At 33.5% G+C, this 72,089-nt stretch overlaps 5 protein-coding genes across 7 annotated transcripts; 2 read left to right on the top strand and 3 right to left on the bottom strand.

The window, feature by feature from the left end:
- The first annotated feature begins 18,772 nt into the window (after positions 1-18,772).
- LOC131606211 (uncharacterized) lies at positions 18,773-20,811 on the top strand. 2 transcript variants are annotated; one of them, XM_058878475.1, is made up of 4 exons: positions 18,773-18,926; positions 19,158-19,331; positions 20,164-20,318; positions 20,578-20,811. In XM_058878475.1, exons 2-3 carry the CDS (start codon positions 19,170-19,172, stop codon positions 20,305-20,307), a joined length of 306 nt encoding a protein of 101 aa, XP_058734458.1. In that variant the 5' UTR covers positions 18,773-18,926; positions 19,158-19,169; the 3' UTR covers positions 20,308-20,318; positions 20,578-20,811. The 2 variants fall into 2 exon arrangements, with proteins under 2 accessions (XP_058734458.1, XP_058734457.1); XM_058878474.1 differs by having other exon boundaries at positions 18,774-18,926; positions 19,141-19,331.
- A 12,440-nt stretch (positions 20,812-33,251) lies between these two features.
- Positions 33,252-37,113, top strand: LOC131601254 (receptor protein kinase-like protein ZAR1). Its single transcript, XM_058873028.1, has 2 exons — positions 33,252-34,933; positions 36,034-37,113. The coding sequence occupies exons 1-2, from the start codon at positions 33,445-33,447 to the stop codon at positions 36,720-36,722; spliced, it is 2,178 nt and encodes a 725-aa protein (XP_058729011.1). The 5' UTR covers positions 33,252-33,444; the 3' UTR covers positions 36,723-37,113.
- A 2,073-nt stretch (positions 37,114-39,186) lies between these two features.
- LOC131606210 (uncharacterized) lies at positions 39,187-40,449 on the bottom strand. The gene has a single exon (XM_058878473.1). It carries the CDS (start codon positions 40,384-40,386, stop codon positions 39,229-39,231), a length of 1,158 nt encoding a protein of 385 aa, XP_058734456.1. The 5' UTR covers positions 40,387-40,449; the 3' UTR covers positions 39,187-39,228.
- A 15,612-nt stretch (positions 40,450-56,061) lies between these two features.
- On the bottom strand, positions 56,062-59,558 carry LOC131601253 (uncharacterized). 2 transcript variants are annotated; one of them, XM_058873026.1, is made up of 3 exons: positions 58,572-59,558; positions 57,114-57,207; positions 56,062-56,318 (listed from the first exon to the last, which is right to left on the bottom strand). In XM_058873026.1, exons 1-2 carry the CDS (start codon positions 59,448-59,450, stop codon positions 57,151-57,153), a joined length of 936 nt encoding a protein of 311 aa, XP_058729009.1. In that variant the 5' UTR covers positions 59,451-59,558; the 3' UTR covers positions 56,062-56,318; positions 57,114-57,150. The 2 variants fall into 2 exon arrangements, with proteins under 2 accessions (XP_058729009.1, XP_058729010.1); XM_058873027.1 differs by having other exon boundaries at positions 56,062-56,313.
- A 2,218-nt stretch (positions 59,559-61,776) lies between these two features.
- On the bottom strand, positions 61,777-64,673 carry LOC131601252 (probably inactive leucine-rich repeat receptor-like protein kinase IMK2). The gene is made up of 2 exons (XM_058873025.1): positions 62,800-64,673; positions 61,777-62,588 (listed from the first exon to the last, which is right to left on the bottom strand). The coding sequence occupies exons 1-2, from the start codon at positions 64,325-64,327 to the stop codon at positions 61,975-61,977; spliced, it is 2,142 nt and encodes a 713-aa protein (XP_058729008.1). The 5' UTR covers positions 64,328-64,673; the 3' UTR covers positions 61,777-61,974.
- Between the last annotated feature and the right edge of the window lie 7,416 nt (positions 64,674-72,089).

Here is a 72,089-nt window from a genome sequence, read left to right as displayed (position 1 = left end):
GCCCTAAAGCGGAATTGTACGCGAATACTGCTTTTAAGATTAAAATATTACCAAGAGCCAGACTTACAGATAAAAAGGATATGAAAGAGAAAAAACAATTATATGAAAAAATGGGCCATATATTAAATAAAATAATATATGCATTATCTTGGTGGTCATTACTTTTTGTTTTATTTCCTTTTGGTGTCTGGGAGCTCCATTCATCACCCCTATTCACTTACGAAGCAACCGGACTCGCCTCAACAAGAGAAGCTGCATCCCGTAGGGAAAGAGTCCCGTAGGCCCTTTGAAGGTTGTAATGATATGCGAGATAATATTTTTGACCTTCAAAGACGGATCAGAGCTTATGAGAGGCAAGATCTCCTGACAGATAAGATCGCCACTGAGTTTCGTATGACACAAGTAACACAACAACCACATTAATTTTAATTAAATGATTCGGCGCTTGCAACACAAAACAACTGGTAGTACACGATTTTACATTGAAAGAAAGAAAATAACACAAAACAACTGGTAGAACATGAAATTACATTGCAATAAATAAAACAACACATAAACTAAACTACGCAAGTATCACTGCAAGAACAGGTGGGTTTTTAACGTCTCGGTTAACTTCTCCACTGTGTGTCCAAAACATTAGATCCACGCCCACATCGTCTTTCACACGATCCCAATAATACATGTAGGTACCTTCTAGGTTATTATCCGTCAGCGTAATGTATGGACAATGATAATCTATCTGTTTAACTTTCCTGGTTGGACCATCTAGTTGACGAAACCTGATGTTGATGGCTCGAGCAACTCTCTTGAAATCCCAATGCGGGATTAGGCAAACCCGCATGTGACTACCTTCCTCAAAAAAGACCACAACCCAAACTGAATTCATTTTTAAGTGTTTGCAGTAAGTAGGAAAAAAAAGAGTGAATACTTCAATTCCACACACACTCACCTCTATTTATAGAAGAGAGGACCACTTGCATCTGTCTATTATGAAATAACTGAGTACTTATGCATACATAATTATTTCCAAGACCCTTACCATTTCCGGACTCGGAGTCACTCGACCATCGCTCCGGACGACCGCATAAGACCCTACTTGGAAGTTGCTGGTTTTGGAAAAATTAGCACCATCGCCGAGGCTTCCATTGATCACAAGTTTGTTCTAGCCTTACTGGAACGCTGGAGGCCGGAGACACACACTTTCCATCTACCAACAAGGGAGTGCACCATCACCCTTGAGGATGTTCACATGTTACTAGGCCTTCCAGTTGACGGTAAGGCAATTAATGGGTGTGTAATGCAGCCAAATTCCCTATGCTTTCAGGCCTTGGGCATAGACTTGATAGAGGGACAAGTTGGTGCTAGGGGGCAGGGTATTAACCTTAAGAGGTTAAGGGTGTATTATGATAATTTTTGATTGGATGACGAGTCTTCCCAAGAGACCATAATTCAGAAAACAAGGTGCTACCTTATCTTGCTAATTGGAAACGTTTTGTTTCCAGATAGTACTGGTAACACTGTTAATTTTATGTATCTTCGTATATTAATGGATTTTACTAGAGTCGGTCTATATAGTTGGGGGTCTGCAGTGCTGGCTACGGTGTACCAATCCCTGTGCAAGAACGCAAGATACGATTCTTGCACTTCCTATGGATGCGCTCTGTTGGTGCAGGTGTGGGGTGGTATAGGATGCCTATAATGGCCCCGATTAACAAAGTCAATTGGACCTTTCCGTATGCAACGAGGTAACTTTTTAACATACCATATTTTTCATGCATAATTAGAGGATTATAATTTACTCTAACTAACACATTTAATTTGCATTTTAGATTTTGCGTGAAAAAAATGGACTTCACAAAAAATCCGCGGTCAAACATCACAATGTATCGCCAACTGATTGATCACTTGCGACCCGAGGATGTATTATCCCTAATCCCTAATCTTTTGCTCTTTTATAAGTGTTTTTTTTAAATATTTTCCCTAAATAATATATAACTTTTATGCATGCAGTTTAAATGGAGACCTTATCTCGATTGCGAACATGAGCCTAGAGCTGCTGATGCGGCCATTTGGACTACAAGATGCTGCTTGATTCGGTACAACATCAACGAAATGCATCATAGTGACTGGGTAATGCTACAGTTCGGAATAAGTCAAGGTATACCCGACCCTCTAGTTGACTTGGGAGTGTGGCACCTCAGACGAGTCAACCATCAATGGAATCACCAAAACTGGAAGGCTTACGCACCAGAATGGCGCCAAATGTGGAAGAACCGTCGCCAATATGTCCTCAACTTCCCCGTCAGTGATCATGAGATGAAACAGTCCCCCGAGTATATGAGTTGGTATCGTACGGTTACCACCCTTAACTTGTTTATTGCAGATATGTTCTACTTAATAGACCCTCGTGCTCACAACTACATCCTGCCCCAACAACAACAGCAACAACAACAACGGCAACAACTACAACAACGACAACTACAGCAGCAACAACTACTATGAGAACCAGAACAAAATCAGTACACCAACCAACAACAAAATATGTTCCATAGTCCATTTCGTTCTGCCCACAACTACCGACAACCAAATCTCTTCCAATTACAGTCTCAACCTTTTCAAGAAGCTGAAGGCCAACAACATTCTGCTAGCCAATATCAGACCCAATCACAACCATTTGGATTTGCAGGGTCCACATGGTTGTTCGGCCAAAACCTTACGTCCGATTTGTCAAGCCTACATTTAAGTCCCGACGATGGTCCTCATGATGCATCTTCTCACCGTGGTACCCTTCTGGCTATGCAATACCTTCGAACCAATTTGGCTTTAATCAAGGTAGTTCTAGTGCTGCTGGGTGCTACCAACCTGAGGTCGTTCCCCTACCCACTCCCTCACCATAATTTAACACTTATGAGGGCTTGGGTAACCGACTTTACAACAGTCGGTTTCCGGAAAATTATGGTAGCGTGAACGAATTCATAGACAGTGACCAACAAAACAACCCACTACCATGACCAGTGACACAGACCCAACAAGAAGCACGAAGGGGTAGGGGTAGGGGTGGTGCTAGGCTTCGCGACGGCATCAACGACTGCGGTAAACGTGTGATAACAAGACCTTCGTGCGGAACAGATGGCTATCTTGGTGATGGACGCCATTAGGCATTTTGTTGTGTTTTCTTTAGTCAATTGTTGTCGATGTATCGTTTCTTTAATCAATTGTAACTGATGTATTGGTTCTTCCGTTTTTTATATATTAGTCGTTGTTTCGTTTTCGATTACCAAATGCCAATTTACGTTTTCTACACTAAATTATAAAAACTAAAAAAGAATTGAATATATATATATATATATATATATATATATATATATATATATATATATATATATATATATATATATATATATATATATATATGGGTTAAATATACAAAACCCCCATGTAATATTAGCGAGATTCTCTTTAGGCCCCTGTTAAAAAAATTTAAAACAACCCTCGTAATTTTCAGATTCCGTCAAATAGGCCCCTGATTGCCAGATTGCAACAAAGATTCTTTCATTTTGAAAGCATGGCAGTCCACGTCACATTTTTTGCATTTTTTAATTAGTTTTTAACGCCACCTGGAAATTATTAATAATTAATTTTAAATTTTTTTTTTTACTTTTTTAATTACATATTTACTAACTATTATTTTAGTTTTTATTAATATTTTTTATGAATTATTATTTTAAAGTATTAAAATATTATTTTGGAGCTAAAGCCCAATTAGTCTTACATAGCAGCCCAACTGCTGATCTTTTGAAAAGTGTTGTGAAAATCAATTTTATAAACAATTTCGTTTTCTTTTAAACTTTCAATGTGGGACTCCTTCATTTCAAAGTTTGTTGGTATGGTGACTTCTTGGTCGTGTCCATTACCTTCCAACTAAAGTGAAAACAAATAAAACAGTATAAATCTCAACAAATGATTAGTTGACTGAAAGAAGCATGAATTGCAATATTACTTCTCTTGGTGCTAACAAGAATAGATCAGTAACTCTTTAGCATTTCAATTCTTCCATTCTCTTTTATCTTCTCTTTTCTTTCTTTTTTTATTTTAAAAAAGTTATATTATGAATTGTGATCTTTCTTAACAGCAATGTTTATTGAAATGGTGCAGGAAGGCTTAGGCCTCCACATGGAGTGATGGTACGTACCAGTTCCTTATCATGAAGCTTCATTATCCACAATTTTTCAAATGGAAGAGTTTAATGCATGCAACCTTGTCTGCATGTGCATGCATGCCATTCATCATAAATGATACATTTTGTTAAAGTTGGAATATTAATAATTTCTAAAAGTGAAGAATAAATGGAAATGTATCATTTAACATACATGTAGCTCCTCTTGTCTTTTCCATGCAGCTGGTGGTGGTCATTTCCATGGAAGTCCTACCTAGATTAAGAGATTAATCTCTCTCAATGAAGCACATGGTTTCCTTGTCTGCAAACATAAAATTCAACACCAAACAATTAGTTAAAAAGTATAACATATAATTGCTCACACTTTTACTTCCAAAAGAAAAGAAAGACATTTCACTTGAAGACATGGAAATAATATTTCAAAGAGAAAGAAATAAATAGAAAACCAAAAGTATAACATATAATTGCTCACACATTTACTTCCAAAACACTTTTAAGCTCGAAGACCTGATACAAGTTAATCCAAGAATCAGCTTAATGAGTTAAGGTTTGTCTTGTTTCAAACATCAAGATCTGTTAGTAGCTTAAACTTTTGGTTGTACAAAGCATGGTAGAATGGCTGTACACCAACTTCTGGATCTTAATATACCTATAACATTGCATTTTAGTTTTACTGTTGTTAGAATGGTTGTACAAAGCATGGTAGAATGGTTGCATGTACTCCACGAAGCTGGTTATACAAAATATGGTAGAATGGTTGCATGTACTCCACGAAGCTGGTTATATAAAGCATGGTAGAATGGTTGCATGTACTCAGCCACGACGTGTTGCTGTTACTTTTCAACTTCTTGAATTTAATTTTTCTTACTTGAGTTATTTGAATTAGTTAAGTTTGTGTTGTTGGAAAGTAGGGTTTAAATTTTGACCTAATGCGTCATTTCATTTGGCGCAAACTCTTACAAAATTAGGGTTAGCCAAATGGTTTGGCGCATGCACCCAATTTTAATACCTATGCGCCATTTCATTTGGCGCATCCATTTACCTGGGGTCCCAAACCTAGACATTTTGATAAATACCCTGAAAACATAATTTTTTTTGTAATTTTTTATTAATCATGGTTATTTAAAAAAAAATCTAAGATTCTTATCAAATAGCTTCAATTATTAAAATCAAATTGTCTACTAATTTTGCATAAATATAAACCATGTTGAGTGTATAATACGCTAGTAATTAATTGATTACGAAGGAAAAAAATGTGCAGTAAAACATACTAATTACATGAAATGAAAAAAAGTTGCTAACTTAAGTGATGATAAGAAATGAGAGGAAAAGAAATATGGTGAAATCCGCAATAGCTTTAAAATGGCTAACATACTAATTACTTGAAATAAAAAACAAATTTAAAATTCATCTATAAACTTAATTAGTAACATTTTAGGCTATATATATTAACACAAGTTTATCTACTTTTTACACATACAAATTCATCTATTCCTTATGAAGTTCATCATGTTAAGCTTTGTTATTTTTTTTTCTTGTTCCAAATTATTCGTTCCTCAAAAATGTTGAACAGTGGCGTCTAACCACATGTCTCAGAAACCCAAACCCTTTTATCAAACATCCAATCAATTTCACTATACACGGACTTTGGCCAACAACTTACAACAGTATTGGCAGAAGTGGTCCTATTGCCTACTTCACAACCCCATTTAAAAGTATTTCGGTGAGTTATGGGTATTTTGCTTTTCAATTGTAAATTCCATGTATTTATGCATGATATTTTAGTTTTTTATTGATTTGATTTTTGGTTCTTGTAGATCGGCACTTTATTTCCGCGAATAAATATATCATGGCCGGGTGTAGAGCTATCAAAATAGGCCGAAGCCCATGGGCCGACCCATCAAGTTCGAAAATAGTTAGTGCTTGGGCCTTATTTTTCGAGCCCATTTACATCCGGGTCTTTTAAGCCCGACCCTAAAAAGCCCTAAAAATATGGGTCGGCCCGTATGGGCCATGGGTAGCCCGTCAGCCCGAAAAAATTAAATTTTTTAATATAACTAGAAATTATCCTTTCCTAATTTATAAAGGTATGCTATAAAAAATTGCGTATTATGTATTTTAATCTATTTTTAGTATTATAAAGGTATAAATATCAAACAAAAGTTGATGGTTTGACTTAATTTTAAACTAAAAGGTTCCATCCTAATATAATTATGTAGATAATATAGAAAAGACACCATGATATATTCTAATTAAAAATAAGGTTGAAATGAGATTTAAAAAGTCATGATGTAATTTTTTATGGTAGGATAGAGTTAGTACAAATCATATATATAACAATTTGCTCTAAAATAATATTCCATCAATCTAATTAATTGTTATAAAATTTTATAACAGTTTGCTGTTATGATTGTTATAAAGTTATAATTGTCATGAATATTTATATCTTAAAATTTGTTGGAAAAAGTTATTTAATTTTGTGTGCAAAATTAAATATAATTTCTGATGTATTTTGAATAGCTGAAATTAAGTTAATATGTTGTTTTACATTTTAATTGTAACTTATATATAAGTATTATTGCATGCAATTGTTTGGTTATTAGAAAAATAAGTAGAAAATTTTATTTTTTTAGAAATAGGTCCGTTTAGGGCCGAGGCCCATTTAGGGTCGGGTAGCCCGCAACCCAGACATGGATGGGCCTGGGTAGTAAAAATGGAGCCCATTTAAAAATGGGCTTTTTGGGCCCGGCCCTAAAAAGCCCGAGGCCCGCATGGGCCGACCCGTTTAGGGTCGGTAGCCCATTTTGACAGCTCTAGCCGGATGTGATCAGAGGAAAAGAAGAGACTTTTTGGGGTCATGAATGGGCAAAGCATTGGACTTGTTCAAAGAAAAAGTTTACTATGTTGCAATATTTTACTCGTACCTTAGATTTTAAAGATAGGGTTGAGATCTTAAAAGCCCTTAGTGATCATAACATTAAACCAGATTAAAAAAATAGCATCCTATAGCAGGGACGAAGCCAGAACTTTTAACTAGTGGGGGCAAATATATACATATATTTTTAATATAAAATTTTAAATATATAAATATATATCTGTGTCTGTGCGCGTGCGTGTGTGCGTGTGTGCGTGCGTGAAACAATTTCTATGATATATACTAGTATAGTATGACATTGAGGAGTTGATCATGTAATTAGCTTAAAAGACCACAACTAATTAAATAACATTTGTATATTTAATGCAAAGACCAACTAACATAAAAGAGAGTGAGTATGCAAAGACCAAATGACGAAAAAGGACATAAAAGGGAGTGAGTGTGATAATATGAGGTGTGAGTATGATAATATAATTATATGATGTGTATAAAAGTTTAAAAGATAGTGGGGGCATGGGCCCACACTTTGTTGTGAATAGCTCTGTCTCTGTCCTATAGCAGAGATTAAGAAAGCCATAAAGAAAGTTACTGGAAAAGATTCTGAACTTGGCTGTTTTATGTTAAGAAAAACACCGCCTGTGTATCTCCATGAAATTGGACTGTGTCTTGATAGGGATGTAATTAATTTCAAGGATTGTCCTCCAAGGTTCAATGATCGAGTTGTTGACGAATGTTCAGAGGACGCGTCTGGTGTACTATTATTACCACTGTGATAATCATATATGTGATTTATATATTACCACATACTATAAATTGTGGTTTCTTCCTTATTACTACTTCGGGTTCTTTTATATAAGAGACAAATAATTAATATATCTAGTCTATAAACCGATCAAATACATTAATTATTCAATGAATCTAAAAAATTAATTGTCTCTTATATAAAAGAACGGAGGTAGTAATAAATAAAATAATAATCGATAAAAATATATTTTTGTGTTTCTTCTTATCTTTTTTTACTAAATGTTTCTTCTTATCATTAGGTAGCAAAGACCCTTTGTATTTTATATCGTAATTTTAATTGGTCTGTAATATTGTAGGTAGGCGGCCTCGAATCGTTTATGATGTATCAAGATTGGAGAACCTTTAGTTCTCCCGTTAATTAATATCTTGCTTAAAAAAAATCAATACTCATTTTATACTTTCAATTATATATTTTGTGTGCACTTTCTCTTGTGTTTGATTTTCTTAGGTCCAATTCATATCATGTTTCTTTTTTCAAATTAACTAATAAAAAACACAAGTTAGGTGAAAGTTTTATAATTATCATTAAACTACGGCCGATAATTGGTAAGCAATTTCGGGTTATGCATAATACTATAAGATGGTTCCATTCATAAGTAAAACATGTAGTATTTATGCTTAAATTTTCCAAATAATTATTTGAAGCTAATAATTTATGGATAAATTGGAAAGAAACATGTGCAAGTTTTTTTAATATAATTATTTTCACATAAATCAATAAAAACTTATAGAGTGAAGACTCATTTTGGTCCCTCACAAATAATACACGAGTCAAATTAGTCTTTCACAATAAAATAGACCCAATTTAATCTCTTATAAAATTTAACTGGATCATATAAGTCCTTCTATTAATATTTTTTTTCAAAATCGGTTTTTGCTAGTTTTAAACCGTGACTGGATTGCCACGTTGGATTTTATTTTACTTTCATTTCTTAGTTTCATTTTTAAACATTATACATTAATAATATAAAAAAGTCAAAATTGTTTCTTATAAGGGATTGAACCAGGGCCATGTGGTTAATCTTAAACAATTTTAAATTTCAAATAAAAAATACAAAATTTGTATCAATATGGTCTCGAACCTAAGTCTTTTCAAATTAATTGACAGTCAATTAAATAAAATAGAAATTGATTTGTCTATTTGTAAATGATAGTCACTTTACTAACAATAGAAATTGATTTGTCTAGTTGTTATTGATAGTCACTTTACTAACCGTAGAAATTGATTTGTCTAGTTGTAAATGATAATCGCTTTATTAACAATAGAAATTGATTTATCTAGTTGTAAATGATAGTTACTTTACTAACAATAAAAATTGATTTGTCTTGTTGTAAATAATAGTCACTTTACTAACTATAGAAATTAATTTTTCTAGTTGTAAATGATAGTCACTTTATTAACGATAGAAATTCATTTGTCTAGTTGTAAAGTGAAAATCATTTAACTTGAAGGGACTTAGATTTGAGACCTCATAAATAAAAATTATGTATAAAATTTGTTAATATTAGTAGAAATCATGAAAATTATTTATTTAAAAATTACTTTATAAGAAATAATTTTGCCTTTTTTTTATATTATTCATTGATAACTGTTTAAAAATGAAATTAAAAATAAAAATTAATTTAGTATTTAAAAAATAAAATAAAAAAATCCAACGTGTCAGTTCAGTCACGGTTTAAAAGTATGAAAAGAACCGGTTTAGAAGTAGAAAAAAACCGATTTAAGAAAAATATTAGCAGAAGGACTAATATGGTTTGGTTAAATTTTGTAAGGGATTAAGTTGGGTCAATTTTTTTGTGAGGGAGTAATTTGAGTCGTGTAATATTTATGAGGGACCGAAATGGGTCTTCACTCAAACTTATATAATTCGATTTTCAACTTACAAAGTAGTTTTATTTTTTAGATTTTGTGTTTATTATCATCATTATTAATACTTGATTTATAGATTATATGCATTTAAAATCATTGCGAAGGAGTGACACCTCTCCCTACCAATTTAAGCCTTCACAATAAATAATTATTACTAAAATTAGTTTACTAAAAAAATCTAACAAAATATATTTAATTTCGAGAAGCTAAATTGACTTTGTTCTCCCATACATGTCATGAGCGTGCATAAAAGCGCCAAATGGTTTGGCAAGTAGGGTTTAAATTTTGACCTAATGCGCCATTTCATTTGGCGCAAACTCTTACAAAATTAGGGTTAGCCAAATGGTTTGGCGCATGCACCCAATTTTAATACCTATGCGCCATTTCATTTGGCGCATTCATTTACCTGGGGTCCCAAACCTAGACATTTTGATAAATACCCTGAAAACATAATTTTTTTTGTAATTTTTTTATTAATCATGGTTATTTAAAAAAAATCTAAGATTCTTATCAAATAGCTTCAATTATTAAAATCAAATTGTCTACTAATTTTGCATAAATATAAACCATGTTGAGTGTATAATACGCTAGTAATTAATTGATTATGAAGGAAAAAAATGTGCTGTAAAACATACTAATTACTTGAAATGAAAAAAAGTTGCTAACTTAAGTGATGATAAGAAATGAGAGGAAAAGAAATATGGTGAAATCCGCAATAGCTTTAAAATGGCTAACATACTAATTACTTGAAATAAAAAACAAATTTAAAATTCATCTATAAACTTAATTAGTAACATTTTAGGCTATATATATTAACACAAGTTTATCTACTTTTTACACATACAAATTCATCTATTCCTTATGAAGTTCATCATGTTAAGCTTTGTTATTTTTTTTTCTTGTTCCAAATTATTCGCTCCTCAAAAATGTTGAACAGTGGCGTCTAACCACATGTCTCAGAAACCCAAACCCTTTTATCAAACATCCAATCAATTTCACTATACACGGACTTTGGCCAACAACTTACAACAGTATTGGCAGAAGTGGTCCTATTGCCTACTTCACAACCCCATTTAAAAGTATTTCGGTGAGTTATGGGTATTTTGCTTTTCAATTGTAAATTCCATGTATTTATGCATGATATTTTAGTTTTTTATTGATTTGATTTTTGGTTCTTGTAGATCGGCACTTTATTTCCGCGAATAAATATATCATGGTCGGGTGTAGAGCTATCAAAATAGGCCGAAGCCCATGGGCCGACCCATCAAGTTCGAAAATAGTTAGTGCTTGGGCCTTATTTTTCGAGCCCATTTACATCCGGGTCTTTTAAGCCCGACCCTAAAAAGCCCTAAAAATATGGGTCGGCCCGTATGGGCCATGGGTAGCCCGTCAGCCCGAAAAAATTAAATTTTTTAATATAACTAGAAATTATCCTTTCCTAATTTATAAAGGTATGCTATAAAAAAATTGTGTATTATGTATTTTAATCTATTTTTAGTATTATAAAGGTATAAATATCAAACAAAAGTTGATGGTTTGACTTAATTTTAAACTAAAAGGTTCCATCCTAATATAATTATGTAGATAATATAGAAAAGACACCATGATATATTCTAATTAAAAATAAGGTTGAAATGAGATTTAAAAAGTCATGATGTAATTTTTTTATGGTAGGATAGAGTTAGTACAAATCATATATATAACAATTTGCTCTAAAATAATATTCCATCAATCTAATTAATTGTTATAAAATTTTATAACAGTTTGCTGTTATGATTGTTATAAAGTTATAATTGTCATGAATATTTATATCTTAAAATTTGTTGGAAAAAGTTATTTAATTTTGTGTGCAAAATTAAATATAATTTCTGATGTATTTTGAATAGCTGAAATTAAGTTAATATGTTGTTTTACATTTTAATTGTAACTTATATATAAGTATTATTGCATGCAATTGTTTGGTTATTAGAAAAATAAGTAGAAAATTTTATTTTTTTAGAAATAGGTCCGTTTAGGGCCGAGGCCCATTTAGGGTCGGGTAGCCCGCAACCCAGACATGGATGGGCCTGGGTAGTAAAAATGGAGCCCATTTAAAAATGGGCTTTTTGGGCCCGGCCCTAAAAAGCCCGAGGCCCGCATGGGCCGACCCGTTTAGGGTCGGTAGCCCATTTTGACAGCTCTAGCCGGATGTGATCAGAGGAAAAGAAGAGACTTTTTGGGGTCATGAATGGGCAAAGCATTGGACTTGTTCAAAGAAAAAGTTTACTATGTTGCAATATTTTACTCGTACCTTAGATTTTAAAGATAGGGTTGAGATCTTAAAAGCCCTTAGTGATCATAACATTAAACCAGATTAAAAAAAATAGCATCCTATAGCAGGGACGAAGCCAGAACTTTTAACTAGTGGGGGCAAATATATACATATATTTTTAATATAAAATTTTAAATATATAAATATATATCTGTGTCTGTGCGCGTGCGTGTGTGCGTGTGTGCGTGCGTGAAACAATTTCTATGATATATACTAGTATAGTATGACATTGAGGAGTTGATCATGTAATTAGCTTAAAAGACCACAACTAATTAAATAACATTTGTATATTTAATGCAAAGACCAACTAACATAAAAGAGAGTGAGTATGCAAAGACCAAATGACGAAAAAGGACATAAAAGGGAGTGAGTGTGATAATATGAGGTGTGAGTATGATAATATAATTATATGATGTGTATAAAAGTTTAAAAGATAGTGGGGGCATGGGCCCACACTTTGTTGTGAATAGCTCTGTCTCTGTCCTATAGCAGAGATTAAGAAAGCCATAAAGAAAGTTACTGGAAAAGATTCTGAACTTGGCTATTTTATGTTAAGAAAAACACCACCTGTGTATCTCCATGAAATTGGACTATGTCTTGATAGGGATGTAATTAATTTCAAGGATTGTCCTCCAAGGTTCAATGATCGAGCTGTTGACGAATGTTCAGAGGACGCGTCTGGTGTACTATTATTACCACTGTGACAATCATATATGTGATTTATATATTACCACATACTATAAATTGTGGTTTCTTCCTTATTACTACTTCGGGTTCTTTTATATAAGAGACAAATAATTAATATATCTAGTCTATAAACCGATCAAATACATTAATTATTCAATGAATCTAAAAAATTAATTGTCTCTTATATAAAAGAACGGAGGTAGTAATAAATAAAATAATAATCGATAAAAATATATTTTTGTGTTTCTTCTTATCTTTTTTTTACTAAATGTTTCTTCTTATCATTAGGTAGCAAAGACCCTTTGTATTTTATATCGTAATTTTAATTGGTCTGTAATATTGTAGGTAGGCGGCCTCGAATCGTTTATTATGTATCAAGATTGAAGAACCCTTAGTTCTCCCGTTAATTAATATCTTGCTTAAAAAAAATCAATACTCATTTTATACTTTCAATTATATATTTTGTGTGCACTTTCTCTTGTGTTTGATTTTCTTAGGTCCAATTCATATCATGTTTCTTTTTTCAAATTAACTAATAAAAAACACAAGTTAGGTGAAAGTTTTATAATTATCATTAAACTACGGCCGATAATTGGTAAGCAATTTCGGGTTATGCATAATACTATAAGATGGTTCCATTCATAAGTAAAACATGTAGTATTTATGCTTAAATTTTCCAAATAATTATTTGAAGCTAATAATTTATGGATAAATTGGAAAGAAACATGTGCAAGTTTTTTTAATATAATTATTTTCACATAAATCAATAAAAACTTATAGAGTGAAGACTCATTTTGGTCCCTCACAAATAATACACGAGTCAAATTAGTCTTTCACAATAAAATAGACCCAATTTAATCTCTTATAAAATTTAACTGGATCATATAAGTCCTTCTATTAATATTTTTTTTCAAAATCGGTTTTTGCTAGTTTTAAACCGTGACTGGATTGCCACGTTGGATTTTATTTTACTTTCATTTCTTAATTTCATTTTTAAACATTATACATTAATAATATAAAAAAGTCAAAATTGTTTCTTATAAGGGATTGAACCAGGGCCATGTGGTTAATCTTAAACAATTTTAAATTTCAAATAAAAAATACAAAATTTGTATCAATATGGTCTCGAACCTAAGTCTTTTCAAATTAATTGACAGTCAATTTAATAAAATAGAAATTGATTTGTCTATTTGTAAATGATAGTCACTTTACTAACAATAGAAATTGATTTGTCTAGTTGTTATTGATAGTCACTTTACTAACCGTAGAAATTGATTTGTCTAGTTGTAAATGATAATCGCTTTATTAACAATAGAAATTGATTTACCTAGTTGTAAATGATAGTTACTTTACTAACAATAAAAATTGATTTGTCTTGTTGTAAATAATAGTCACTTTACTAACTATAGAAATTAATTTTTCTAGTTGTAAATGATAGTCACTTTATTAACGATAGAAATTGATTTGTCTAGTTGTAAAGTGAAAATCATTTAACTTGAAGGGACTTAGATTTGAGACCTCATAAATAAAAATTATGTATAAAATTTGTTAATATTAGTAGAAATCATGAAAATTATTTATTTAAAAATTACTTTATAAGAAATAATTTTGCCTTTTTTTTTATATTATTCATTGATAACTGTTTAAAAATGAAATTAAAAATAAAAATTAATTTAGTATTTAAAAAATAAAATAAAAAAATCCACCGTGTCAGTTCAGTCACGGTTTAAAAGTATGAAAAGAACCGGTTTAGAAGTAGAAAAAAACCGATTTAAGAAAAATATTAGCAGAAGGACTAATATGGTTTGGTTAAATTTTGTAAGGGATTAAGTTGGGTCAATTTTTTTGTGAGGGAGTAATTTGAGTCGTGTAATATTTATGAGGGACCGAAATGAGTCTTCACTCAAACTTATATAATTCGATTTTCAACTTACAAAGTAGTTTTATTTTTTAGATTTTGTGTTTATTATCATCATTATTAATACTTGATTTATAGATTATATGCATTTAAAATCATTGCGAAGGAGTGACACCTCTCCCTACCAATTTAAGCCTTCACAATAAATAATTATTACTAAAATTAGTTTACTAAAAAAATCTAACAAAATATATTTAATTTCGAGAAGCTAAATTGACTTTGTTCTCCCATACATGTCATGAGCGTGCATAACCTTTTGCCTTGACACTTTCACTTTTTCACGCACTTTTGCACAAAAACTCTTTGCAAGCCTCATTTGCCTGCTTCACTAGTTCTTCAACTATCTCAAGCTCAGATCTTATTACAAGTACATGTTATATACTCTTATTTCTTCCATCTCTATTTTATGAAGATTATTAGAGATTTAGTCGAGAATGATAACCTAGTAGAGCCCACGACTCGTAATGCGCGTAAATCCATATGGAGTTACTATTATAGAAATGCCAGATGTAATGACATGACGATTAATTATAAATAAGTGGAACTTAAGTATGTTTGATAGTTGCAGGAGCTCCATAAGCTCCAATAATGATTGCAACATTGGTAGTGATAGAGACTCCTTTTTCCCTTCTACTTTCTCAAGAAAAGGGGAGATGATGGCCACCTCTAATACTAAGCCCAAGGACATCATGGATTTCGGGTCCATTTACATTACTCAAGAAAAGGTAGCCTCCTTTCAGAAGTCAACTGTTTGCGGTGAAGGTTTTTGTGGAACCATGTTTTACATGTCATTAATACATAAAGCTCTCTTGAAGACAAACATGCTTTTGATGAAGACAATTGGTATTTGATGACATCAACTAAAGTCAAGCCTAAAGCGATTAAAGATGCAACTAAAGAAAATGTGGTTGGATAACTTTGATTCTCTAATGATGGGAACTGTAGCGGATAAAAATTTAGACCAAAGCCATTGGAGTAACCTGACTCATTATTTTAGTGAAAGTCGCCACTGTATTTTATTGTTTCCAAAGGAAATGGAAAAATGGTGAAATAAAACCCAAAGAAGTTTTTAAAATCAAAACTAATAAAAACAAAGCAGAGAGCTTAGGTACGGGGGTTGATTATGCAAAGGCAATGTGTTAGCACCCATCACATTTGTGGTACTCCATATGAAACTTTTTGTAAATTTGTGTAAGAAAAGTTGTGTGCAAAAGAAAGTTTGTTTGGTTTTAAAATTATGCTCGGCAAAATATCACATCTTGTGCTTACATACCTCCTGAGTACAATGGAGAATTCAGAGCATTTATAGTTCCGCTCAAGATGAATCAAATGTTTTGTTTAAAATTGGATGGACACTTTATCAACACAGAAGAGAAAACTCATGTAACCATACTTAAACATGAGAACAAATGGATTCTTTGCATCACAAGTGAAAGAAGGCCTCCAACTTGGATAAAATCAACAAGTATGTCACTAGCTCTTTCAAGTGGAAAAGAACCAATCATATAAATCAATATTAAGGGATTATGGCATTACATCTCCACCATAATGATTATTCATGCCTAAACTTTAGAAAAATATTTTTAAAGAAAAGTCACAAACGGCAAAAGATTTGGAAGAAAGTTTTTTTTTATCAAAAAGAGTTTTAAAAGCCTGCAAACATAAGAAGATTTTAAAATGGAGGGAGAAATTTTGAAAATTTAAGAAGATGGAAGGAGATGAAGGGACTATCCTAAAGTATAAAAGTAAAAGCTAAGGACAAGAATAATCTAACCAATCAAGAAGGCAACACTTGACATAAAAGCCAACATAAGCATTTACTTCCTTTGGATTTAACTAAATCAACATGACAAACAAAAAATTTGAACAAAATAACCAGAGCTCCAAGATAATAATCTCATTTTAGCATAGCTTCACAAATCTTGGTTTTGTCTCAGATGAACTTGCATTAACATAGCATATAAAACCTTTTCATAACAAACATGGTACCTGCACACAGACAAAATTCCCAATGCCTTGGAGTGAACTCCAAGGACTTCAGACAAACATAACAAAATAAGATAACACAAGGTCCAGAAGTCTCAAGGTAACAAGGCTCCTAATGCTAAATCCAAGAGGTCTAAAACTCCAAGATGCCAAGGGATAATAACCATAGTCCAGGAGAGCCTTAAGTATTTTATTGTTTAAGTTGATTAATAATGTCTTAAGAGCAAAGTAAAAGTCCAAATAGACAAAAGGAAAATATAATAAAAGTAAAAATGAGAATGATGCTAAAGATGTAAAATAAAGCATAAGATAAAATAAGGAAAAGTGATAAAAGAAACATAAAGTAAGAGTTAGAAATTAGAAGTTAGTGATTAAAAGTTGATTATTAGAGTGAATGATCAATAATGGTTGAATAATGAACTTATGCCAAAATTAATGAAAACTCATTGGAGGATTGATAAAACCAAAACCTCCTAACAACAAGTTTCATAAGCATTGGACCATTTGTCAAATAATTAACCATACTTGGACTTTCAAACGTAAGTTTGAGCTATGAATGATCATTTTTTGATACGAGATAAATTTAGCGCTATGTTAAGCAATCGCCAAGTAACTTATATAGAAGTCACCCTACAACGAGGCCGGTCAATAACAATGTATATGTTTAAGAATAAATTAGAGAAATAATATATAGAATCATTCTCCAAAAATTTGCAACACGTGCAAAATAACAATCAAAATCAAGAATGAGATTGAGATGAAGAGAGAGGAGAGGGGAGATTAGATTACAGACTCTCACCAAATGGATTGTCAAGCATTACATCAAAAAATAAATTTTAAACAAATTTTAAAAAGAAAATAATGACCAAAATTCAAATCAAACATCTAAACATCAAATAAATTCAAATCAAAGATCACCATAAATCAAGGACTATCATAGGATCATTTCCAAATATTTGCAGAATTTAAAAACTCAAAAAAACTTTTACACCAATTAAAACTCAAAAAACATAATTCTATTTATTTTAATTAGTTTTCACCACATCCCCTCAACTCTTGGTATTTCTCTCCTCACCACACCAATTTCCTCATAATTCTATTTTCCTCCCATAAAAACTATTTCATTATTTCTATTATTTTTAACTAACCAAAAATTATATTAAAATCTAATAACACCGAAAATGCCAAATAATGCAAATAAAACACTCAAACATCCAATAAAATTAATAAAGGGCGTATTATACTCAATTATAATAATTTACTAGAAAATATGGGTGTTACAACTCTACTTCACTTAAAGAATTTGTGTCCTAAAAAATTACCCGAAAGAAACAAGTTCGGATAAGACTCTTATATCTGGCTCTCTAGCTCCCACGTCACGCTTCCTCCAACGGGTCCTTCCCACACTACCTCCACCAAATCAATCTTTTTACCTCTCAAGTGCTTCACTTCTCGATCCTCAATCTGCAATGGTGATGCCTCAACAGTCAAGTTCTTTCTCACTTGCACATCATCCAATTGAATCACGTGGGACAGAACAGGAATTTACTTTCGTAGTTGAGACACATAAGAAATATGAAGATTCAAAAGAGACGACGGTGAGGTAACTCTGTAGGCAATTTCTCCTACTTAATGAAGGGTCTGATATAGACCAACAAAACGAGGCGTGAAATTTTTAGACTTCAGCGCACGATCAACACCAGTCACTGAAGTGACTCTCAAGAACACATGATCTTCCTCTTGGAATTCAAGTGCCTTCCTTCGCTTATCATGATAAATTTTCTACCAGCTTTGCGATGCCTTTATCTTATCTTGAGTCATCTTAACCTTCTCGGCAATTGGCTATCTCGGGTTCAAACACAACACTTTCACCTGATTCATACCAACACAAAGGTGCCAAACACCTCATACAACCACAATCCACGAATCACTCCCCTTCGTAGTCTTCGACAAACCTACCACAAAATCCATAGAGATGTTATCCCGCTTACACTCATAAATACTCAAAGGTTACATCAATCCATTCGAAAATTTAATTCCGTACTATTCTAATATCATTTTCGAGTTTCATAAGGATCAACCAGTAAGGGTGCAAAGAGCAACCCCACAAATATAATAATCCCAAGCCCAATCCACTTCCTTTCGAATAGGCCCATCAAGTCAGTTCCATCAAACTGAACAATAGAATCCAGCCACACTGCCGCTTAGGTGTATCAGAAAGAAGTTGGAGTCGCCGAACTGAAACCTCACCGGTAAACACTGTCGGAAGCCGCCACAAACTGCGACAAGGCCTTTCAGGTTTTCATTTTTTTCCGCTTTTTCTTATTTTCTTCACGCCGCATCGAGTTTCCGCATTAAAGAAGCGCGATTGAGAAAATAGTCCAGTGATGCAACATTCACAATCTAAATTTTTGTGCTTTGATTTTGCGGAGAATAATAGTTAATCACTTAATTGCGTGAGATTTTATAAGCTTATATGTTTTTTGAACTATTTCGTATGAATCTGAATTAGGGTTTGTTGTGATTAAGAGATAAGAGAAGATGAAGCAGGTAGTAGGAATGGTGGTTTCGAATAAGATGCAGAAATCGGTTGTGGTGGCGGTGGATAGACTTTTTCATCACACAGTGTTCAACAGATATGTTAAGCGCACTTCGAAGTTCATGGCTCATGATGAGAATAATCTTTGTAATATCGGTGACCGGGTTAGTATTTGTAAAGTTGTGTCTATTGATTGTATCAGTGTTGACTAATAGTGGCTAATAACAACGCTATTGATTTGAAAATTTTGAAAAATTACTATGCATGGTTTTAAATTGCGGTCATGGTTCCAGTTGTGTGTGTTGCGATTGCGGTCATTGCAATATGCATATTGCGGCCGTTGCAGAGTGAATATTATTGGGGAGGTGTTTGAAATATATTGTTATAAAACACTACATGATAACATTTTTTATTAAATAGGAAGTATGATTTTGTTTTGGGATTATGAAATTTTGAGTTTTGTTGAAAATATTTGAAGAAATCTGGAAAAGTTGTCTGATGTGATTTCTCATCGGACGTATGATTTTAATTCACACTGCAATTGCAATTGCGGACTGCAATTTAAAACAATGCGCCTATCAGTATTATCAAATAGCGGTGCCATGGCCGCTATGGCAGATATACATGTCGGTTTTTTGGCTAGCTGCAATGGTAAATATATGCCGATATTGCGGATTTTTCGGCCATAATCTGCTATAACAGCGCCGCAAAGAGGTCGGTATGGCAGAATTTTGGCTCTCTGCTATGGACCGTCATCTGCCATCGATAACACTGGCACTTATCTAATACAAAATGTTTTCTAATAGCCGCTATAGTGGAATCTAGACAAACCGTTTTTTTTTTTTTTGATCCAGGATTGACAACACTTTCGTTTACTACAACGTGTTCAAGAGGATCTTATTGTTAGAGACAAATGTAGTTCAAATTTTGATTGGCTGTGTTATTGGTTTTGCAAGAAAACTAAACAAGTGTATGCTTTAATGGTTGTTATTTCAGGTTCGATTGGATTCTTCTAGGCCTTTAAGCAAGCGTAAACATTGGGTGGTTGCTGAAATTCTCAAGAAAGCACGCATATATGTTCCTCCTTCTGCACCGGTGTCTGAGAAAGTGAGCTCCGGAGGACCAACATCTACATCCTGAAATGGTTGAAGGTATTGATAAGCTTATCTTGGCTGCTAGATTTACGCAGTTTTCAAATGTTGGTGTATGGAAGTGGAGTGTGTAATGAGGTTTAGTTGTGTGAAATGAAACCCCTTTAGTCTAGTACATATAATTGAAAGTATCGTATATGATACTGTGTTTTTTGTAGTAACCTCTAATTATAAGTTTGCATGCTTTTGCTTGAATTTTCGCATGCTTTTGTGTCGACAAAATAACTCGAAATAATGGGAATGTCGATTTTTATGGCAGGAGGAATTTTAATGTGGCATGTTCCAAGGTTGATTAGCTTGTTTGTTGATGGGTTAGAACTTAGAATCAGTCTTCTGCAATTTCACGTTACTTGAAGTCTTGTTAGACGTCGAGATGCTATGATGTTGATCTTTATTGCCATATGTGCAAATGAATTATAGTGTAGGATGATTACAAAATGGTTTGTGTGTCTGTTGATTTCTGACTTTCATAATAATTGATAAGATGTTTACACGTGTTTCTATTGCATTTTCTTCCTGTCCCTGTAAAGATGATGGTGAAAGTGAAATTGATTGGGAAAATGGTCAAGAACTACTTCGTATCACTGAAGAATTAAGCAAAGCTCTTCACTCTCACAAGTTACAATACCCCTTCTATTTGTTGCATGGCTCTCTAAAGTTCATTTGTCACTTAAAAAACTGAGTCTGAGACTGAACCTGTGATAAATGAGAGGTTATTTGCACTTCATTTCTTGCAGTTTGGTTCTGGTCGGTAAACTGTGTGGGAAATAATAGTTTGGTTGGTAAATTATCAAAATTGATTCAACTAATTTCAAGATAGTTTAGTTCGGTTTGGCGGTTTAATTTTGTTCCACTTTGCAGTTATTTTGACCTGGCCTAGATGTAGATATCTATTCCTTAAAAAAAATTATTGTTCCACTTTTTTCATGTTTCTAAAACTCACATCGGCAACTTCCAATCGCAAAACGGTTTCAAGAACTCTCGAGATGTAAATCACAGTTCTCAACTGTCCTTGATCTTCTTCCTACAAATTAGTGTTTATTTCAATAAATTATTCTCTAGAACTAAATCAAATATGGACAATTTTTTTTTGAGCAAATCTTAGGACAAAACTTCATAATGAGGAGGTTGGTTTTGAGTTCTATGAAGAATATGAGCGGTATTTGCGTCAAAAGGATATCACAAGCTTCTCAATTCCCGAATGCTTCATCACAAGCTTCTCAGTTAAATATGAGAAAAATATGAGAATTCAAGTGATAGTTAAATATGAGAATTCCAGTTATCAGTGTTTAGACATGGCAATAAAACCCAGACCCATGGGTACCCACCCGAACCCGCCCCAAAGTTGACGGGGAAAACCCGCTTTGACTGGGTTTGGATTCGGGTTTGGGTTTTCCCCGATTAGAAAACATGGGAATGGGTCGGGTAATGGGGACACTAGTACCCACCACGAACCCGTCCCCGAACCCGCCCCGTTTATTTCAATATGTACATTATTATTTATATTTCATAATTTATATTATTAAATATGTGGCTAATGTTTTAGTAATTTGATTTGTATTTATTATTTTAAATATTTGAAATATATGTATGAAATTTTTTTAGATTGTTTTATTTTGTTATTTATAATGTAATTTGATTTTTGAAAAAGTAAATATTTTTATTAAAAAATTGATTTTACGAAATACATGGTGGCGGGGCGGGGATACCCAAACCCAACCCGAACCCGTTAAGGACGGGTTTGGATTTTAATTCTCCATCCCCGTTTGGGTTTGGGGCGGGTAACGGGGATTGATTGGGGATTCGGGTTTGGGTTTGGAGGAGGTAAAAACCGTCACCGACCCGCCCCGTTGCCATTCCTATCAGTGTTTTAAAAACCGGACCGGTCATCGAACCGGTAAGGGTACCGGGTCACTGGTTTATCGGTCGAACCACTGGGTCACTGGTCGAACCGCACGACCAAACCGGATTAAACCGGATAACTCGGTTGAATAGACCTGTCATTATATAGGTATAAAATCGGTCGAACCGGATGATTCAGTCTCTAAAAAAATATAACTAGCTTTTAAATTTTTAAAAAATATCATATCATAAATTCACAATTTCATAACTTAAATTCAAATTTTAAACAAATATATCACACATAACAAAATAGTAAAAAATTATAAAGTCTAATTGCAAACAAAATCTAATTACAACATAATCTAATTGAATAGTTTATAACAAAATAACTCCAATGTGTACCAAATTTAATTTAAAATAGGATCTTCCTAAAAAGAAAATCAAATAAATTCAATATGTTTATGCTATTTAATAAAATTTATTAGCAAAGATAACAAATAGATAATAAAGTTTTTAATTTATCACTAACGAAAAAAACTATGTGAGAATGCTATTTAAGTAATACACTACTAAATATATTAAAAAAAAAAGTTTAAAAGAAATGTTAAAAAAAAATTTTAAAAAGAAATTTAAAAAAAAAAAGCAATTAAACCGCCGGTTTTCACCGGTTCCCACCGGTTTGATGACATACCCGATCTGACTATTGAACCAGACCGGTTACCAGGCCGGTTCCCGGTTCGACCGGTCCGACCGGTCGGTCCGGTTTTTAAAACACTGCCAGTGATACTATGAACCGGCTAAGGATCCATAAACTAGAATTCAAGTGATAGTTAAATATGAATGTGATAGAGAATTTCTTTATTCACCTCCCTATGGGGGTAACCTCCCGCGAAAAACCAAAAATACCCCTACTTCGGAAATACATTTCCGAAATAATTTTTTTTCAAAATTTTCCCAGAATTCGGAAGTACACTTCCGAAAAATATCAAATGAGGGGTGTTTTCGGAGATGCATTTCCGAAAACACTCCTTTTTTTTAATTTCAGAAGTATACTTCCGAAGGAAAAAAAGTAGTAACAAACCCTTCTTCCTCACCAAACCTGAACCTCACTATGAAATACCTTTCCTAAATTATTTTTTCATAAAGTATAAAGGAGACTATATATGCTTCCATGTCCAAAAAGTTTTTTAATAGATTTTTTTTTACCGATTGCTATGATTGCTATGAGAAACTGTCTGTTGAAGAGGAAAAAAAATAAATACAGAACTAGTAAAAACAAGAAACAAAGCAAGAAGAGAAAGGGGATATAATCTTTAATACTTATTATCAACTACTATAATACTACATTACAGTTTTGAGAGAGATACTAAAAAGATTAAATGGGCACAAGCATCAGTTAAAGGAAACTGGGAGCACATACACCATGCGAGTGTTTAATAGGGAAAAGCAAGAGCTTTTTCGGAAGTATACTTCCGAAACTCTAAAAAAGGGTGTTTTCGGAAATGCATTTCCGAAAACACCCCCATTTGATGTTTTCGGAAATGCATTTTCGAATTTTAGAAAAATTTTGAAAAAAATGATTTCGGAAATGGATTTCCGAAATTTAGGGGTATTTTAGTATTTTCGCTAGGGGTGACCAAGAAGGTTGGGAGGTGAAATTCTCATGTGGTAAACTGGTTCTAAACTGGATCTGAATTGGATCCAAATTGGTTTTGCCAAAAATAATTGCTTTCTTTTTAACATATTTTGGAATTGAACCAAACTAAAAAAAAATTGTTAAGATTGTTTGGTTTATAAACCATGCACACCCCTAATTTTCTAACCATCTAAGATAATGATGAGTTACTTTTCAAGTAACCATTGTTATAGTAATAGTAATCATATGATAATAATAATTTATGAAATGGCAATTTATCAACCTCTTTCTCTCTAGCTTGTTTTTCAAATTGCAACTGTTTAGAGAAGAACAGAAGAACAGTGTGAACCATTTTTACGACATGGTTCTTTTATAAGATGCAAAAAAGAATTATTATTAAAAAAAAGAAAAGAAAAAAAAGGACAACTATCAACTATATTTTTTAATATTTTTTCAGACAGTAATAAAGTACTCTTTGTGCGCAACTGCAGAGATTAATCCTCAAACCAGAAAAAAATACAATGAGCGGCAAATTTTTTTTAGGAAAATTCTTTGGCCACCTCCCAACTCTCTAGCCCACCTCTGGTGAAAAACTCAAACTACCCCTGACTTCGGAAGTTCATCTCCGAAATGCAAGAAAAAGGTGTTTTCGGAGATGCATCTCTGAAAGCGCCTTTTTTTTTGAAAAAATTGACTTATTTCGGAAGTTCATTTCGGAAAACAACATTTCGGAAATGAACTTCCAAATTACTACGCGTTTGCAGATTTATCAAAACACCCCCCCTCCCCCATTCATTTACCCTAATTCAAATCAAACACAACCAAACGAGAAATTTTGTGCAAACACACTTCCAAGGCTGCATCAAAGCTCCAATCACATTGCTATACAACATTCAAAAGCCCTCAAATCACTCAATTTGTAAGTTTTGAATTTGTTAGATCCATTATTCAAATGCATGTTATTCAGGTTTTCAATTGCATAAATGATATATGGGTAGGTTGTTAGAAGTATTTAGGTTGTTTAGAAGCATTTTGAGTTGTTTTGAAAATTGGTTTAGGGGTCTGCCATGGAAGTTGCAGAAAACTTCATCGCAGGGGTGTTTCGGAAGTTCATTTCCGAAAACACCTTCATCCCAGTTTTCGGAAATGAACTTCCGAATTGTATCAGAAGTTCAAATTTTTAAGTTTTTTCATTTGTCTCGCATATTAATGGATTTCGATTGTTTACAGGAACATGTCAGGCAACCAACCAGCACGCATCAGACAGGGTAGGGAGACCCAGACTGCGTCGGCTAGACGCGAGCGGGCGGCGGCGCAGCTGGCGTCGACCCAGGGACGGGGGCAAGGTCAGGGACGCCGTGTGCGAGTTCCCGTGGGTGAGGGAGAGGGTACATCTACTTCAGGATCTAGGAGTCGGCTGGCTCGGGCATCTTCTTCCCGTCAGCGAGAGGAGGAGGAGGAGGAGGAGGTGGCGGCAGTGCCCTACCACGAGCCGGAGGGGGTACCGGATGTTGACCCTCCAGCCGGGGAGGATGATGAGCAGGAGGACGGCTATCCGGGAGGGCCCTTTGACACCTCTGTGCTGATTAGCTACCACGATCACGTCCCTCAGCGTATTTGGGAGGGAGGGGTATTTTTTATAATTTAACCTTTTAATTGTCACCATTTTTTATAATTTAACCATTTAATTGTCAACATTTTTTATAATTTAACCGTTTATTTGTCGCTTATTTAATATATGTTGCTTATTTATTTATTTTTTAACAGGAGCGAGAGCCGTTGAAAATGGTGAACCACGCCCGGAAGATTTTCAGTCTGTTTAAACCAACAGCTGAGTGGTTTAACGACCATGTGCGAGGTTCAGGGCTTAGCGGGCTCTGCATGACGGGGTACACCACCATCTGCACCGGCATGCAGGGGGCATTTGTGGAGCGCTGGCACAAGGAGACGTCCTCTTTCCACTTGCCGGTTGGGGAGATGACGATCACCTTGCATGACGTACAGTGTCTTCTCCACCTGCCGATTAGGGGGCCGCTGTTGACCCACTCCAAGATCCAGAGGGTCGAGGCCATTGAGTGGATGACGCTCTATTTGGGCATGGAGCATGAGGTTGCCCACTTTGAGTGCGTCACGACATCTGGGCCTCATGTCCGGTTCACCACACTGAGCACTTATTTTGAGCACCACCTGGACGCGGCTGCCAAGGCTGAGGGTGAGGGTGACGAGCTATTCACACAGTATCACCGCGGCTGCGCTCTCCGGTGCTGGTACATGCATGTGGTAGGTGCTGCATGCTTTGTGGACAAGAGTGCCAGGTACGTCGACGTGACCTACCTCCGCTACTTCATGGACCTGGATACCGTTCACCAGTGGAACTGGGGGGCAGCTACTCTGGCATACCTCTACCATTAGCTGAATGAGGCCTCCAACTGTAGGACGAGGCAGTTGGTCGGATCCTGCACACTACTTACGGTACGTTTTATTTTAACACATTATCGTATTTATTTATTTATTTATGTTTCGTATTTATTTTTAATACATTATCGTGTTTGTGTTTCAGAGCTGGATCATCTCCTACTTCTCCCGCATCCACGGCTTCCGCTACGATCTTGCATATGTGGACGCCATGCCCAGGGCCGCCAGATACGCTCTCTAGAGGGGGAACGATGCGGTGGGACCATACCGTTTGTACTTGGACCGCACGATGCACGACGACGTCACCTGGAGGCCGTTCGTCGACTACGCTCAGATTGTCCCCTTTGACGACATTGCTTTATATTCTGGCTGGTTGGCATGCGGGACTACCATCATGGTTCGGTATCTCCCTGAGCGGTGCATGCGTCAGTTCGGATTCGTGCAGCGGATACCCAGGTCACCCTTTGAGGCTGCTCCGGACACAGTGACCCGAGTGCAGCTCACTGCCATATGGGCGGACTGGCAGCAGCATGTGGTACCACAGGTGTACCGTCTCACTCAGGTCACACAGGACTGGCACAGTGAGGAGGGGGTACGTCACATGGTTCTACCGGGTGTCCCATCCTTTGCTGAGACCCGACGTTCCCGGCGCTCCTAGGCCAGCATACGAGGAGATCCTGGAGAACCAGCAGGCCGAGGATGACCACGCCATTGATCTCATGCCGATCTGCCAGCGGATAGAGATGCTTGGGCGGGATGCGTTGGATCGAGGTGTCGCTCATCAGGGTGGTCCAGATGCAGTCGCTGTGATGGAGATGATCGTCACTGATGCGGGCCGTGCGGCGGGGTACAGGCGGCAGAGGAGGGCCCAGGGTGAGAGGGTTAGGCAACCTAGTAGTGGTCGGGTTTATTTATTTTTTGATTTCGGATTGTATCTTTCGCACAGTATTACTATTATTTTCGGTTTGTATATATTATTTGGATCAGATTTATCATATTAGTATTTTCAGTTTATCTGTTGCTTATTTTATTTGGCGTTTGCGTTTAATTAAAATGCGAGACTGTTAAGAAAAAACATAAAAAAAAAACACAGTTTCTGCATAATTCGGAAGTTCATTTCCGAAGACACCCCCCATGAGGTGTTTTCAGAAGTTCATCTCCGAAGACACCCCCTATGAGGTGTTTTCGGAGATGCACTTCCGAATTGTGGAAATTTTTTTTAAAAAAAAGCGCTTCGTAAGTTCATTTCCGAAGCAGGGGTATTTTGGAATTTTCGCTGGAGGTGACCCCATAGGGAGGTGGCTAAAGAAATTTTTTTTTTTTTAAACTCACCTTCAAAAAAATTTAACACAACCGTCAATTTAGGATTAGGTTCGAATCTAGAATCTTCCTAAGTTCAAGGTTGGGTTTGAATATTGGACATTTGATCTTTTGATTTATAAGAGAAGCATTATTTTAATTTATTTCATGCGTTGTAATTAATAATTTGGCTTGATGAATTTAATGTGTTTTCTTTTGAAACATGGGGAAAAAGGTATTAAGGACATATTAAAGTTCAATGCTATAAATCATTGCCAAATTTGTTTACACACAATTTAAACAATTTGTGGTGTCACACCATTTTTTATTGTGGCATTGTTAATTAGCTTGTAAGTTTGTTGTCCATGATTAAGACGTAGATGCAAATTATTATTTATAGTTCCACTAAAAGATTGAACAATTATAGCAAAAGATGGTTTGAATCTCCATTACCCAATCACGTGAAGGAACCAATGGCTTTAATTGCAGTAAAACGTACGGTATAAACGAAGTGTTCATGATGGTATAATTTGAGTGAGAAAGTGGTGGTGGTTGGTTGTAGAAAAGGATTGTATTTTGCATTAGGTTGAGGCAACAAGAACCCATGATAATAGAAAAGTGATTATTTATCATAAGTGCATTCTACCAACAAAAATTCTTTGAACTTTACCGTTGAAGCATCTCTTGCTTTGGTATATGGAGTTTTAGCTTTAAAATTATATCGCAAATATGTTGAAGAAGTTCCATTTACATAAATTTTAGCGGTTATAATTAATTTATAGAATAAATTAGAGGTGGCAATGGACCCGGTCTGTTAGGCATGTCCGTTTTTCCTGCACTAAGGGCGGGCAAAGAATTTAGACCCTCACCCTCTAATGTGTCCGTCCCGTTCCGTTTTTTTCGCAGACTTTTGCGGGCATGACATTTACATAAATTTTTGTGTTTTCAGACTTAAAAGATGCAGTGCCCGCAGATTTTTCCTGTCACACCCTCACTTTTTTGCGGAGTAGGCTTAAGTTTAAAGCCTGCATCCTCAACCATGTTTGTTCCGCCCCGTTTTTTTTTAGGTTTTTGCGGGTCAGGTTTAAACGGGGCGGACATGCCCGTTTACCATCCCTAATGTAAACTAGTGCAGATCAATTAAACTGATAAACATTTGATTTAATATCACTTATGATAGAGATGTTCTCTTAGAAAAGCTCATGGTTTTTTTTTTTTTTTGGTATTTCTTGTAAAAAAAAATCTATGCATTCTTGTAAAGATAGGGTTGATCCCTCCTAAATTGTGTCAACAAATATTTAACCTTTATGATATACGTGAGATAGGGTTTGTATTGAGCAAAGTCATTTTGCCATGCTTATGTGACCAAACAGAAACATGACATACAACAGCCATTAAAACACATGTGCTACATGTATAGACTCGTCTCTTATTTGGAATCACTCCATAAGCTTTAAAAACCTTATATCTCAAGCAATCTCCAATGCAGTAATTAGTCCCCCACAAATTTGGCCACATATGGTCTCATTGACTTCAGCACAACATTTTTCTTTGGCCTATAGTGAGTTATCGATACATCGACATTAACCTTAATGCAACAGAGGTTTTTGGCATACAAAGGTAATGACTTGATCATATAAGATCAAAGTTGAATCATATAGCGCTTACCATAAAGACATCGAAATTCTTGGCACAAAATAGAAATCCAAATATTTGCAATACGTTAAGAAAATTTCTTTAGCCACCTCCCTATGGGAGTCAACCCCAGCGAAAATCCGAAAATACCCCTGCTTCGGAAATGAACTTCCGAAGCGCTTTTTTTTTTTTTTTTAAAATTTCCATAATTCGGAAGTGCATCTCCGAAAACACCTTATGGGGGGTGTCTTCGGAGATGAACTTCCGAAAACACCTCATGGGTGAATTCGGAAGTTCATTTCCGAATTATGCAGAAACTGTGTTTTCTTTTTTATGTTTTTTCTTAAACAGTCTCGCATTTTAATTAAACGCAAACGCCAAATAAAATAAGCGACATATAAACAGAAAATACTAATACGATAAATAAAATCCAAATAATATATACAAGCCGAACCAAATAGTAATAGTGTGCGCAATATACAATCCGAAAACAAAAAATAAATAAACCCGACCACTACTGGGTGTGCCTAACCCTCTCACCCTGAGCCCTCCTCTGCCACCTGTACCCCACCGCACGGTCCGCATCAGTGACGATCGCCTCCATCACGGCGACTGCATCTGGACCGCCCTGAAGAACGACACCCCGATCCAAGGCGTCCCGCCCAAGCATCTCTATCCGCTGGCAGATCGGCAGGAGATCAATGGCATGGTCATCCTCGGCCTGCAGGTTCTCCAGGATCTCCTCATGTGCTGGCCTAGGAGCGCCGGGAACGTCGGGTCTCAGTAGAGGATGGGACACCCGGTAGAACCATGTGACGTACCCCTCCTCACTGTGCCAGTCCTGTGTGACCCGAGTGAGACGGTACTCCTGCGGTACCACATGCTGCTGCCACTCCGCCCATATGGCAGTGAGCTGCACTCGGGTCACTGTGTCGGGAGCAGCCTCAAAGGGTGAACTGGGTATCCGCTGCACGAATCCGAACTGACGCATGCACCGCTCAGGAAGATACCGGACCATGATGCCGGTCCCGCATGCCAACCAGCCTGAATATAGAGCAATGCTGTCAAAGGGGACAATTTGAGCGTAGTCGGCGACCGGCCTCCAGGTGACGTCGTCGTGCATCGTGCGGTCCAAGTACAAACGGTATGGTCCCACCGCACCGTTCCCCCTCTGGAGAGCGTATCTGGCGGCCCTGGGCATGGCGTCAACGTACGCAGGATCGATGTGGAAGCCGTGGATGGGGAGAAGTAGGAGATGATCCAGCTCTGAAACACAAACACGATAATGTATTAAAAATAAATACGAAACATAAATAAATAAATAAATACGATAATATGTTAAAATAAAACATACCGTAAGTAGTGTGCAGGATCCGACCCACTGCCTCGTCCTCCAGTTGGAGGCCTCATTCAGCTTCTGGTAGAGGTATGCCAGAGTAGCTGCTCCCCAGTTCCACTAGTGAACGGTATCCAGGTCCATGAATTAGCGGAGGTAGGTCAGGTCGACGTACCTGACACTCTTGTCCACAAAGCATGCAGCGCCTACCACATGCATGTACCAGCACTGGAGAGCGCAACCGCGGTGATAGTGTGTGAACAGCTCATCAACCTCACCCTCAGCCTCGGCAGCCGCGTCCAGATGCTGCTCAAAATAACTGCTCAGTGTGGTGAACCGGACATGAGGCCCAGAAGTCGTGACGCACTTAAAGTGAGCAACCTCGTGCTCCATGCCCAAGTAGAGCATCTCCCCAACCGACAAGTGGAAAGAGGACGTCTCCTTGTGCCAGCGCTCCACAAATGCCCCCTGCATGCCGGTGCTGATCGTGGTGTACCTCGTCATTCAGAGCCCGCTGAGCCCTGAACCTCGCACATGGTCGTTAAACCACTCAGCTGCTAGTTTAAACAGACCGAAAATCTTGCGGGCGTGGTTGACCATTTTCAGCGGCTCTCTCTCCTGTTACAAAAAAAAAAACAAATAAGCGACATATATTAAATAAGCGGACATATATTAAATAAGCGACAAATAAACGGTTAGATTAAAAAAAATGGTGACAAATAAACGGTTAAATTAAAAAAAATACCTCTCCCTCCCTGATCCGCCGAGCGACGTGATCGTGGTAGTGAATCAGCACGGAAGTGTCAAAGGGCCCTCCCGGATAGCCATCCTCCTACTCATCCTCCTCCCCGGCTGGAGGGTCAACATCCGGTACACCCTCCGGCTCGTGGTATGGCACTGGCACCTCCTACTCCTCCTCCTCCTCCTCCTCCTCACTCTGGCGGGAAGAAGATACCCGAGCCAGCCGACTCCTAGATCCTGAAGCAGATGTACCCTCTCCCACGTCCACGGGAACTTGCACACGGCGTCCCCGGCCCTGCCCCCGTCTCTGGGTCGACGCCAGCTGCGCCGCCGCCCGCTCGCGTCTAGCCGACGCAGTCTGGGTCTCCCTCCCCTGTCTGATGCGTGCTGGTTGGTTGCCTTACATGTCCTGTAAACAATTGAAATCGATTAATATGCGAGACAAAAGAAGAAACAAAAAAAATTGAAATTCTGAAACAGTTCGGAAGTTCATTTCCGAAAACTGGGATGGAGGTGTTTTCGGAAATGAACTTCCGAAACACCCCTGCGAGGAAGTTTTCTGCAACTTCCATGGCAGACCCCTAAACCAAACATCAAACCTATGTCTACACATTCTAAACATCCTAAATATCAGTATAAATTTAACCTAATACATTTTTTGCTATTTGTAAACACCCTAATATACATTTTAATCATAGATCTTAAAATCAAAATGCTTACCGATTGAATGGATTTGAGGACTTTTGAATGTAATAGAGCAAATAGATGGAGCCTTTGAGGTAGCTTGGAACTGGTTTGCACAAAAATCTCTTGGGGTGTGAGTTTGGAAGAAGATTAGGGTAAATGATTAGGGGGAGGGGGCTGTTTTGCTTAATCTGCAAAACGCGCAGTATTTCGGAAATGAACTTCCGAAATGGTGTTTTCGGAAGTGCATTTCCGAAATAAGTCAAATTTAAAAAAAAAAAGGCGCTTTCGGAGATGCATCTCCGAAAACACCTTTTTTTTGTATTTCGGAAATGCATTTCCGAAGTCAGGGGTATTCTGGGTTTTTCACCAAAGGTGGACTAGAAGGTAAGGAGGTGGCCAAAGAAATTCTCATATATTAAATATACTTCCCCGATCCTTAAGACCAAAGATGAAAAACTCATAGTCCTTAAAGCTATCAAACTTAAATCAAACCTCGTGAAATGTTTGCAAATTTTCCACGTATAAATATTTAGAGTTTTATTTATATGCACTGTTCCATTACGTGTGCATATAAATAAAACTCTAAATATTTAACATCTAATTGTTATAATTAATCCAAATTATTGATACAGATGAATATGAATTAATTCCGTATTCATATCCTTGATTTTTTTGCAAATAGGGCCAGAATTATTCAAAATCATGTGTTTCTCTTTAAGATGATCCCCTCAGCACCAATAACAAAACCATATGAGAGAGCTAATTAACTTTTTAAAATCGAGTAGATCAACCATCCTCGACAATCCAACGTCTTAATTGAAACATCTCTCATCTAAGCTGGTACATTAACATAATTTGTGTTGGACATTGGTTTTTAATCACACATACGCCGTGATTGTTGTTAGTGTACATAAATTCATATTCAATTTCTAGCTTGTTATGTAATAAATATGATACAAATATTTCTTCCCTATACTTTTCTCTTTATGAATTCCCCACTTTACACCGAATTTCAAACTAATTTTTGTTAAATGCATCTCATCAGTCATCACTTCACTTCAAAGCTAATTTTATATTTAAATATAAATATTTTTTACCACAATTATATTATAAACTCTATATATATATATATATATATATATATATATATATATATATATATATATATATATATATATATATATATATATATATATATATATATATATATATATATATATATATATATATATATATATTTTTTTATTTTCTTACATTATACTTCACTCTTTGTCTCTTTCTTTCTTTCGGTTACACAGTCCCTAATAATTTTTTGGCGGGAAGTGGACCCCACCGTATTAAAACCAATCTATCTTTCTCATAAATACAACACCTTCCCATTCCTCTGTTTTCCATTCACTCTCCCTAACACTCCAAATTCACACCACCATTCTTATTCTTCCTCTAATCTCCAAAACGGCACCGTATCAACAAACCGTTATAACAAACTCTGTAACAAACTTTGTAACAACTTTGTTTTTAATTTTTTTTCTTCAATGAAGGTATTTCTCTTAGTTTTCTTTCTTCTTTACTTACATTTTCTCTTCACCTTCACACTTTCTCTCTCCTCCGATGGTCTTGCACTTCTCTCTCTAAAATCCGCGGTTGATCAATCCGGCGACGGAGCTTTCTCTGACTGGAACGGTGGTGATTCTTACCCCTGCGGTTGGTCCGGAATCTCCTGTGCGAATATTTCTGGTGTCCCGGAGCCGCGTGTCGTCGGAATTGCTCTTGCAGGGAAGTCTCTCCGCGGTTATCTTCCTTCGGAGCTCGGTACACTTCGATATCTTCGTCGTCTTAATCTTCATGATAATGAATTCTACGGTGTTGTTCCAATGCAGTTGTTTAATGCTACTGCACTTCATAGTATTTTTCTTCACCGGAATAATCTCTCCGGTCCGTTTCCGGCTTCTGTTTGTAGCATTCCACGTCTCCAGAATCTCGATCTCTCGGTTAATTCCTTTTCCGGCAACATTCCTGATGATGTTAAGAAATGTAAGAATCTTCAGCGGCTTATTCTAGCAAGGAACAAGTTTACCGGCGAGATTCCGGCCGGTGTATGGTCGGAACTCGATAACCTCATCCAACTCGACCTATCTGCTAATGATTTCAAAGGTTCGATCCCAGACGATATTGGCGACCTTGTTTCCCTCTCCGGCACTCTGAATCTCTCGTTCAACCACTTTTCCGGTCGAATTCCGAGCTCACTTGGGAAATTACCTGCCACCGTAAACTTCGACCTACGAAACAATAACCTGATCGGGGAGATTCCACAAACGGGAACTTTTTCAAACCAGGGCCCAACTGCATTTCTCGGTAACAAAAACCTGTGCGGACTTCCACTGAGGAAATCCTGCACAGGTTCCGACTCGTCTTCTCACAAAGACGAGTCAGGTAACCGTTCGAAAGGGTTGAGCCCTGGTTTGATTATTTTGATCTCAGCAGCTGATGTTGTTGGGGTTGCGCTTGTTGGACTATTGATTGTTTATGTTTATTGGAAGAGGAAAGATGATGAAAATGCATGTAGTTGCATAAGGAAAAGAAGATTTGGTGATGAGAATGATAATGAGAAAGGGAATTCTTGTACTTTACTTCCATGTATGAATGGTTCGAAGAATGAAGAAGGTAATGATGAGAGTGAAGTTGAGGGAGATGGAGGGAAAGGAGAAGGTGAACTGGTGACAATTGATAAAGGTTTTAGGATTGAGCTTGATGAGCTTTTGAAGGCATCAGCATATGTGTTGGGGAAGAGTGCATTAGGGATTGTGTATAAGGTGGTGCTTGGAAATGGCATGCCGGTCGCGGTGAGGAGATTAGGGGAGGGTGGAGAAGAGAGGTATAAGGAGTTTGTGGCTGAGGTGCAAGCAATTGGGAAGGTGAAGCATCCTAATATTGTGAGGTTGAGAGCTTATTATTGGGCTCATGATGAAAAGCTTCTCATTAGTGATTTCATCTCCAATGGCAATTTGGCCAATGCACTTCGAGGTCAGTTCTTTAGGTTTCATAAATTAGATGATTGCTTTCGTTTTATTTGTTTAAGTCTTCGAAAATTGCTCTTTATGTTTCATAATTTAGTTTATCGTTAATATACGAGACCAGAAAGAGTATGATCCATGTAATCCTAATTCCTTTCACTCTGATCCGATGCAACTGGTTTTTGGTGCAAGAGCGGTAGAAACCATTAGATTTAGTAAAATAGAGTATGGTTGCGTAATTGTATCTGACCAAAATTTTGTACATTTAAAAACTGCATTTGCATCATGTGACAATTTAAAACCTTGTAGTGCAGTCAAGATCAAGTGGTGGATCGTAAGATGGTGAGGTTATACGTGTCATGACTGCCAAAGCGTGCAATGATCACAGCAAGATCATTTTTGCCGCCAGCATGGTCAAGATTTTAAAAAAAATTCTGAAACTAGCTTCCTTAATAGTATGCAGTGTTCTAGGTAAAAACAAATGCCACTTCTGTGCCTTTCCTTAAGACAAAAAACCCAGTTTCTTAGTGAAAATTTGTGCTTCTGTTTCATGTTTTATTTCATCATATTATAGGCTAGTTTTCTTCAATAGGAAGCAATTAGTCTCAACAAGCTTCAAAACTGTTTTTTAAAATTGACATGGACCCCACTATAATTGTTTTTACACTCTTTCCCTTTACTTCCACTCAACCCATGTCCCACTTTTACTCATACCAGAAGAAAATATTGAAGTGAGGATACATTTGCAGTTTCAATTAAAAGTATCACATAATCTGCTAATTACTACTAGATGTTAAGTAGTCGTGATTTTGCCTTTTTTTTTTCTTTCTATTTTATTTAAGGAAGTCATTTCTGACTGCCAAATATCATGACACGCGGTTGGTTTCTGTCGCATGAATGAAAATTATAATATCGTTTTAGTTGAGTACGAAATTAGTACAATGCTAAATAAAACTTTGCTTAAGTAAAAGAAATGTAGGCTAAGTCGGTTGTGTAATATATTAAAAATGTGTGCTAGTTTAGTAAAATGATTGAGCTTTTGCTCAAATTTGGTAAAAATAATCCTAGTTCAGATGGTTTAGTTAATCCTATTTCATTGTTTGTACACAGGTAGAAATGGCCAACCATCTTCAAACCTTTCATGGTCAACAAGGTTAAGAATTTCAAAAGGAATAGCAAGAGGCTTATCCTATCTTCATGAGTTTAGTCCTAGAAAATTTATCCATGGTGACATAAAACTCACAAACATCCTACTTGACAACGACTTACAACCCTACATTTCCGATTTCGGTCTCAACCGACTAATCAGCATCACAGGAAACAACCCTTCAATCGGTGGATTCATGGGCGGAGCACTGCCTTACATGGCAAAAACATCACACAAAGATGTTAACAGAACGAATAACAGGTTGTCATTAGACAACAGTCGTGGTAGTAACAATTACAAAGCTCCCGAGGCTCGTGTGCCCGGGTGTAGACCAACGCAGAAATGGGATGTTTATTCATTAGGCGTTATTTTGCTTGAGTTGTTGACCGGGAAATCTACGGAATCTTCTCCCACGTCCGCGTCTTCATCGGCTTCTGTTGAAGTTTCTGATTTGGTTAGGTGGGTGCGAAATGGATTTGATCAAGAAAGTCCATTGTCGGAAATGGTTGATCCGTCGCTGTTACAAGAAGTTCGCGCTAAGAAAGAGGTTTTGGCTGTGTTTCATGTCGCACTTGCTTGTACCGAAGGTGATCCTGAAGTTAGGCCTAGAATGAAAACTGTGTCTGAAAATCTTGAAAGAATTGGAAGGTAATAACTGAATTGAATGTTAGGCGGAATCACGAAAAGTACATTATTGTTGTGATTTTGTCAAACTCGGTGTCGATTCAAAGATGCAGAGGGGTTACATTGATCCAGAAGAAAAGAAGCTTCAATCTGAGCTGCATTTTGGTGGGAATTAACAGTGAGAAGATTTTGTGCTAGGCAAAGAAATGAGGCTGCAAAATGCAAATATTTTTCTTTTTCATCTTTGGATTAATTTAGCAATTTAAGTTGTGGTTTGTAATTCATGTAAATTTTTGAAGAGCTGTAATTATCTCGGTCTCATTTCATTCAATTCTCATTTTAATCTTGTTTGATAAAAATTAAAATTATTAAAGTTGTTTGATAAATTTGATAACTTTGAGCGCAAGTGCAGATACTAATTCTTTGGAACGGGAGGACCAATATTTGCAAAGTTGATAGATCTATTATTATTTTTTAATTTCATTTCTCTTTATTAATTAAAATCCCTAATTAGTAATGTGTATGAAAGTTTAGTTATAATTTTTCATTGAAGTTGAGAAGGGTAAAGTTATCTCTCACCTAACATGAGAGTAATCTAAATTTTGTCTAAAAAAAAAATCTAATTAGGACGAGCTTGCATAATTAACTATGCATTTATCATTTAAAATATTTTATATTGATTAATAATATTTTTCAAAATATGACATATAATTGCAAATAGTTCATTTTCTATTTTAAACAAAAATTTATACAATTTTTGGTAAAAAGAAGTGGCTAACATATAAATGTAGTTGAGAGCGAACAAACTTATAATAATTAGCTTAAAATCTAACTAAAATTAAATAAAACTAGCTACAAGAATGGAATATAATATGCATGTATAAGAACAGGTACAAGAGATACTGAAACATGTTGGGTTGAAGGTATTCAACATCTGGAACAACATGTCCTATAAGATGTCGAGACTTGCTGCATTCGACATTGCACCTGCTGAGTTAGATTCAAGAAGATTCAGATTGATTTAAATAGTTACAAAGTATTCAGAAGAATATTATGCAAATCCTTATTGGCGCAGAACAAAAGGTCAAAAAGAATCAAGAAGAATATTGAAGAATATAGACTTTTTATAATTGGAGACAATTTAGGAAGATTTGATTGAAGACCTGATTTTTAGCAGAAGATTTTACTTATTTGTAATAGCAAATATGTTGCGATTAGAAACCCAAATCCAGATGGGTATAGGTTATAAATAGAAGCATTGTAACCTAGAAAAAAAAATATGACAATCGGGTATTCAAAGATGTAATCATTAGGGTTTGTCACGGTAAACCTCCCGAGTTGTGGGAAGGTTACCATGTGAACCTCGAAGTCTGTATGTAAGAGATGTATTGTTCTTGGAGGAAGCTTTTCAGTAACTTCAAGATAGGAATCTGAAGAATGAAATCAATAGAATGAGAGTGTTAAATCGTTGATACAGTTCCTGGGATTGGAAATTATTCAACACCATTACGGTGGTTGAGAGTGAGTAGAGGTTCTGTTGACTTAGATGGGGTTCTAAGACAAAGATTGCATTGGGTAGTGACTAGGTAAACCAGAGGTTGTTTATTTATAAACCGGAGGTTGTTTACATAAAATATTACTATTGATAGTGGATCTTCTTCCTGGCTTAGTATGCCCTCAAAGTAGGTGTGTTTCTCACCGAACTGGGTAAACAATTACTTGTGTTGTTTATTGTTTTTCAGATTTCTATGTTTATACCTTGTTGCTCTAATTGTTGGATCAAATGTCTCAACATGATGTATGACATCTGAAGTCTGACCTACCAGAATTTCATATGTAAGGTTGCATTTCGTCAGAGGAGTAATCGAGCGTGGAGAATTTCAAGTGTTGGAGGTTTCCACAGATCACAATGTTGCTAATATGATCACCAAGACATTACCGAGTTGCAAATTTTTCCACTGTATGCAGTTGATAATGCTGCATGAAGAAAGCTAATTTGTTCCCTTGATGTTGTAGTGTTATTTAATCTAACACAATGATTTTAAAGATTTTGTTCATTGAAGAAACACAATTAAAAAGTTTCTTTAAAAAAAGCTTTTTTAAAATAAACTAATTCTTTTATTACATGAGTTAAGGTCTATTATTAGTTACTTTAAGAGCTTAATTATGAAAATTAAAATTAAATTGCACACTATTTCATAATATTCATCACATTTAGCAAAAAATTGATAAATAAAAAAATAGATTTACTTGTTTATTCCTATCAAATAGAGAATAATTTTATTATCATGAATACCAACAAAAAAAACAACCGCAAAAGTGGTTCACTAAGCCGATAGAACGATTAAGAAAATAAACAGTAAAGTTAAAAAAATTGGAGAAATACCCTAACAAAATAATAGGAATAAATATACCAAAAGTAAATAATAACATGAAGAATAAATATACTTGATAATATTTCTTTTACACCAAAAGTAAATAGTAACATGAAGAACAAACAAAGTTTACTCAATAATTAGAGAGAATAATCTACATCATATTATAAAACACCAGTCTAAGATACTGCTGCCCTTTGTTTTAAGATTTGGAGGTGCAATATATTTCTCGGATTTTTTATCCCAATTATAAACACAACAATTGGGTTTTTTTTGATGACCGGGATGACTGCAAAGTTCATAGACAGAGTTGCTCTCGTACCCCCATTTATTCGGGTTGCTCAACGCCTTACAGCTCTTAAAACAAGTATAAAATAATGCAATGTCCCCCAAGGTTTCGAGTTCGACATAAGTCATGGTTTTGAAATCTATCTTGTAAACTCTTCTATCTGGGGGAGGGTAGGACCCCCTTGTAATATCAGGATTTAATCGAACTAGTAAAAGTTCTTGATCAGATTTAACCAAGTTAAAGGATGATCTCGAATACTCTAATTCTAATTCTAATTCGAATTTGGGGGAATTCACCATTTTAAAAAATTCAATATTTGGAGAATTCAAACTGAGTACCCCTATCCTGATCTCTGAAGTAACAACATATATTATATTGTTGAAAGCCACAAAGTCATCAATAAAGTTGTCAACAATAAGGCTGTTATCATCATGGGGAAAGTCAGTGGAATAAGTAACCCACTCATTATTTCGAGATTGATAGACATGGAGACTGTTGGACTCTAGGAATAAAAATACCAAAACAAATTCGTCACAGGATTTGTCAAAATCAAGTAACGCATGGTATTTACGTCGAGGTGAGAAACTGAATTCAAAGGTGGATGGACATATTACCTTGTTTTTTATTCTTGTAAATGGATTGATGAGCAGAAGCGAAGAATTGTCCGCTATAAGAATGAAATATCCACTAGAACAGGCAACGTAGATAGGGAAGGAGTCATCTGAGTAACTCAATATGTTGATCATCATCTTGTTCAAAGGATAAACTTTTTGTTTGGGTAGGCTAGTAAAGGAATATGGTACCTTAAGAGGAGAATTCAAAAACTCAACAAGTAATGGTTCTTGGGATGTCAAGAAATTTGATTTATCTATTGATTTATGAAAAACTCTCCAATTGGTGCAGACACGAGAAAATTGAAAGAGGTCGTCAAAATCGAGCTTTCGGGAAATAACATCAAGCACATCAAAAGAAAGTTGATCCCAAGGAGGAATTGTGATATGACACCGAGCTGGAACTAAGGTGTTCATCTGGCTGATTAAAAACGCATGCCCTCTGAGCAGCACCTTCACTCTTGAAGAAAATCGCTTGTTGAAACTGTTGGTAGGATTTGAGAGATCCTTAATCAATCTGGTAAAACTTATTTATATCTAGGTCGTATGGACTCAACCTTTTTTTTAATTGGGCTTTAGTTTTTTGGAATTAGGAATTGGGCTCACTATTTTTATTTACAGCTATATATATATATATATATATATATATATATATATATATATATAGAGGAGGGATCAAATTACACCCGAAGAGTTACACCACGAGTTACACTCGTTCAATAACTACATTTTGAATTAATATTTTTTAAATTCAAACGTTGGATTGAAACATAATATCATATAGATCATACCTATAAAGTTTGAGTTTAATCTATAATGATTTACTATGTCATTGAATTATATCAAAATTAACGTTATATGAAAGCTCATTTTGACATTAATCTTTGGATATCTTGATCGTATAGTAAATCATTATAGATTAAGCTCAAACTTTATAGGTATGATCTATATGATATTATGTTTCAATCCAACGGTTAAATTTAAGAAATATTAATTCGAAATATAGTTATTGAACGAGTGTAACTCATGGTGTAACTTTTCGGGTGTAATTTGATCCCTCCTCATATATATATATATATATATATATATATATATATATATATATATATATATATATATATATATATATATATATATATATATATATATATATATATATATATATATATATATATATATATATATATAAAGTATGGGTGCATAGAGAAATTCTCTTTTTATTATATTTTATAATAAATTCTAATTCTATCAATTTTTTATTATATTTTTTTAATAAATTCTAATTCTACCTACGACTTTTCATACTTTTAAAAGTGACTTTTTTTTATGTTGACTTTTAAATTCTTAATGAATACTAGTTTTTCTCAAAATAGCTAAAAAATTATAATCAATTTTTTTAAGTTACCGTAACTTCTTCGGTTCCCTTCTTTTTATTTAATTATAAATTAATTAATTAAAATAAAATAATTATATATTCTCTGTTATAATAATCAACAATAGGAGAACATCTCCAACTTCTTCCTCCCACTTCCCTCACCGCTAATTTCAACATCTCCAACTTTTTCCTCCCACTTCCCTCACCACTAATTTCATTAAGCCACAGTATATATCAACAACTAACCATATTATTTATAATCCACTGACACATAAGAATTGTCATCTCTTAAAAATACTCAGTAAGAAAACAGCTCATGCTTCCACACACACCCCACTATTTTTATCAATTCCTCTCTTTTTCCAGTTCATACTTCATTTATTTTTCATTTGTTTTGATATGCATATGGTAGTTTTTAGTTCTAGTTTATACATAATAATATTCTCTCTTTTTTTCACTTCTTTCCCAACTATTTTTTATATTTATTTCTCAATTTCAGGAACAATCCCTAAGATAGTGGAAATATATTTATTCTTAAAATAATAGATTTTATTTCCAAAATTTATCATTTCAACATTATTAAATTATGTATAGTTAAAATGATATTTTATAATTATAAAAGTATAATCCAAAATAAATAAATAAAATATTTTTGTAGAATTTTAATATTTTACTGAATTTTTTATTTTATAAGAAATTTATTTTTTTATATTGATTAAAAAATGATTTTTCTAGAATTTTTTTTAATTATTTGTATTATTTTATCATTTTAATGTTTCAAATACGACTTATATGATATTACTATTCAGTAGTGTTTTAAAAATCGGACCGGAACGACAGGTCAGATCGATTGAACCGGGAACCAGACATGTAATCAGTTTGGTTCAATAGCTGGATCGGGAATGTCATCGAACCGGCGTGAATCGGTCAAAACCGGTTTAAACCGCTAAAATTAAAAAAACGGCGGTTTAAATGCATTTTTTTTACTTTTTTATTTTAAAAAATTAAAGCGACGTCGTTTTAATTATTTATAATGAAAAATTAAAATAAAAAGTTAAATAAATAAAATAAAAATAAAATAAAAAAATTTGTAGATGCGGTTGATTTTGTTACCGACGATTGATATTGAAGAAGATCCAAATATTTTAAAAGTTTTTCCTTTCTTAAATTAAATTTAGGAAACAATAGAATTATTTTGTTATAAATTATTCAATTAGATTACGTTGCAATTAAACTTTATTTGCAATTATATCTTGTAATTTTGTACTATTTTATTATGTGTGATACTTATGTTTAAGATTTGAATTTAAATTATGAACTTGAAAATTTATTTTTAGTATGATATTTTCATAAAATTTAAGTATTAGTTATATTTTGTAAAGACTGAATCATCCAGTTCAACAAGTTTTATACTTATATAATTTTGTTATAACAATCGGCCTATTCAATCGAGTTATCTGGTTTAACCCGGTTCAGACATGCGGTTCGACTAGTGACTCAGTGGTTCGACCAATAAATCAGTGACCAATAGTGTTTTAAAAACCGGATCGAACATCAAACCGGTGAAGGTACTAGGTCATTGGTTTATTGGTCAAACCAATTGGTCACTGGTCGAAGCGCATGACTAAACCGGGTTAAACCAGATAACTCGGTTGAATAGACCGATTGTTATAACAAAATTATATAGTTATAAAACCTGTCAAACTGGATGATTCAGTCTCTACAAAATATAACTACCACTTAAATTTTTTGAAAATATCATATCACAAGTTCATAATTTAAATTTAAATTTTAAACATAGGTATCACACATAATAAAATAGTATAAAATTATAATGTATAATTGCAAACAAAGTTTAATCGCAATATAATATAATTGAACAATTTATAACAAAATAATTTCATTGTTTACTAAATTTAATTTCAAGAAAGAAAAAATCGTTTCAATGTTGGGATCTCCTTCTTCAATAGCAAAATCATCGATAACAAAACCAACCGTATATGCAATAATTTTTTTAATTTTTTTAATTTTTATTTGTTTTCTTTTTATTTTATTTATTTATTTTATATTTTAATTTTAATTTTTCATTAACATAATTAAAATGACGTTGTTTTAATTTTTTAAAATAAAAATAAAATAAAAATGCATTTAAACCGCCGGTTTTCCCGGTTTGCACCAGTTCAATGACATTTCCGATCCAACTATTGAAACAGACCGGTTACCTGGTCGGTTTCCGGCTTGCCCGATCCGACCGGTCGGTTCCCGGCTTGCCCGGTCCGACCGGTCGGTCTGGTCCGGTTTTTAAACACTGGTGACCAATATCCTCACCAATTTGATATCCGGTCTGATTTTTAAAACACTGCTATTCAGGGTTGGCCCAACAAATTTGGAGGCCTAAGGAAAAATTTAGAATTTTTTTAATAAAAATATATTAACAAAATTTTATTTAAATTTTTATTTTAAAATAAGAAAACCATCAATAAATTTTGAATAACATAATAAAATTTAGAGTGAAGACCCATTTTGGTCCCTCACAAAAATCACACAACCCAATTTAGTCCCTCACAAAAAAAAGGACTCGATTTAATCCCTTACAAAATTTAACCGGACCATATTAGTCATTCTGTTAATATTTTTATCAAATCGGTTTTTTATATTTTTAAACCGTGACTGGACTGCCACGTTGACTTTTATTTTTTATTTTCATTTTTTAAGTATTAAATTAATTTTTAATTATAATTTAATTTTTAAACAATTCTGATTTAATAATATCAAAAAGACAAAATTATTTTTTATAAGGAATATAACTCAATACTATTAAACAATATCTTAAGTCTTTACCACTAGGCTAATATGCATTCATAAAAAATAATTTCCAAGATTTTTAATAATATTAAATAATTATGAATTTAAAACAAAAATTATAAAATTTATATCAATGGGGTTTCAAACCTCTTTGATTTACTAATTTTAAATAATACACCAATTTAAAAATAAAATTTATTAAATGTAAAACCTCAATATATTTAATCAATTAGAGATAAATTAAATTATATGTAATTGAAATCAAATAACACACAAATAAATATTTATTTATTTCAAATTAATTCAAATTAAATAATAATTAATTAGTTTAATAGTAATTCAACTAATTATTAAAATATTTAATAAATTTAAATTAAAAAATCAATTAATTTTTAAAATTATTTAGTTAATACAAACTAAATAGTAATCAATTAATTTAGTAGTAATTCGATTAAATATTAATTAATTTATTTTTATTTGATTAATTTTATTTAGGATTTATATTTTATTTGTTTTATTTTTAAATTTTTGTATTATTTAAAATTAGTAAATATTTATTTTTTTGTTATTAGAAATAAGTAAATATTTGTTCTGAATTATTAACTTAAGTATTCATTATTAATAATATTAACAATATAAATTGACTTGTATAGTTGAAAGTGACTATTATTTAATTTGAACGAATTTGAATTTGAGACTCAGTTGGTACACATTTTAACTTTTTTGTTTTGTTTTAAATTCTACATTATTTAATATTTCTAAAAATTATAAGGATTATTTGTCATGAATATACATTGGACTAGTGGTAAGGACTTAAGATATTGATTAAAGGTCATAGGTTCAATTCCATATAAATTTTTTTTTGGCTTTTTTGATATTATTAATTCAGAGTTGTTTAAAAATGAAATTATAATTAAAAATTAATTTAGTATTTTAAAAAATGAAAAATAAAAAATAAATGCCAACGTGGCAGTCCAGTCACTGTTTAAAAGTATGAAAAAACCGATTTGGTAAAAATATTAACATAAGGACTAATATGGTCCGGTTAAATTTTGTAAGGGATTAAATCGAGTCTATTTTTTTGTTAGGGACTAATTTGAGTTGTGTGAATTTTGTGAGGGACCAAAATAGGTCTTCACTCTAAAATTTATGTTATTTTTTATATAATTTAAGAATTATATTAAAAACATAATGTTATTTTAGAAATTTAATTTAATATTATTCATCAAAAATATTTATTTGTATTAGTGTGGAGATAATAATAAATCTTAGTGAAGTTTGTGTGTCCAAATAAAAATAGATAATGTATCAAAATCAAAATTATATATAATTTTCTCAAATGATAAATAAAACATAACTATATTTATTTAAAAAGATATTTATAAGTTTTAAAATAAATGATTAATCATATCATAAATGTGTTGTTAAATGATAAATGTTTTATAATAAATAATAATAAAAGAAAAGAATGAGTCTCCAAAATTACTATACCAAGAATCCAACTGATGTCTAGAGCTTTGAAGTCGAGAAAGCTTATGCCACGTTTTATTGGTTCGTATCAGATTTCAGAGAGGATAGGTGAGGTGGCTTATCAGATTCTATTGCCACTGTCGTTTGTGAATCTTCGTGACATGTTTCATGTATCTCAGTCGAGGAGATATGTTCCAGATCCTTCGCACGTGATTCGAATGGATGATATACAGGTGAGAGATAATTCGACTATTGAAGCGTCTCCTATGCAAATAGAAGGACGAGAAGTAAATGAACTGTGAAGCAAAGATATTGCCTTAGTGAAGGTGTTGTGGGATGGACCAGCAGGTGAAAGTCTGACGTGGGAGCGGGAGGACCATATGAGAGAGTCTTATCCGTTTTTTATTTCGACAGATAAAATAAAATTCAGTGAGCATAACAGATAAAATTCAGTGAGGTGATCTTCATATTAAAAATTTTAAATCTTAAACGTTAATGAAATCCAATGATTGATATTAACAGTTCTCCTTTCTCACATAAATATTAGTTCTCACCGGATACGTTCCATATATATATATATATATATATATATATATATATATATATATATATATATATATATATATATATATATATATATATATATATATATATATATATATATATATATATATATATATATATATATATATATATATATTATTTAGACCCGTCCGAGGCATGGGTTAAATATTTTTTAAATAAAAAATCTCATTTTAAAAGCACATATAATTTATATATTTTATTTATAATAATTTTATAAATATTATTATTTTATGATTAGTAAGTTAATTTAATATTAATTTTATTTTGATTAGGTTGATTAATGTTAATTATTATAAGTGTTATTAATAACTTTTTAATATTGATTACTATGAAAATATTTGTATAACTTTTTGTTAACTCTTTAATAATAATAAAGACCCATTAACCAAAATAATTGGAATTTTAAAAACCATATTTATTCTTCAACATTTAATTTCATTTTTATTTATAAAATTAATAGACAATAATTATTATTAACACAATTATTGTAATCATGAGTGTTCAATATTAAATTGGGCAAAATAATACTAAAATCTTGTCATAAATTGTAATTTTAAAATTATTAAAATATATTTTAAAATGATTGTATTTTGCTCTTTTTAGACTTAGTTCAAAATAAATTGCATAAAACAAAATAAAATTGAATTAGATTACTTCATTAACCCTCTAAATTTTTAGTGTAAATATTATTGATTTCCATTTTCTATAAATTTGGAACCGGGAAAGGAAAGAAACCTGTAAAATTTATTTCCGTATTAAATTGGAAATAAAAAAAAAAAACTTAAATAGTCAAATATAAGTCAAATTTGAAGGAAGTGAATTTGTTTCAATTTCAATACCAATAGAATAAAATAAGTTTTCAACCACTTTTATTTATAGCTAAATTTCAATGTCATATGAATATGCCATATTTATATGAGAATGTGAGAATGAATATGAACCATTAAATTTTAAAATAAATGGTGAAGATTATGGATGGGTCTTTTTTGCTCTCTCCTACATTTTGAAATAAATGATGTAGGAGAGAGAAAAAAAGATTCACCCATAATCTCCAATATTTATTTTAAAATCCAATGATTCAGATTTATTTGCAAATTCTAATATAAATATGACATTCTCATTTTAAAAGAACTTAATATTATTTTTATTTTGATTAGGTTGATTAATGTTAATTATTATAAATGTTATTAAAAACTTATTAATATTGATTACTATGAAAATATTTGTATAATTTTTTGTTAACATTTTATCATTAAAAAAGTTAATATTTTGTAGAGTGAAGACCCATTTTGGTCCCTCACAAAAACTACATAACCCAAATTAGTCCTCCACAAAAAAAAAAAGGACCCGATTTAATCCCTTACAAAATATAACCGGGTCATATTAGTCTTTCTGTAAATATTTTTTTCAAACCGGTTTTTTCTTCTACTTTTAAACCGTGACTGGACCGCCAAGTCATATTTTATTTTTCATTTTTCATTTTCTAAATACTAAATTAATTTTGTTTTTTAATTTCAATTTTATTTTTAAACAATTCAGATTTTAAAATATAAAAAAGATAAGATTTGTTCTGAAAGGAATTAAACTCAAGACATTTAAGTTACATCCTATGTCTTTACCACTATACCAATGTACACTGGTGACAAATAATTCGCTATTAAACAATTCTAAATTTAAAATATAAAATATAAAATTTGTACCCATGAGGTCTCAAACTCAAGTCCCTTCAAATTTAATGATAGTCACTTCACTGTAAATATGAAAAGTTATCTAAGAGTGAGTAAATCTATTAGATTAATCGGTATTAGTGAATTTTTCTCGATTATGAATGTTAGCAGTGTTGTTCTAATTTTTTTGAAATTGTTATAATAGTTTCAAAAAAATCAGAACATTGTTAACATTCATTATCGAGAAAAATTCACTAATATCAATTAATTTAATTCATACAACCCCTCTTAGATTACTTTTCATATTTACAATAAAGTGACTATTATTTAATTTGAAGGGACTTGGGTTTGAGACCCGTTGGTACCAAAATTTATGTTTTTTGTTTTAAATTTAAAATTGTTTAATATTCCTAATTGGCGGCGTCAGCATCCCGAGCTTCAGAGAGTTGAGGTCCTCAAGGGAGAGCATTTCCCTCCACGTCGCTAGACTGCTCTAGCAATATTCTTGGATGTTTTGCTGGTCTTCTCGAACTATTCCAACTTGTCCGTTGGGTAGTGGATACTTCAGGACCATGTACTAGGTGGATATAATCACCCCTAACAAGTTGATGGGTGGTTTTCCCTATATGATGTTATAAGGTGATAAGGAATCCACTATAAGGTAGTTGACTTCAATCGCCATGGAGTCTGATCCCTTGTTGCATGTTATCTCTAGGGTTATGTGACCCCTTACTTGTATTTGCTCGCCTGACAAACCTACTAGAAAACTACGGAACATCTCAATATTAATAGGATCGAGTTAGAATTCTTGTAAAGAGTTCCAAAATAGGATGTCGGTTGAACTTCCAGGGTCTATCAAGATTCCTTCATATCCCATTTTCCATGTTGCATAATGAGGATTATGGGGTCGTTGTCAAGAGGGAAGACTCAGATGGCGTCGTTGTCAGAGAAAGTGATGTTGGCCCCTAGTCATCCTTGTTAGGCTTTAGAGAGTCTCGAGGAATATTACATTCGCAGTCAACACCTTCTTGACATATTTTCTCGGGGAGGAGCTAGAACTTCCTCCGTCGACAAAACCTAACTATGGTGTTGATGGAAAAGTCACGATCTTTCATGGACATTTTCAAGATAAGGCAGCGAAAATGGCAGTGATGGTGGAAAGTGTGACACATGTTAGTTTGACCGGGCCTCATTGTGGGCGTCATTGTACTTGTCAAAAAGTATATAATGTGTAGCACCCCTATGCTGGTAGGGGTAGCTAGAGGCCTTAGTAGTTTTTTGTGGATTAAGTCTTGCTCACGCTGGTGAGAAACCCTATTCAATGGTGTTTTAGGTTATGAAGAGAGCAAACTCACATGAGGTGAGAAACTTTGTATTCTTGATAATATTTTGTGTGTATCTGAGTTGTTCCATCAACCTTAAAGTTGAGGTATTTATAGAGGCCCGGGGGCCTAGGGTTAGAGTGTTTCAAGAATGATAATCGCACATTTAGTCATTATAATAGATTGTTGAATCTCTACTTCTTAGGAAGACACGCTTTAGTCGATTGACTATGCATTCTCTCTAATCGAGACATGTCTTTTCCATGTTTCCCATGATGAGGCTAGTGGAGAGCGTTAAGGGCGAGATGCCCTTGATTGTGAGCAGTAGAAAGGTGTCACCCCTAGAAGGGCTTCCACAATTTCCTTGCTCTTGGGCGTCTTTACAAATATATCACTACAATGTAATACCATTTGATCACAATGGTTCGAAAATCTAAACATTCATCTTTTGAAATAAATCATATTAAAAAAAATTATTATTTATAAATAAAACAACACACCATAAAACTATTTAGGTTTAAATGTATTTTTAGTCCATTTATTTACGTGTTTTTAAATTTTTAATCCCACTATTTCAAAACTTAACTTTTTAGTTTCTCAACTTTACTTTGGTTGAGATATTTTTTGTCTCTCTCCATTTTTGCACATGTGACGTGATAGTGATGTTTAAGATGAAAAATTATTTTTAATTAAGTAGCAATGATGATTAGAATAATTTATTAAGAATAATTTATTAAGTAATATTTTTTAGAGATTAATTAATTATTTTATATTAAAAATTTATTTGGAAATTAATTAACACAAATTTTAAAACAATTATTCGAGGCTTAGTGCCCACATCATTACTTCATTCGTCCAACCCAACCCACAAGCTAACATAAACACTCAAAGTAAATGTAAATAAAACGATGTGGGAGTTGATTTTCTTTGTCTAAACATATTGCTGCATATTTTTACTTGGTTTTCTTTCACCATACACAAATTCAAGACATGCTACATTTTTACTGTATATTACTAGATGCTCAATTTCATTATTTATCATTTAAATCATGCATTTGTCACAATATATTATTGTTGATTAAACACAACACTTAAAGTAGATATGATTATTTTTTATTCCTTATCTTTAATTATATTGTTGAAGATTTTTCATTCTTCTTAATCATATTAATAACTTTAGACGTATCCTCTTCAACCATCCTCCTAAGTGAATCATCTTCAATATTCTCAGCTTACCATTTAGAAGGATCTTCAATAAATTATTGACTAAAAGTCATACGAAAAGAAATCCGATGTGTATTCGATCACAATTCATTGCGCTCAGAAAACTGCTTCAGCATCAATTGTTTCAGCATCAATTATTCGATCACACTCGATGTACATCTTATAAAGAATATGTTCATAATCCTCCGATAAAAACTGCTTCAGCATCAATTGTTTCATTCTTTACCAAGTTCTAACTGGCCCTTTCCTTTGCCTTTTCCTTTTAACAACAAGTTTATCCCACCAGACAACACCAGTACTTTTAAATCTGATTGTCACCATCTTAACTTACTTGTTCTCAAGGACGCCCATAACATCGAAGAACCCGTCGATATCGGTCTTCCAACAAAGAAACTCCTCCACTTTCATTGCTTTTTAGAACAATGGAATATCAACTTTCACTCGATAGTCATGGTTGTTCTGTCGATTCCCATGATCAACCTCTTCCTTGTAGGGTTCATCTTATTTAGAATTCAAATCGTCAAAACGGTTATTTCTATCCCATGGAACCCTAATTGGTTCCTCTCTCTTGTCTTTTTGCCGATTCACTTTGTTGTTGGTGTTGTTCACCTGCTTTGCTAAAGTCGTCATCTGTTTAGTCAAAGTAGTTAGAGCAACGCTAAAAGCCATGATAATTTCCTCAAGATCTGCTCTACTCACCAGTTAATCTGTCATGGTTGTAAGGCTACAAAAAGAACGTAAGAAATCTTGCTTTGATGACAGTTGACGCAGTCAGAAACTCGAAAGTAGCAAGTGATAAACCTAGAATGAAAACACATGATTGCAAAGGAAAAACCTGTTAGATGAGCTCTTGAATCCACCAAATAAAGAAAATTTTGAATTTTATTTATGATGAATGATAATCCTTATGGTCACGCCAAATGTCTTTAAATACATAAAACAAAAAAACTCTAATGTGCTTAAAGTGACCCTAATGGACTCTTATTCCAAAACAGAAATAAAAATAAAACTGTTTAAATATTCAAAGAGAAAATTTCTTAAATATTAAAATATTTTCTGACGCGGGATGTCTTCTTCGATACGTGCATCCAACCTTCATACATCAGTTGTTTTATGACATGTGTGGTCATCAATGTAAATTTTTAAAATTGAATTTTAGTTCTTTTACTAATCCTCATGTAAAATTGACACCGGCCCATGCATTAAACAACCATCATTTTTCCATTATTTTTTATGAACACATTCTTTTTATTTTTCATTGCAATCTTTATTGTCTTCTTTATCACATCTTTGTTGTTGAACATCATACGTAATGAAAATTTAGTGGTTTGCACTTCTTCACTCATTCTATAATACTAGCGTTCAGATGGGCACTCCCGTGTCCGTCAGTCCGCTTTTTTAATGCGCACAACAGAGAAAAAATAAACGTGTATACATCTTTTATAGTGGTTTTTATTGTGTGACACATTTTAAAAAATAAAGATAGTTAGACACAATTATTATAATTAAAATCAAGATAAATATATCTTTTTAAATTAAGATATAGTTTGAAAATGGGAAACAAAGATATTCAAAACTATGTTCAAAACATACACTGCACAATTTAAATTGTGTAATCAATGATCCTCTTTATGTGAAAGGCCGAACATAAAGTTTTTTTCCATTAATTGAAAAAATGTAAGACTTTCTAAAATAATTGGTAGAGATTATCTATCAATTTTTTTTCTTTCTCAGTAATCTTTTATTTTATTGATGGAGGAGAGAGAAAAAAATATTGACTCATAATTTCCACCATTTATTTTAAAATCTAATGGTTCATATTCATTCTCATGTTTTCATATAAAAATGTCATTCTCATATTGTACGCCTATATAATAAATATTTAATTTCAATATATTTTAGTATATTAAACTAAAATTTGAATAGTCAACATTAAAGGGAAAAAAGTGTGTTCGAGATCAATTTTTATATTGTTTCCATAATGATAGCATAGTGTTTTCTAATATACATGCAAAGGGTGGGTAATTTTGGAATTAAATATTTTAACCAAGCCATTGATTCTTCATTAAAAAAATTAAAATGTTAAAACAACAACTTCACATTTCCATGACATAATACGTTGTAAAATATACCAAAAACAACTCTAATTCAATTTAAGGATACACCACATACCCACGGCAGCATTGTAGTAAATTTTAAGACACCATTTTTTGAACTTAAGAGAATAAATGATGACAACAAAGTAATAAAAGGTACAGTTCATATTTCTCCGTTGTTGAATATAAACGGTGCTTCAACTTAACAACATTAGGATGATCAACCATCCGCATAACTCGAAGTTCCCTGATCTCTCTTGCAACACTTTCTTTTATGGCAACCGCTCCACCAATTTCAAGACACTTAGCATACATAAAGTAGAGAATGTCATCAATAAGTTGACATCCCTTGGTGGAGAGTAAAGAAAAAAAAAACTATCTTAGTAGAATATAATTTTTAGGGGAAAAAGAAAAAGGCATCTGAAGAAGAATTAAAAAACTATCTTAGTAGAAGAATTTTTAGTTGAAACATGTGTGGGTCCTACCACTTTATGTGGGATTCATTTCTAAAGTGAGGGACCCACCCATATTTTAACCAATAATAAAGTGAATGTTAAAGAGAGTATTAAAAAGAGAGTGTTGCTAGCACTGCTCCAAATGGTGTATACTAGTGATCATAATCTTCAACAACTTATTACTCCAAATAATCTGCTTTTGTTAAATTTAAAGTATTTTTTGTAACCTCATTGTCAAAATTTGTATTGTTCTTATCAATCTCACCTTAAATTTCAAGGGTAGTACAGTAGTTCCTCCATATCATCATATTTTTTGATACATTTAAACTCATTTTAGTAAAATTGCAAAACTTACCATTTTTCGCTTCACTCATTCTATAGGATGTAAACTTCTCGATTTCATGTTCATATTTATTCCCATGTGGTGTATGCTAGTGATCATAATCTTCAACAACTTATTACTTAAAACCATATGCTCTTGTTAAAGTACTGTTTGTAACCTCATCGTCAAGATTTGCATTGTTCTTATAAATATCGCCTAAAGTAGGTCTTATAAATCAAACATCACCATCATGTTCCACATCAACTTCTTAATCATCACATATGCTTACATGAACATATTCTTCAACATTCTAACCTACACCATCTCTTCACAATCACATTGTCTTGAACATCATGATCAACTTTCTGACCTTAAACTTCCCTATTGCCCTATCATATTTCAGCATCTATGTCACCATTTTGTACTAAATTAATATTTTCACCAACATTTTGTCATAAATCAGCTTCAACCTATACATGTATCATTTCATTTCCATTTACATCTTTAGAAAATTGAAGAAAATCCCTATTAAGCATGCTTAGGCAACTAGGCGGACCTTTGACAGTTTTTACCTCCCTCAAACCCAAACTCAGGTCCCCAAACAATCCTATTTCCCGTTTCAGTCTCTAAAAGAGATGAAGAATTAAAACTCAAATTCAGCCCACACAAATTTGGGTTGGATTCAGATATTTTCTTCTTGCCACTAGGGGCGGCAAACGGCTGTGCTCACACCCGTTTAAGCCAGCACCTCAAAATCCTACAAACCTTTCACTGTCTCGTCCCGCAAAAAAGTGCGGACAAAATAGAGATGCTTAACGAGTCAGACCCGTTTTTCCACCCCTACTTTCCACCATCCATTTAGTGAAATTAATTTTTTAATTGAAATATTCATTTTTTCGACATAAAAATTACATTACAAATAGTAATAAAATAAAACAATCTAATTCCCATCAATGTTCAGTGGTCTTAGAGTAACTCCAATGCGAATTCTTCCTTGGTTTTTCCATGCGCAAACATTGTTTTCACTTTTCAAACCAATGGAGTTGGCCACATTGGCCAACCGTAGGATTCTGAAGCACCGGTTCATCACCTTAACATAAATAATAAATTAATATTAAACTCACGATGTTATGCTACATAATTTTCAACTTTTTTCAACTTTTTCTTTTAACTATTTATTTGTTTATACATATTTTTTATATTAATTTTATTTTATATTAATAATGAAATAATTTAAAATTTAAAAATTTAAAAATGTTAATTTTATTTTAACAGTTTAAATATAATTTTTTATTTTAACTATTGTTATAGAATTTAAATTTAATTAGATTTATATATTTATTTTATTTCACATTAATATTATTAAAATAATTTAAATTATTATTTTAAATTAAATAAAATTTAATATGAATAAAATATTAATATATAAAATAAAGATGCAGACCTAATATGAGTTCTTTAAAGTTGCACCATTGATGTGAAAATTAAATGAGTTACTTTAAAATAACATGGCTTAATGGATCCCACAAAAAACCCAAGATTGCACATGCTCTTAGTTCACGACAAAAAACCAAACTTAGAGTTTCAGAACCACATACATTTTATATTCTCGAAACCTTCATTTCTTTCAACTACATATTTGACAAAATTTATATCCCACATCAAATTCATTTCTAAAAGCTCTCTATTTATAAACCATTTAAGAGATCTACATACTAATTCACTCATCATATGCTGTATTCTTAACCTTACTCTTTGATTAGGGGCCACAACTAGGGCTGTATTTGGTCCATATGATCCGAGATCTGGACCGGAAATCGGACCAGTGGAACCGGTCCATTGGACCGACCAAATGTTATTCGGTCTGGGAATGGGTAATTTTTTTATCCGATACCAAAATTGGATACTATATTGAATACTTATTGGATACTTTTGTCGGATATCCGACGTAATGGTCCGGTTTCGGTCCAAAAAATTGATTCATCAATGTTTCGGTCCGGTCCGGATTTACCCGATACTATTTCGGTCCGGCTCTCAGGATAGAAAATACCCGGACCGAAAACAGCCCTAGCCACAACATACCAATAACAAAAAGCACTAAAATAACACAACGTACACCTTTGTACCCAAAAAAAAAAAAAAAAAAAACACAACGTAACCAAAACAATGAAGGTCGGATTTGTTGCTTACACGATGAAGGTTCTGCTATTGATTTATTTTAAAACTAGTTATAATTTATAAATATTATTCATTGAGATGATCGCATTTGCTTACTTAAATCCATTAGCACGTAATAGATGATATGTTAAATTTGCAAAAAAAAAAAAATATATTGGATGATTACATTTTCAAAAAATATCTAAATCAACCAACTATTTCATAAGGTTTCCCATAAAAATTATTTTTAAAAAATATCATTTTTATTATGTTGAAATATCTAACAATAAGGATATAAAATTACTCTTCTAATTTATAACAAATGAGTAAGAAATCTTACCGAACAATCATTCTATATATTTCGGGCAGAATTTATATGTAATTAGAATCATGTAAAATATATTTTGCCCTATTATCATTCCTTGTATTTTCTTCACAAGGTTTTAACAGAATGATTTATTTATATAATTCGATGTGTTTAGTCAATTATTACGGTAAGAAAAACAATCATTAGTTATTAATGTAAATGAGCTTGCTTAAACGACATAGCACCTTAACAACTACAGTAGAGTATATTTTTCAATAAAGGGCTAAAAGAAGCAAAATTTACAAACTATAGAACACAGTTGGCATATGGTATAGTATGAAGGACCGAATCATTCAACAAAGCTGCACAATCAATACCTTCTTCAACTTGAAGAGTAGCCAAAAAGTAAAATACAATAACAACAACATCTGCACCACATATACTACATGCTCACCCAAAAGTTCAAAAAGGGAAACTCAAGTTTCAAGTGATTTCAAAAGAAACTTGATGATCCAAGTCAGGTGCATAACTCTGAACGTTGTTGATTGCCATGTCATATCTGTTCTGTGCCACACAAAATATGGTTGTTAACATCTATGATTGCTATGCATACAAATTGAACATTTATTTTGTATAATCATGATAGTGAGTTTGGTGATGCTAATTGACAGAAGTAATAATAGAAACCAATCAATGGAACAGATCCAATCGCAAGATGATTTTACACAGTTATAGATATTGTCAAAATAAGGTCAAACTGTTCGAGAATATCACTGTTGACATGCTTTGCATGTGAAATCATTTTCTAACTGTAGGTTCGATGATACTATATAATAATTTTCAATTCTAAATTATAGCTCGGACTCGGAGATGCCAAGTATTAATGAGTCGGGGCCTAAGTCTAACTCCAACATAGCAGGGATCCTTTTGATGCATCTATCTTTATAACTTATTAGATAATACTTATTTAGTTTTGTGGAAGAAAAATTGTTTAAAAATAATGCTATCCATAATCAGTTTCAAATACTTGCCAACTTTAGAGAAGGATGAACCCTAATCTAAACCTTTCCTTCAAGTTTAAGAGGTGTATCAGAAAGATCTCGCCATAAAAGAAGAAAAAAAAATTGAACTAACAGTTCAATTTGATTACTGTATTTTTGCTCATGTTGAAAAAAATAAAAAACTACAGAATTGTTTACAATCTACAGCAGCAAACTTTTCCTCACATGGAGATAAACCAAGTAACAGACATAACTGGTCTACTATATTCTTCTTAGGGGGCCTATTATTTATCTATTCAAGATTTTGATAAAACCAAAAATTTAAAAATTAAACACAAGATTAAAAAATGCAAGTTACCTGAAAAAACAAAAGTAATTTCCACCATTGAAGATGGTTATTCTGCAGCAGCAGATCTCATAATTTTTTGTCTCAACTTCTTGTTATGATTTTCCTGTTCATAATGTATAAAAGAGAAATTAACTTGGGTTAGTAACAGCATAAGTACAGTAATTTCTATCAGCCCTATAAAAATCCATATCATTATTTCTCAGTTCCCAATATAGTGAGGAAAACAACTGTTCAGAACAAAGCCCTACTGGGTGTGCTAAGCTAGTATGAATACTCCTGATCTCATTCTACAAAATTAAGATATGACCAAAGATGCCTATTCAATTTACTCATGCTTCCTTTTATAGGCTTCTGTAGAAGCCACTTAGATTCCGGGTTTATTGCTCATCAAAAAAGAGCTGCCAATCAATTAGCCTTGCATTCATGCTCGAAGGATAAGAGCGTAGGTTACAAATCAACATTGTCCTTCTTAGGATGGGTGCGGTCAACTTGGCCAAAACAGAACGAAGTCCCCAGAGCTCAGGAAGATTGTTTTGATTTTTCCAACCTTGAGACCACATTTACTATTGCGTAACTTGAGCCAATTTGTACTCAACCAGGATAGCACACCGCTACCAGATTGAAGCTAACTTAACTAAGAAATGTTCTAGCAAACAAGTTTATATGAACGTGATTTCTCCATTGTAGTTCTACAAAAGGGTACACTATGCACACGATGCATGCAAATGACATATGCTTAAATTCACAAATGATTTCTATTTTAATGTTTCACTAGAAACACAAACTCCAATTGCAGTACTTCCATCTAATGAAAAAATGAACAAGCTATAACATTTTATCAGATAGTCTCCAAAGCAACTCATTTTTCATATTGTTTAACATTGTAAAGGCTTGCTTCTCTTCCCTCTCCTTCTGTTGATAACAACATAACATATTCATAAACTCATTTTTAGATGAAATCCACAAATACCATGTATCTTTCAATCATGTTCGAATCAAACGGAGTATGCTTGTTCCATAAACACACACACATGACTACATCAAGAAATCTAAATTTTTCACAACGGATCAAACCAGGGACCTCTCAGTAAAGAGAATCCCTATACACATATCCATAACCGTACTCTCCACTTGCGGAAGAAGAATGTTTCCACCAGACCAATCATATATTCCTAAATAAAACCAATAGCACTTCAATCTACTCTTCTTAACTACCCTATTAGCACAGACCGACACTTCAAAATCAAGGCGTGCCTAGTATCTGACACTAACCTGACATTGACACATATTGTTTAACTTAATCACTTTCAATTTCTTAAACTAAATCATTAGCAATGTCTAAATCTGTGTCAATGTCATGTCCGGTACATTTTAACCACTACATTATGATCAAGATCACCAAGATCTATATATTCATTTAGCACTGAATTGAAAGAAAAAAAGTACAAACAAACAATGCTGACTAACCTGCTCTAGAACCCTAGCCGAACTCTGCTCAACCAAGGTAGTCAAATTCTCAATCTTGACAAGCATTTTAAGGTACAAATCTTCCAAACTCTGAGTATAATTCTTAGCCTCAGAGCCCATCAATTTACTCAACCTACTAACCTCAAGCCCCTCAACACAAGCATCCAACTCCATCTGATCTTTAGAAGCCTGTTTCATCTTATTCAGCCGCTCATCTTCATTATCGCGTACCATCGGCGTGTAGCCGAGCTGACAATCAAGAGCAGGAAACGGAGAGTTAGGGCTGAATGATCCATAATGGTCGCGAAAAGCCGGACCGATGTTGATAATATCGATCGAAACCGGATTGAGTGAATTCGTTCCGGTTAGGAACTGGTAAGCGCGGTAATCGTGAGTGTGAATGTGAGAGGTTTGATCGGAAATTGGGGAAGCGAGGAGGAAGAACAAGCAAGGGTTGAAATTGAGGGAAGATGAAGATGAAGATGGAGAGGGTTTGATGGATGAAGAGAGTTCGGAGAGAGAAGAGAGAGAGGAAGAGATGGAGAATTCGCGGAGGGAGGGACGGAGGGGAGTACGGCGGCGACCGGAGAACCAGCCGAGGAGGGAGGTGGAGTTAGGTATGAGACGGCGGACGGAGGAGGCGTTGATTTTGCCGGAGGTGTCGTGGAAGGAAGAGGAGGTGAGGAAACCGGTGACGGTTGCGAGGAGGGTTTGGGAAGTTTCGGAGGAGTCGTCGGTGAGGTTGAGAGGGGTGACGTAGGTGAGGTGGCCGAAGAGGAGGCCTTCGATTGAGGAAGTGGTGGTGGAGAAGCGGTGGATTAGAGAGGCGAGTGTTGCGCCGGAGATTGCGATTTTTGGTAACGGCGGTGGGTGGTCCATGGCGGAGCACGGTGGAGGGTGAATCTTGTAACGGTTTTGTGCAAGAATAAGTGCAAGAAGTAAAACAAGAACGAGTGTGAAGGTTCGGTGCAAGAAGTAAAATGATTTTTCTTTAACTCAAAATGAAAAATTAGTTGGGCCTTTATTCATACAACATTTTGAGTAAATTTTGAACTTTTTTTAGAAATATATTAATATAATAGATTATGTAATATAATCACATGATTATTTTAATTTAGAGAAAAAGGAAAATGCTAATGTATGTTTATACTCTCAACTAATGAGAGACATGCACCACAATAAATCCTAATTTTATTTTTAAAATACTGGAATGAAACAGCAATTACAAGAGTTTTTATTGATTGTATGTGTAAAATTGTTTTACACTGACAGTGCAATATCTTTAAACTCTTTAATTTTTTTATTAAACAGCACATATTTAATAAGATGAAAATGTCATATACTAGGAATAATTCAGAATTGGTAATATTATCAAAATAATAAATTACAAATGATAATACTAATCATAATACAAATATTATCATACGGGGTATATTAGACCCATTGTTCCTTATCTTCTCATGTAGAACAATGCCGTCTATGTATCGAATAGAATAACATCTATAGTGGCACTTCTGAGGTGCCTTCCTCTATTTATTTTCGCTCGCATAATATCCATAATACGATAACATGCAGGTAACACATCAATAAAATGATATGTTTTAGCCTGCTTCTTCTCTAATATTCCTCGATGAGCTTGCTTGGGTGGATTTCCATAAGTATTTGGTGTCGTGTAAGGATGTGACATTTAAAAATATTATTGGATGTAGTTGGATGCACTTATCCATTCGCGAGAAGCTACTAAACTTCGTGTTTTATCTGGTACTAGATGATTAAGGAAATCATCATACATCGCATATATATCTTTACGGGCCATATCTCTACGGAAATCATCAAAGGGAAAAGAGTATGCATATAGTTGAAGTGTGGTCGCTACCATAGTCATAGCATGAGATCCTAAAACAGGTGCTTTATGTTTTTCATCATTGTCTTGTTGATTTTTAGATGCCCTAGACTGAGAATTGGAAAGGAGAAATGGCTCATCATATCTATTTCAAGAGTTGTTTGCAAAATGACCATAATTGCCATAGAATGGGCGTATAGCGCCCCCGCCACAACTTCACACATGATTGAAGCGAACCATACCATGAGAGTTAGAGAAGCTACCATGTGAATTATTTGGTTCTTAACTTGTATGAACAATGTTGGCATACACAAAGGTGAGTGTTAATTCTTATTTGAATTTGTCAAGTTGAGTTTATTGGACATATAAAAGTGCTTCTACGTCACAAAGTGTTGCAGATTCTATGTTCATATACATTTACATAACAAAAGGATTGTACACTTTAGATAACTCATCGAGTATGGAATCCATCTGATCTTGTTCTGAAATCTAGTCTCCAAGTGGAAAAAGGGAATTAGCGATGACTTTGATTCTTGACACGAACTCAATAACTGAATTATTGTCTTTCTTAGTTGATTTCAATTGCACTCTTAATTGACAAACTCTTGCTTTCATCCGTACATTAAAGTATTTGTGAATTTTATCCCAAACTTCAGAGGAATGTTTACATGATAAAACCCTAAGTAGAACAGATTCAGAAATAATGGATAAAAGTTAGATGAATAACGATTGATCTTGAATGATACATGACTCATATTCATATGAGAGTCTACCTTCTTGACGATCTTGGTCGGTTTTGAACTTTAACGCAATCTAGGGATTCACCATGAATTTATGCAATTTTTTGTATGAGAATTACCCCTTCCACCTATAGGTTTCATTGAAGATAGTTGTTTTTATGCAATTTAATTGAAAACTTTGGTCTTGTTGGAATTCGATGTGGAAAAGATGGAAGATACCCCTTGCAATTGAGATGGATCTTTAGTGAAAGAAAGTTTAAATTTATGGAATTACCCTTGATGATGCAATTTAGATGTCTACTAAATTTTGATGAGGGTTATAGAGAAGCTTTGATTCATGTTGGAGATAAATCCACCATTGAAGCTTTGAGTCGAAGCTTGAAGATAACAAAGATCTGTTAAGTGGTTAGAGAAGTGTAGTTGAATCAAAAGCTCAATCTGATACCATATTGAAGAATGAATCTTTCATTATTTCCATTGTATTGAAAACTTGTGTTACAACTGATAACAAGTGTGCTTATATTAAAACCAATTAATAGTATCTTAATAAAAGCTTAACTGCTATAACTGAATCTTAACAATATTCAACAGAATTTTAAACTGATATCAACAAAAGTTTAACTAACTTTAACAAGCTTGATTAAGCCAATAAATAGCAATTGAATACATTCATTATTCATCTAGTTGAAAAAGAATACTTGATGTTTGAAACAAAATCCTCACACCCTATATACATATATATAAACTCAATAAACAAATAAAATAAAGAATCAAATATATGTATACTATAAAGAATCAAGTAACTCAATGTCATTCCTTTTTATTCATTTGTTTGAACTTTAGCTCCATCTTCATCAACTTCAACTTCAACCAATTCTGGCTTAATCTCTTCTAACTGCTGCAAAACTTGCTTAACTTCAGGCCTAGCAGAAGGCGAAGGATCGACACAATGTAAAGCCAATTTCAATGTATTAAGAAGCTCATCTCCTATGGCTGGTGCATCCCTCATGAGTTCCAAATCAAAAACTTCATTAGTCCATTCTTCTTTGACTATGGAAGCAACCCATTGAGGTAAATCCATGCCATTGGTTGGTTCCCCGGGCGGTTTACCGGTTAAGAGCTCCAAAAGGATGACGCCGAGGCTGTAAACATCGGTTTTCGTGGTTGGTTTCTTTGTTTTTGAAAGCTCGGGTGCGTTGTATCCGAGGCTTCCTGCTGTGGCAATGATGTTTGTGTTGGCTGAAGTTGTCATTAGTCTTGAAAGACCGAAATCGGTTATGTGAGGATTTGTTTGCTCGTCTAATAGTATGTTGCTTGAGGTGAGATTTCCATGTACTATGTTTTCTTGGTTGTGGAGGCAAGATAGACCGTTGGTGATTCCAATTGCTATTTTCATCCTTGTTGGCCATTCGACGATTATTTCCGGGCCACGAGCTGCAAAGTTTATGGTTAGACATATCAAGATTTGGAACATGATAGGAAATCGCACAATCTAGACCATGAATCAAGATCAGATAGTTCATGTTCCAACTTTATTAGAATCGGAACATGAACCTTCTAATCTTGATTCACTAGTCCAATACCTTAAACAATGTGTAATTATGTCAACACGAAAACTCGAATATAAGAACTACTTAGTGCTTACCATGAAGGAATGATGCTAGGCTTCCTCTACTCATGTAATCAAACACAAGAAGCTTCTCTCCTTTAGGTCCAAGATAGTAAGCTCTAAGAGCTAACAAATTAGGATGCCTAATTTTTCCAAGCAAAGCAACTTCACCTTCAAACTCCTTATGTCCTTTAGTAGTCTTCTCCCTCAACCTCTTCACAGCAACTTGATTACCATCTTCCAACGTCGCCTTATAAGCCGTTCCATAAGCACTTTTTCCCATTATCTCCGCCGTTGCACACAAAAGATCATCAGCAGTGAACACAAATGGCCCATCAAAGTGAACAAGCTTCCCACCAGCTTCACCTCCTGATGCAACCTCTCCACCACCACCACCTTTCTCCAAACTCCTAGCAGAAGCAGCAGCTTTAGCAACTTTACCACTCTTTCTACTTGAAGAAGCTCTTTTCCTGACCAAACAACAAAGCAAAAAGCAGCATAGTAATAGCAAAATCAACAAAAGAACACCTGCTACTATCAGGATTATGTCCTTAGTACTCAATTTCCTGTGATGTTTCTCCGACGGAGATTCTTCCGGTGATTGAGACGGAAGATTATGCGGTGGTGGTGACTGTGGCGGCGGTGAAGAACGACACGGTTTCGAACTTATGTAACCACATAAGCCAAAATTTCCTTCAAATGAACTAGCATTGAATCTTTTGGAAAGTACTAATGGAACATGACCAGATAGATTGTTGTGAGAAACATTGAATGAACTTAGATTTCGAAGTTTCGCATAAGAATCAGGAATTTCACCATCAAGTCTATTATTCTCAAGATTCAATGAAACAAGAGAAGTTAAATTAGAGAAACTCAAAGGCAAACTACCATTGATTTCATTGTTTGACAAATCAAGAACCCTAAGCCTTGAAAACTCACCTACTTCACTAGGAATAGGACCAGAAAGTTTGTTATAACTCAAATTAACCCTGAAAACCCTACTGGAATTTGTCAAACCAAAAGGGATTCTACCAATAAGCAAATTATGACTAACATCAAAAGCTTGAAGCATTGGCAAATTAGCAATAGAAGGAGGAACAGAACCTGAAAGCTTGTTGTTAAAGAGATAAACACCTCTTAGATTAGGAAGAAAACCTAGAGAAAAAGGAATTGAACCAGCAAGATTGTTATCATGAAGACTTAGTTTTCTAAGAGATTGAAGTTGGCCAATTTTCTCAGAGATTCTTCCTGATAAGCTCTTCCAAGGAAGCTGAATTGCAATAACTTCACCTTTTAAGCACTTGATTCCAACCCAGTTACCTGAACAAGCACCTAATCCACTGTCATTCCAGGTTTTGAGAACACCTTTGGTGTCAATAAGTTCAGTTTTGATAGCTTGTAGAGATTGAAAATCAGATTGTGTTACAATAACACCATCCCATAAATCTCCCAAAATGGGTTGAATAGTTGAAGATAGAAGAACAAGAAAAGCTAAAAATGTAAAACTAAAACTACCCTTTTGATTCTTTCTACTAAAAATCAAATCTTTAGTGTTGTTCTCCATGAAAGGTGAAGTGAGAACAACAATGGCTATGAGAGGTGTACAAAGAAATAAGGTTTCACTAGAATGAAGAGTGGAGAAGGATGAAAACTTTGAGAGTGGAAAGGAGAAAGGTGAAAGCTTTGGGATGAATGAATGAGGAAAGTGAAGTGGGGTTTATGGTTTTAGGGAGAGAGGGAAAGAGAGAGAGAAAAAAACAACATGGGAATGGGTCAAAGGTTGCAGGTTTTGTTGATGTAACGGCTAGTTTTTAAGATTGTTTTGTTTTGTTTATGATGGAAATTATATAGTTGTTGGGTTTTAATTGTTATTGTAATATTGTTGTTGTGGTGTTGAATAATTGAATAATTGATGAATGTAGTAACGGGTTGGTTTGGGGGAGAAGAGACAATGTGTGAGCACCGATGAGAATAATGAGGATGATATTTTTGGTCCCCAACGGTTACTTTTGTGTTGGATTTTGTGAGGGACCCACTGCCATGTTCTACTCTGTGCTACTTTGATTAATATTTTGTTATTATGGTTGATTATTATAAAAAATGTTAAGCTTAGATGTATTGTAGGGGTTAGAATGGTTTCTAATTAGAAATTAGAAATTAAATACATTTAACATGATTATTCACGTGAATTTAATTGGAATACACTGACGGTGTAAAGAAGTTTTACACCGTCAATAAATCACAACCGTTAATCTAATGGAAGTGTTTGACTTTTATTTTAATTTTTTAAAAAGTAATATAATTGAGTGGTTGTGATGCATTGATAGTGTAAAAAAATTTACACTGACAGTGCATAGCAATTAAACTCTATTCACATTACATGTTATTTTACGGAAATGGATTCATTAACTTTCAATCCTCTAACTTTCAATTATTTAATTTTAGATGACTTTAGGTAATTTTTGGAGACAGAACTGAGAAAGAGAAGGAAAATAAGGGAAACATGATGTGTGAGAGTGAGTTCTGAAGAGATATAGAGAAAAATGTAGATGACAAGTTCCCTCCAAAAAGTCAGACGATTCTTATTTGTGACTTTACTGTTCAAGAATATTTGAATGATATATGTTTATTAATTTCTTCCAATTTAACTAAAAGTGATAGATTTGAACTCAATCTCAAGTACACAATATAGTTAAATTTCAATTTCTATTAAAAAAACATACGATTTTACTGTCTTTGTTATTTTTATCTACATATAAAAAATAGTTTAAATTTTGTTAATTTGTGTGCTTTTAATTTTTTTTATATTTTAAAAATGTGTTCTCATGTAAAATGATGTTGAGTTGGGTTTTTATTTAATTCAAAATAAATTTTCTATTTTTTTTAATATAATTTTTTGTTTTAATGTGAAAATGTCACCATGTGGATTTGTACTTTATTTTTAACCTTCATTTTAACCACTACAATCAACATTGACCACCTTCAATCACCATTTCATCTATTGATATTTGATCTCCATTCTAATTATTACCAACTATTATTATGATCACCACTCTAACCACCGTCGAATACCCTAAGCACCACTCTAACCAACAATATTATGATCAACGACCACGACAATTCACAACCAATGACTACAACTTTGAACACTAAACCTACCACTCTGATCACTCCTTTAATAACTACTCATAATTATTTATGAGTCCGACAACCATTTTGCTACTAAATAAATATATAATATATTTGTAATATATTTAATATTTTAAAATTTTAATACTATGAATTATTCTAATTAAGATCTATTTATGAAAATGTTTATTTTATGTTTATTTTTTAAACAAATTTTTATTTTTAAAAATTTATTAACTCAAAATTAAAATTGACTTTCTATTTTTAAATTTTTAAAAATTAAATAAATATTTTTTTTTATTTTTAAAATTTCAAAACAAAAAATTATCACCAAGGAAGCTTATATTTATAATTTTTAAACATAAATGTAATTTTTATATTAAATTTGTTGCTCAATTTTTTTTTTACATAAATACATTCAAAACTAATCGATATACATTCAATTCATCTTAAATAATATAAATTTTTTTTAAAATTAAATTTTGAAGGACTTTTATTAGAGAAGTTAGTAAAAAAATAGATTTTTTTTAAATAACTAATTTTTTTCAAATAAAATAACCAACATTCTCAATTATTTAACAAAGTAGTCATGTTCCAAACCAAACAAAAAAGATCGCATGCAAGGGAAAACGCCACTCTCTCAGACGCATGCACTTAAAATTTAACTCATGCGTCATTGACTCTGACGCATGTAGTGTTGTCATGTCAATGCATGTGGCGCATGTCTTGTGTATTTTAGAACATACGTCATTTTCTCTGGTGCATGCATTACTTTTTTACTGATGCATGTGACCAAAAAGTAAACCATACACCCAAGAGAATGACGTTTTCACCCTCAAGACTCAAGTTTTTACCACTATGTCACAAACAAAGACGTTTGCTCTTAAATACACAAAAAATGTGTCACATACATTAGCGTGACATCACATTGTATACGCAAGAGGAAATGGCGCGAGAGTTAAATTTTAAATGCATGTGCTAGAGGGAGTGACACATTCTTTTTGTGACAAATTTTTTATTTGAAATATGATTATTTTAGTAGTTAATTTAGAAAGTTGATAATTTGAGGATTTTGTTTGAAAATTTTAGTTATTTGGAAAAGAGAAAAAATGGAGTAATAAGCTTAGACAAATCTATTTCTCTCTTATGGCTAGGATTTGACTAGAGGGGTTCTCATTGGAGAGAATCTGCTCCCTACTTGACTAGCCTTAAAATAGGAAACCTTGTGATGGACTTAGTGCATGCAAAAATGGCAATTTGTGATAATAGTTTCCCTTTTTTGTGTTATTATTTTTTTTCTCATGAAAAAGACTTTTTTTTTAAACTTTCATGTAAAATGGTTATCACAAGCATATTTTTAGAGATGGTGTGTATTAACGTGACACGGATTGCCCACCTGAAACTTTTTACAAATTCATGATTTTATTAAACACATTATTGGAATGGAATGAGTAAAAGATCAAAGACTACATGAGAAGGGTTGTTTAATTTGGTAGCAGAAATATTCAGTTGTCACATTCACAACGAAATTATGGTGTATTTCAATAATTTTAGGGTCATATTTTGGACCAGCCTGAGGAAGAAGTGAACATAAAGAAATTGAAAATTGGTGGATTGTAAATGAAGACATTTTGTGTTCAACTTTTCAACAACAAACCAAAACTGAAATGAAATCAAAAAAAGAGTAATGATGTTTATGATAAACCTTAGGCGCAGATCACAACCTCGATTGATAAGTCGAAGTTTAACATCGCAACAAAATAATAAGGTTTAAAAAAGGCGTCACAATCAGCATGGGCGGTTCTAAGGCCTAGTTAGCCGGGCACGCGCCCAGACTCAACCCCTATTTTCTTTGTACTCCCCTTCAACCTAATAGCTGGTTTTTAGATAAAATTATGGATAGAATTAATAAAAATAGAGTGTAAAAATTAAAACAAATGAGTAATCAATGGTGTAAAGTTTTTGTCCAAACAACTTAAATTTTTTGACTCCGTCAATGACAATCAGAGTGGATATCCGATTGATAATTTTAGAAATAGCACCACAATCGGCTATGGAGGTTTGAAGTAACATGCTAAATGTTTAGTGTCTCGACAAGTCGATAAGTTAAAAATACGGTTCAAATAACATAATAGAGTTTCAAATTTAACTCAATCTAAATCTTTCTTTTTATGATAATTTATTTCATTTATACAAAAAGATTAATTATATGCTAAAATGTAGAAAACATAATTAGAATGCTTAATTGTAACTTTAATTCCTTATTTTTCTTTTATTTTTTAAGTTTTGATCTTCATATTAAAATCCGATTTTTGTCCCTTCATTTAATTTTTTCCCCATATTTTAATCTTCCTCCCAAAATGACGTGTCATTGCCACATTTGTTAAATTTAATACTAAGTCATTTTCATTGATATTTATAATTATGTTATTTATTAAAAATAGTTTATTATCACTAAACATATAAAAATCAATTTAGTAGTATTGAATCCAAATGTTCTTCTTCTACCCCATTTATCGTCTTCACCTTTTCTCCTCTTCTATTCGTAGATTTAAAATTTCAAACTCGTTATTTGAACCAAATACTATTGAAATTGAATGGATTGGTTTGGTTTGAACCCGGACATAATTGGTGGGAATTGTTCATGACACTCTTACCATTACTCCCCGACCCTAGTGAAAAAATTTAAAATATTCTTTTTGCAATATCTAGAGTTTGGAATTTGGATGCACCACAAGACAACAAATTCAATCTCATAATAACATCAAATGTAAATCAAAAAGATGTCTGAAGGAGAAAATATGGATGTACAACAGATGTTAAAATCAGCACACTACCATTTAGGTGGCACGGGCAGTCTTTTCCTCTCCATTCCCTTTAATTTAAAATCAAAAAAAAGTAAACTCTCTCAAAAACACAAACAAAATCTCTCTCAAATCCTACTCAAACATGTTTTCAACCTATTCTCTCAATATTTACCTATGTTCATTCTAATCAAGCAGCTTCATTAACTTTTACTTCTCTCTATTCAAGGCAACCAACTTCATCTCTCATATTTGGTAAGTTTCTCATTGATGATTTTTGTGCTTTTGATGCATGCAATGCAATTCTTTAAATAATTCTAGTTAAATTCCATTAGGTTCCTTCCAATAAAAATTAGTTAAGCTACATTAGGTTACATCCTTGGTTTGAATCTTTCTGCACTTGGGGTTTATGGTGCATGTTGGGGTTTGTCACTAATTCGAGAAAAATCATATTTCAAAATATGTATTCACCTATTTGAAAATCCAGATTTCAAAGCCGAACCCTAATACGGATTAAAAAATCCAAATTTTTATGCTTGTTATTATTTTTGTCATTTTGTTTGTTAATCCAGTTTGTTAATGATATGTCATGTCTTGTGTGATTATAGAAAAATGGATGAGAAACAACCAAGTTATAAACATGGTCAGTTGTCTCGACGTCCTCAATGCGTAGGGAGATATCTAAATCTTTATGAATTGTTGGAGAATTATATTGGGATGTTGAGGGATCGTCTTTTGATAAGTACAAAATTTACTTGTTTTATGTAACACCCCACTTTTCCCACATTTGAAAGTTACGGTAAAATAGTAATAATATTATCAGAGTAATACAACACAAGTGGAATGTCACATCTTTCAAATAAAACAGAAACTAAAGTCTCAATACTTTATTTATTCGTTCCTCACTAAATTCATTAACACAGCGGAAATAGTTTTATTTAAAATAAATCACGGCACACTTGCCTCCAATAAATAAAATCCACCTTAACTCGTAGTTCTCCAAAAATTAGAAAATCGAAAATGATACGTAACAAAATTCAATAAAATAATAATTGAAATAAAATCCCCAAAAACTCCCGTGTTACGTATCAGAGCGACTCCTAAGACTCGATCAAGCAACACGTACTCCACGTACAGCTTAAGTACCTGAGTTATCTGTACTTCCGAAGAAGCACAGACACAACAAACAAGAAAGAAAGGGGTGAGAACTACATTCAATAAATAACGGTGATTAATACATGCTAAGGAGTAGTACTCACGCCAATCACACATTACCACATATCAGCAACATAATTATCAATTCAATCACAATTTAATATTCAATCACAATAATGCAATGTGACTCCATGACTTGACGCAAATGCATGTGGTACCAAAACACGGTTCATTCAATCGAACCCGATTCACAAAGAATCCGGATAATTCGCATACACTCCACTGAGCAACGAATTATCTCCAACACAACTCCACAAGTGAGTCCGGACCTACTAGGCATCCACCAAAGATTTTCACCTAGCAGTCTCAATGCTATAATATGCAATGCACCAATAAACAATACATATATTAAAAAAATACATCACGCATATTATACGATCCATCTGATCCACGATCCTCTTGATCACTTGTAAACATCGTTTACCGTAACTCACCTCGGAGTTACACTCGCTGTCCAAAATACAGCACACCACTAATAATATCATTATTACCGATTAAACTTGTCAATTTAATTCAGCCAAGTATTGAAATCTAGCATTGATAAATTACTTCCGGTCAATATCATTTTCCTCCTAGCAACACACATCACAACATGCCTCTTAATTTGCTGTCAAACGGTTAAAGGTGTCCGCCAAATAAATTGATACTCACTGTATCTACTATCCATAAAGGGATTAATTGTATTATACATTTTTATTAGTCTGAAACTTACTCCTATTAATTGGTTAACAATTATAATAATTTGATTAAAGTAGTTAACAGGTAGTGTTGTAATCATTTCTATACTTAATTTTCTGCTATGACAACTCTTTTGCTATCCATTCTAAACCGCTATGCTACTGGTCTTTCTAACTATAAGTGAATTAATTACATAAGGTCCCTTGAATTAGTATTATAGAATTTCTAATTAATTACTAATACTTATTAATAATATTTATTCACTTGAATTAGTGAACAAGGCTACATAAAATAATCACTAAAACATGTCAAGCCCAAGAGTTAATAATTCACGTGACCCTCTACTCCACTCATAGCTTAGCCACCGCCCTCTCACTCTATGGCCACCGCCCCTCACACACACCATTTCCCTTTTCATTTTTTTTATTTGTTTATATATTATTACTTCCTACAGCAATTAACTACAGAAGTTCCAGTATCATCTCAGTCATGAGAAATCAACCGCGATTTTTAATTGAATCCCTCTAACACAGAAACAATGCAATAGTAGCAGTAGTCATACAACAACAATATCAAACAGAGATTTCATATCGATAGGTCAATTAATCATACACAAATAGAATTAACACATAAATTCCTATGAGGATAAGGACCCCTCACTACCCTCTCATGATTAAATCACCTATAATGAACCGATTCTCCCCCCTTACCTCGATTCCGGAAATTGTTTTGACTATGGGGAAATCTCTTAGTGGCCTCCTTGTTCTTCCTCCTCCCTTAGCCTCCAAATGCACAAATGATTCTAAAAACCTAATTCCTCTCTTTAGACCCTTATATACTTATTAGTAAAATATCACTCTTGCCCTTAGCCACTAATAACCTAATTTCCTTAATTTTATTAATAATAATAGTATTAACAATTATACTAACAATGCTAATTCTAATAATAATATAAATAATAGTAATCAATAAAAAAAATAATAGTACTAATAATAATAATAATAATAATAATAATAATAATAATATTAATATTATTACTAATAATAATATTACTCAAGTCTAGCATTACTAAATTAATGTTATTCCGACGGTCTTAATTTATCCGCTCCGGTAAGGGTACTCCGCCTACGCGTTTGATCACACACCCAAAACAAAGTCAATCAAATATAATACTACGATGATTAAATAATTTAAAATGGGGTGTTACAACTCTCCCCCACTTAAATTATTTTCGTCCTCGAAAATGTACCTGATGGAAACAGTTCCGGATACGACTCTCGCATCCTGCTCTCCAACTCCCAGGTCACACTTCCTTCAGCAGCTCCTCCCCAAGCTACTCTCACCAACGGAATCTCCTTTCCTCTAAGCTGTTTCATCTTCCGATCTTCGATCCTAATCGGCATCGCTTCCACAGTGAGGTTATCACGAATTTGAACTTCATCCCGTTGAATGACATGAGATGAATCAGACACATATTTTCGAAGTTGCGACACATGAAAC

The sequence above is a fragment of the Vicia villosa genome, linkage group LG5, assembly GCF_029867415.1.
Source record: "Vicia villosa cultivar HV-30 ecotype Madison, WI linkage group LG5, Vvil1.0, whole genome shotgun sequence".
Lineage (NCBI taxonomy): Eukaryota > Viridiplantae > Streptophyta > Magnoliopsida > Fabales > Fabaceae > Vicia > Vicia villosa.
The sequence above is the reverse complement of the archived record's forward strand: the minus strand, read 5'-3'. Positions and strand labels throughout refer to the sequence as shown.

Bases quoted from the DNA above. Each gene is read 5' to 3' on its own strand.
- LOC131606210 (XM_058878473.1), bottom strand. From the start codon at position 40,386: ATGAACACCTTAGTTCCAGCTCGGTGTCATATCACAATTCCTCCTTGG.
- LOC131601254 (XM_058873028.1), top strand. From the start codon at position 33,445: ATGAAGGTATTTCTCTTAGTTTTCTTTCTTCTTTACTTACATTTTCTC. The intron at 34,934-36,033 runs GTCAGTTCTTTA...GTTTGTACACAG, and splicing joins TTTGGCCAATGCACTTCGAG to GTAGAAATGGCCAACCATCT.
- LOC131601253 (XM_058873026.1), bottom strand. From the start codon at position 59,450: ATGGACCACCCACCGCCGTTACCAAAAATCGCAATCTCCGGCGCAACA. The intron at 57,208-58,571 runs GTTAGTCAGCAT...CATTATGAACAG, and splicing joins CGGCTAGGGTTCTAGAGCAG to GAAAATCATAACAAGAAGTT.
- LOC131601252 (XM_058873025.1), bottom strand. From the start codon at position 64,327: ATGGAGAACAACACTAAAGATTTGATTTTTAGTAGAAAGAATCAAAAG. The intron at 62,589-62,799 runs GTAAGCACTAAG...TAAACTTTGCAG, and splicing joins CCTAGCATCATTCCTTCATG to CTCGTGGCCCGGAAATAATC.
- LOC131606211 (XM_058878475.1), top strand. From the start codon at position 19,170: ATGAAGCAGGTAGTAGGAATGGTGGTTTCGAATAAGATGCAGAAATCG. The intron at 19,332-20,163 runs GTTAGTATTTGT...TTGTTATTTCAG, and splicing joins TTTGTAATATCGGTGACCGG to GTTCGATTGGATTCTTCTAG.